The sequence below is a fragment of the Solanum lycopersicum genome, chromosome 8, assembly GCF_036512215.1.
Source record: "Solanum lycopersicum chromosome 8, SLM_r2.1".
NCBI lineage: Eukaryota > Viridiplantae > Streptophyta > Magnoliopsida > Solanales > Solanaceae > Solanum > Solanum lycopersicum.
In genome coordinates, this window is record NC_090807.1 from 47,533,067 (window position 1) to 47,605,155 (window position 72,089).

At 33.7% G+C, this 72,089-nt stretch overlaps 2 protein-coding genes and 1 pseudogene across 5 annotated transcripts; 1 reads left to right on the top strand and 2 right to left on the bottom strand.

Moving 5' to 3' along the window:
- Positions 1 to 37,700: 37,700 nt before the first annotated feature.
- On the bottom strand, positions 37,701 to 44,549 carry PGcat (polygalacturonase). Of its 4 annotated transcripts, none has more exons than XM_069287624.1 (12): positions 44,358 to 44,549; positions 44,020 to 44,181; positions 42,228 to 42,326; positions 39,914 to 40,033; positions 39,677 to 39,808; positions 39,384 to 39,545; positions 39,273 to 39,299; positions 38,687 to 38,894; positions 38,491 to 38,572; positions 38,295 to 38,403; positions 38,062 to 38,178; positions 37,701 to 37,958 (listed from the first exon to the last, which is right to left on the bottom strand). In XM_069287624.1, exons 3-12 carry the CDS (start codon positions 42,231 to 42,233, stop codon positions 37,728 to 37,730), a joined length of 1,194 nt encoding a protein of 397 aa, XP_069143725.1. In that variant the 5' UTR covers positions 42,234 to 42,326; positions 44,020 to 44,181; positions 44,358 to 44,549; the 3' UTR covers positions 37,701 to 37,727. The 4 variants fall into 4 exon arrangements, with proteins under 4 accessions (XP_069143725.1, XP_069143724.1, XP_019070574.1 ...); XM_069287623.1 differs by having other exon boundaries at positions 42,228 to 42,266; positions 44,358 to 44,523; XM_019215029.3 differs by lacking the exon at positions 42,228 to 42,326 and having other exon boundaries at positions 44,358 to 44,543.
- A 6,928-nt stretch (positions 44,550 to 51,477) lies between these two features.
- Positions 51,478 to 52,527, top strand: LOC109120891 (uncharacterized mitochondrial protein AtMg00810-like). Its single transcript, XM_019215141.1, has one exon. It carries the CDS (start codon positions 51,478 to 51,480, stop codon positions 52,525 to 52,527), a length of 1,050 nt encoding a protein of 349 aa, XP_019070686.1.
- A 3,239-nt stretch (positions 52,528 to 55,766) lies between these two features.
- Positions 55,767 to 58,218, bottom strand: LOC112942060 (uncharacterized; annotated as a pseudogene).
- Positions 58,219 to 72,089: the final 13,871 nt, after the last annotated feature.

Below are 72,089 nucleotides of genomic sequence, written 5' to 3' on the forward strand. Positions count from 1 at the left end.
GGGGCATGTAGAAAAATAGATGGCATAGCGGCAAGTCCCTTTGAAATTAAGTTGGGCGTCATTAGGTTCAAATCGTAAGGCCAATAAGATGTTATCTAAGAGGTTAGATATACTCTTCCTAGTCTGGTTTATGTTAAGAAACTCTAAGTTTAAGTGGTTTAGTGGATTTGATGTGGTAAGTCCCTAATCGTATGTCTTATAATAGCACTATGTGAGTTAAAACAAATTTATGTTGCATTTTATGTTGTTTTTGTGTAGCATAGGCATGTTTTCTGTGTTGCGTGATTTGTGATGTGCATTAAGTTAAGTGTGATTAACAAGGAAATACCTCAATCTCAAATATGAAGCTTCAGACAAGCTTGAAATATATGCATCATCCAAATAAGTGTGAATCATATATTCACAAAATATAAATGTTTAAGTATGACAAAGTAACTTTTGAAAGTTACTTCTTTGTTTAAATGATGTGTAAGTGTCATTCGGGGATGATTGTTCCTAAGGAGGGGGATAATGTAACATTCAAAAAAATTATACGTTTAATGAAAAGCCTAATAGGTTCTTAAGAATGTGTATCATGAGTGTATCATGAGTAAATAGGCATCCCAATGCTCAATATTTAGAAATATTGGGCATAGTAGAAAATTATGTGCATAGTAGAAAATGTTAGCTTAGAGAGTGTTAGCCAAATTTTCAAGTATCTATGACTTTGTGTTATTAATGTACCTGAAATGAAGACCCTAACCTAATTAAAAAGTCGTCTTTACAAATCACATGAACTGCTAGGCATCCAAGTGTCAACCTAGTACAATAACACATAACCATTTAAAAGGATCATGTAGATTAAACAGTGTCCAACAACATAGTGAGGATCCTTGGAACAATAAGTAATCATTCCCAAATGAACCATAAATAATAGTTTGTTAGTAAAGTGCAAACAACCCATATGCAAGAACATGTGCAAGACATGTGAAGAAGCTGCCAAAGGAGGGGACCGTCCTAACTGAATTTGGTTAGGGTAGTTAGGGGGAAAATGTGCACAAGGGACTACTCCATGTGAGGCATAACCTCCCTGCCAATTATAGACTCTAACCTACTGCCATAAATAATTAAATAACCTAGGACTAACAAAATTTGATCCATTAGTGCACCCGACAACCTAGGACCAAAATTGGGTTGACACTAACCTAGTACTAGTTCAAGAGACAACCTAGTACCTAAACTAGGATGGTCGAAAGGTTAGTTATTGTCCTATAATTAGGGGTACTTTATTAATTCCCATAGGTTACCTAATTAATTAATTTACAATATTTATTAATTAATTTAAAAGGGCCACCGAAAATAAAAAGCAAATTTTTAGATTTCGGTTAAGACAAGAAAGTGAGAACCTAGTACCTAACCTAGGATGGTCCAAAGAGTTAGTTAAGATCCTAACGACTTAAGGTTACTTTAGTAATTACCATAGAATACTTAATTAATTAATTTATCAAATTAATTAATTAATTTAAAGGGGCAAAACCAAAATCACAAACAAATATCCAAATTTCGGTTAAAACAGGAAAAAGAAAACCTAGTACCTAACCTTGGATGGTTCAAAGGATTAGTTATGGTTATAAAAACTTAATGGTAATTTAGTAATTAAATTAGGTCACTTAATTAATTAAATTAGCCGTTTAATTATTTAAATCAAAAGGGTCAAACCGAAATCCTTACACTAACCTAGTATAATTCAAGAAACATCCTAGTACTTATCCTAGGATGGTCCTAAAGGGTTGATTATAGTTCCAATGACTTAGGGGTACATTATTGATTACCCTAGGTCCCTAAATTAATTAAATTAAGGATTTAATTAATTAATATAACGTCAAAATATTGACCAAAACCATAGTCAACACCAATTTCCAGATTTGACCAAGTGTTATGTTCTTCTATCTTTAGAAAACTTAGGAGGGGCGTTTGAGTAATTAGTTAATTAATTTATTTGAATAACTTATTAAAACCTAAGTTGAATAAGTAAATATCAGTTATTAAACCTAAAAATAATTTTCAAACTCATAGACAAAAAGGACGCAAAACCATTAAGAAACAAACGCAAGAAAAAGGCATAAAATTTATCGATTTCTCTAGGGCGATTTCAAAGTTTCTTCAAAGTTTCGTTCAAGGTGGTATTCATATATTAAGTTCTACATAAGGTATGGGTTTATCTCCTGGACTTATTTCTCCAAGAGAACTTTCTTTCGAATGATTCAAAGATCTTGAAATCTATGGTTGTTTCCCATCGTTCTTGTTGAACTCCTTTCCCTAGTATCCTTGTTACGATTTCAATGTTGAATAGGTTAGAATTATGTTGTTGGTATGTGGTTCTGGCTGATATTAATGTGTATAGTTTTTTATTAAATAATGATTGAATGAACCTATTAATTGGACTCGTTTGATGCTAAGTGTTATTATTTGAATTAAAAGAATGATACTATGTTAAAGATATGTTTGAAAATGTTATATATGAAGATGTTATGGTTTGTTGTGCATACTTGTTGCCAATATGAGGTTATAAAGATGATATATTCATAAAATGCTAATATTATGATGTCCAAGATGTTTAAAAATATGTTATGCCTAAATTAATGTTATTAGGTTAGCAAAAGAAATCTTTGTGGAATCATAATTTGAGTGAATGTTTACCTTATGTCTATAAAATGGCTTACAAAAACATTATTCAAAATTTAAATGGGAATTGGATATAATGTTATCTCTAAATAAGTAAAATATTGTCTAATGTATAATGTATAAAGACTTAAGCATGTTCAACATGAAAATTGGCTTATGCCAACAAATATGGTTATGAAATCTATGTCCAATTGTTTATGCCAATACTAATTGTATGCCAATAAAATGGCTAATGATACTTTCTCTAAAAGTCATGCATGTAAATGGCTATAAAATTAAGTTAAATAATTAAAATATTTGCTAATGATTCATAAATATTAAATTTAAATATGAACATACGTAAAATTGGCACAGGCCAACAAAAATGGTTATGTAGTTTAATATTAATCATCTGCCAAAATTGTGTAGTTAGAGTAAATGATAATATAAGCACTTCTAAACTAATTCAATGAACCCATAATCAAGGGCATGTCACTCATTGGGATAACTCTGAACATGCTCTAAAAAATGGCATATAAACTCATGAAACTAATTGAATGAAGTGTTCATCGTCCATAAACAATGATATGAATCTACTATACTAAAGTAAGTAAGTAATGTGAGTTATAACATAATTAAAGGGGTCTAAAGTAAGTAAGTTACCATAATGGGGTGTTAAAGAAAGTGAGACAAGTCTCACTTACACCTAAGCTACTATATTAAAAGAATACTCACGTATGAAGGTGTTGGAATGTGTGAGCCAAACTCATCAACACCAAAGGATCATATGTAAGGAAAATTCACATTTCATCAATGTAAAGTGAGGATGACCAGTCATCAAATAGAGTAAGTAAATCTCAATCTAGAAGCAAGCCTCCGTAATGCTTGAGTCAACACTATAAAGAAGAAATGAACATTCACGTAATGAGGTGAGTAATTATGTTAATATATGATGCTAATGAAAATGGTGAAAACATGATGAGAGGCTAAGATGAATGGTGATACAAGTCTCAACCAAGCCTAAGTAAAGGTCACTAAAAGTACTCACCTAAGAGAGTGTTGAATATCAAGAGACAAGTCTCAATCATACTCTATATGTAAGTGTAAGGACAATTCACACTAAATACCAATGATGAGATGAGAAATCATCTAATGAGAAATGATGCCCTCATGCTAGAAGCCAACTTCCATGATGTATGAGTTTAATTTAATGGAACTTTATACTGAGCAACGATAGGCTAGATATGAGCGGTGATACCTTCCTTCGGGAAGAGAGGAGGTCCACGTAACTCTCATGAGATGAGACTATCAGAGATGCCGGGTATGGGTCTTCTTATATCTCCTAGTCTTTGAACATATACTGCCAATATGGGGATCTAGCAGGGTTCGACTCCCTAAATACGCTAGCATGTTTGGGTCACTTTGGCCGGTAATTCCACCGCTTTTCACTGTGGGGCAGACTCGGTAAAGGTTAAAGTTCCCATAGAAAGAATGAGGCCAGCCTCAAAGTATGAAATACAATGAAATGAATGATACTGAAGGTGTTTGTGCATGACAATCAGGAGGTCAAATCAGATTCAATTAATGACATTAGGTCATTCTTGGTCATTGCACTTCATGATCCCGATGAGAGTTTTAAACTTCATCGTAGGTATAGCGGGTGTTTACATCAGCCTGCGAATGAATGAAATGAATAATGTGAAGTACGAATGAATGAAGCAGACTCTGTGTTTGCTAAAGAAGGCCCTCAGGTAGAGGTCCCATATGTTTGGCCCTCACTTGGGATATCTTAATGCTACATAATGATCCAATGTCTCGTGTATGAAATGTATAATATATAAAACATGAAAGTAATGAAATCAATCGCATGATCAATAGATAATTTCTTATGAAAGGTAATGAATATATAGTGTAAAGAATGACTCACTATAAGGTAGGGAAATCATTCCTTAGTCCTTGGATTACTTACATCGATTCATTGTGGGTATGGGACTAGAATGAATCATTGCACTTGTAAGTAAAACATAGGACCAAAAGAATTATTGAACTACACAACAAGAAGAAGAAAAAAATGAAAAATAATCCAAGTGTACAAAGAGGAGCTCTCGGCCTAAGAGGATCAAAAATCTCAAATATTCTCCCGAGTTGTTTTAGAATTATGTTGAATGATACTAATGTATTGTAATAATATATAAAATGAGTTGTGTGCTTAGAATGCATTGTTTACATCATATTCATACAACAATTCACAATTAACGATTTAGGAAAGTCTAATGACTAGGCTTTCCAGAAATAGCATATTTTTTAGGAAGAGCTTTCTTTGGTCATGCATAGTCTTATGTGTATGTGTGCATACACCCATACTTAGTACAAGTGGTTTACTAACCCCTACTATTTACTATTTTATAGATGCAAGTTAAGGGACAGATTGACGACTCTTGTAATGGTTTTTACATCAGCGTTTCTCCCCACCACTTGGTAGGTCCTCTTAATTTTGAGGATGCTACAGTTTTAGTCTAGCCTTAGTTTTAGACAAAGCTAGTGGATGTTTTCCCTAGAGTTTCTTTCATACTTCCGTTGTGAAGCTTTTGTAATTGATTCTTATGATAGATGGTTGTTACATTTATGTTGAGCTTAATATATGATGAATTCATGAAATAAGTTTATGAATTCTATGTATACTTCATACGTTTAAAATTTTTAATTTTCCGCTAAAATTAACCATATGAATATGATGAATGCGATATGAGGCTTGTCTGCGACCTCTAAGAGGTCAACGATGCCGGTTGTGATTTAGATTTAAAAATATGGGTCGTGATAGTTAAGCTTGTCAATATTCAAGTGAAATTGCCTGAACCGTAATAGTTTTTCGAGAGAAATTTATTGCACTTATAACTCAGTCTACCCACAATGATTGAACAAGTTATTGTTAAATTCCAATTACCCATATAGCGTATGCTGTACTTATCTTATATATGATCACATACTAAGAATTCCTCTTATTATTGTTCTTTCCACTATTTTCATACTTGATTTAGCTGTTAATTGAGAATCAAAACCCCCCATTTGACACTCTTTTTCACCCCCCTTTGACTTGTTCGTATGTTTTCAATATTTCTACTCTTATAATTATTTAGACAACGTTTGCACTTCATATTTGAACTGGAGCATGTACCATTCCCTATGGTTTAGACACAACCTTTTGTTTGGTTTTAGACTAGATTACGATACCCCATACCTTGGAACATCTTGGAACTTGAAATAACTTAGAATAAGCTAAGAAACTAAAAATAATCCTTTTTGGAAAGAAAAGGGAAAATCTGGAAAAATTTCTAAGTTAAAAAAGTGAGTATTGTCCTTTTCAAACTGCCATAACTTCTATCTCAGGATGAGTTAGAGGTGATCCTTGATATGGGTGGAAATATTGTTCCATATTTCCAACGCCACTGAATTTGTGCAATTTCAATATCGTATGAGTGAGTTATGCCTTTCAAAAGTTGGACTGATGGATCAAGGAAAGTCCCAATCAAATTTAGGGAATGGCAAACTAATCTAGTAACCAATAAATTTCCTATTTAGTTTGAGGGGTTTATTGAGGTAAAAACAAGCCTTAGATAAGTTTGGAAAAATTAAAATTACGCTTAGGGCTTGGAGAAGAGAGAAAAGAAGAAAGAAAGGGAGAGAAATCAAGAATTCACTAAGAACGACAAGCTTTGCGAGTGGAATTGATCGGGCGTGATCCCTATCAAGGTATGTGAGATATTTTAGTGTTGGGTCAGTTCACTCACACACCAAACTTGTTTAAATTCATTGATTGGTGAGTTGTTTACATGTTAATATGTGAAGTTCCTCAAGAACATTGTTGAATTCTTGTTGGTTGAGTTATTAAATACCTAGTGTTGATATGATTCGTATTTTTGGGTTATTTTTTGACTTAAATCTATTTGGTATTGAGGGTACTAATGATCGTAACTCTTTATCGAAATAATCATGGAAGTTTAGAGGGTTTAGATATAAAAAATGAAGAAGAAAAGTCGAGAACACCTGTGTATAGGGGTTGGGGCGCCACGCCAGCCAGAGCGCCCCAACCTGGCCTCTAAAATTTGGGGCCTGGCGCCCCACGCCTCTCAGAGTGCCAAGAACACCAGTTAATTCCATTCTTCACCCATATTTTTAAACTAGTTTCTAAGTAATGTACCTACGTTTTCTAGTTGATTCAAACACTCTAAGGAATGTCTAAACATCTTGAAATCCTCCATAAACATGAGATCATGAACCTTGAATATATAATCCAATTAAAGGAAAGTTAAGATAAAAACAAAGAGAGATAAAAATCAAAGAGGTTAAGAGTTAAGTACAAAAGTTAAGAGGAAAGTCAAAGTAAGTTATTAAAGTTTTCAAGAGTCTTTAACAAATGATTTGACTTTTTTTTAAGGTTCAAGTTGCAAGTTAAGCAAAGAGTAAAGAGTTGAGTTTATTTCTGAAAAGTGACAAGGGAACTAAGTATTCCCTGAGAGTTACAAATATTTTCACATTTTGAGCAAGAATGGAAGTTGTGACATCCCACAGAGTCCTTGGTAGTCTTAGTAATGAGGAAACCATGATATCTAAGAGTGCTTTTAGAGCTAAGTTTGGGAAATTACCTCAAACCAAATAAGAAGTTATTTTTAAAACATATGATCTAAGTATTTTAGTAGTATTGAGCACCGATATGGGGACACAAGTTCATATTAACTCAAGACCCGAAAAGCCATGTAGCCAATATGGACAGAAGAAGAAGAATGGCAATAATTTTTAGATGATTCCTTAGTTCTATTCACCATAAACTAGTAGATCCGTTTAGTTTTTAGTTCTATGCTAATGGTGAGGTATAGGACGGTCCTCATGCAATTTGAGGTAAGACGTTATACCATCACTTAGGCTCTTAGTTATGGTTGTCGATTAGAGAATCTCCGTAGAAACTATATTACTTCATATATCAGCAAAGTTGAATTTGTTATTGCATTTTTCTTTAACGAACTAAGTGTTTTCATTATTTTACAAGATTTTATATGTTGTATGTCTTTTATTGATTTATATTAAGACAAGTTATTCATTAGTTGAGAAGATCCAAGGTAAGTGTTTACTCGTACTCTTTTTTTAAGGTTATGTTGTTGCTAGCATTCCAACTCGCATACTCGTACATTAAATGTACTGAAGCGAATTGGCCTGCATCATCTTATGATGCAGACGTAGGCAACCAGGATTATCATCATCCAGCACCTCGTTGATCCAGTTGAGCACTCGAAGTTAGTGTGATCCTCTTTGCACTCCGGGGGGACACTTTTATTCGTTTTTAGTCTTTCTTTTAAGAGAAAAAAATGTGGGGTATGTCCCAACATCCATCTTAGTATTATAGAGGCTTCATAGACACTCTGATAGTTAGTTTTGAGTCTCTCATCTTTGTATTGCAGAAATTTTGTTATGAGACTTAAGTTCCATATTGGCCAACTTATTATTCCTGCAGTTATTAAATGACACTATTTTCATGAATTATGTCTTCTGCTGAGTTAAGTAAGCTAGGAAAAGGGTCTTCTCGAGGCCAGTGATGTTCTTTGAGTGCCAGTTCTACAAAGGGTGTAGGCTCTGGTGTAAAAAAACATTGTATTTCAGCACACAGTTCAAGAGCCCTACGAAGTCTATGAAATCGTGTATGTAGAGTCCTAATCAACGGTCTGAAGAAAACCATATCTATATTTAGGAGGCTGCAACATTTACGAAATTCCTCACTTCTTTCATACACACTTCGTGTGTTAGAGTATATATCTAAAAAGTTTCTTTATAACTCGTGCTTATGCGGGACTAATGCTGAGTTGGGCTTTGTTTAAGGAGACCTTTTTGGGGCATTTCTTACCCCGTGATCTAAGAGCGGGTAAGAGATGGTTGTTGGTATGAGGATTTGAATGAGCTTGTTTGTTGCTGGGTTGACTCGTCTTTCAAGTAAGGAAAGTAAGTTTCTGATATTAATAGATGACATGGGAATAGCAAGGCCGATGATCCCAGTGCAGCAAGTGAGGAGGATCAGCTAAGGGACAGAGAAGGGTTCAAGAATAAGAGGGCGAAGACATAAGGAACGATTCCGAGCAGCAAAGGAATAATGTGAAACGGTCTTATTTCTAACAGAAGCTGAAAAGACATGCTTTATTAAATGCTAGTGCACCTGCACCAAGGAATCAATGTGTGTACAATACTCAGGATTCTCATAACATTAGATCTAAACCTGCATATTCACAAGGTGGTAAACCAAGGGGTACATAGACTCCTGCATGTTCCAAGTGTAGTAGGAGCCACTTAGGGGTATGTAGTTAGGGATTCACTAATTGCTTCAAGTGTGGACAGGAAAGTCAGTATATAATAGAATGTCCTAAAAACAGGGAGATATGATAAAGAGGGCAATATAGGAAACCTTCTTCAATTTTTGTCCTAGATAGACTTACATCTGGATAAGCTACTTTAGGGGTGGACGAAGAAGGAAACCACCTTTACACAATCACTAGTCACCAAGAGCAAGAGGGTTTGCTTGATATTGTCACTGGTATGATCCAAGTCTTCAGTTTTGATGTTTTTCTAGAGCAACATCTTGATCCCTTTAGTGTTTTTACACATGTTGAGAATTCTATTTTAGTAGAGAGAGTCTATCGTGATTGTACTATATCCCGGCAATCACTAGAGTACCATGGATGACTTAGTTAGTTAGACATGGTAGAGTTTGATGTTATTCTAGGTATGGACTGGCTTCATGCCTATTATGCATCAAAAGATTTCAACATTTAAGTAGTCAAGTTCCAGTTTTCCAGTAAACCAGTTATAGAGTATAAAAGCAGTTCAGTAGTACCTAAGGGTCATTTCATTTTGTACCTTAAGGAAAGAAAGTTAGTTCGCAAGGGTGTGTGTATCACTTAGTCTGAGTTAATGACTATACTATTGAGATAGCTCCTATTTAGTCAGTTTCAGTTCTAGTAGTACAAGAGTTTCAAGAATTCTTCCTAGATTATCTACCCAGAGTCCCTCCTGAGAGAGAAATAGACTTTGGCATAGATATTATTCCAGATACTCGTCCTATATCTCTATTCTACCATATAGAATGACACCAACAGAGTTGAAAGAACAATTGAAAAATCTGTTAGATAAGGGTTTCATTCAACCAAGTGTCTCGCCTTAGGGTGCTCCGGTCTTATTTGTGGGAAAGAAATATGGTTCCCTTAGGATGTGTATAGATTAACGCTAATTGAACAAAGTTACCATCAAGAATAAATATCCTCTTCCAAAGATTGATGATCTTTTCGACAAACTTCAGGTGCTTCCTGCTTATCAAAAATTGATCTCAAATCAGGTTATCATCAGTTGAAAGTTAGGGAATGCAATATTCCAAAGCTAGCTTTTTAGAACCAGATATGGGCATTATGAGTTTTTGGTCATGTTGTTTGGTTTGACCATTGCTCATGCAAAATTCATGGATCTTATGAATAGAGTATTCAAACCTTATCTATATATGTTTGTTATCATCTTCATTAATGACATACTAATTTATCCAATGAGTGAAGAAAATCATGCTAGTCACCTCAGAACAGTCCTTCAGACTTTGAAAGATAAGGAGTTGTATGCTACGTTCTCAAAATGTGAGTTTTGGCTTAAGTATGTGGCATTCTTGGGCCACATAATTTTCGGTGATAATATTAGAGTAGATACCCAGAAGATAGAAGCAGTTCATGGTTGGCCTAGAGCCATATATCCAACTGATATAAGGAGTTTCTTTGGTTTGGTTGCCTACTATAGAAGGTTTGTTGAGGGGTTTTTATCTATATCATCTTCTTTGACCAAGCTGATTCAAGAGACAGTTAAGTTTCAATGGTGTGAAGCTTGTGAGATAAACTTTAAGAAATTGAAAAGGAGGTTGACTACTGCCTCAATTTTGACCTTATCAGAAGGTACTCAAGGTTTTTTGGTGTATTGAGATGCATCTAGAAGTTGTTTGAGTTGTTTCCAATAAAAAGGGCAAGGTTATAGCTTATGCCTCCAGACAGTTGAATGTTCATGAGAAAAAATATCCAACATATTACTTAGAATTGGTTGTTGTAGTTTTTGTTCTAAAGATATGGCGGCACTACTTGTATGGTGTTCATGTTGATATATTCATTGATCACAAGAGCTTAAAATATGTGTTCACCAAGAATAATCTCAATCTCAGACAAAAAAGGTGGTTAGAATTACTCAAGGATTATGACATGCATATTATTTACCACCTAGGTAACGCTAATGTGGTTATTGATGCTTTAAGAAGGTTATGTATGGGGAGTACCACCCATGTTGAGGAAGAAAATAAGGAGTTAGTCAAAGATGTGCACAAACTTGCTTGCTTGGGATTCAGACTTATGGATTCCACAGAAGAAGGAATAGCGGTAAAAAAAACGGGGTTGAATCATCACTAGTGTTAAAGGTGAAAGAAAAACAAGACCAAGACCTCATTTTTCTTGAATTGAAGGAAAATATTCATAAGCAAAGAGTATTATCTTTTGAAGAAGGGGAAGATGTTATGGTGAAATATCAAGGTAGATTGTGTAGCTATGGTAAATGGACTCCAAGAGAGGATCATGGAGGAAGCACGTAGCTTAAGATATTCCGTCCATCTGAGTTCCACAAACTGTACGCAATTTTACAGAGGTATATTGGTGGAATGGTATGTAGAGGGGTCTTGCTGAATTTGATTCCAAGTGTCCAAACTTTCAACAAGTGAAAGTGGAAAACCAAAGGCCTTGTTGCTTGGCGTAGAACCTCAAACTACTAGAATGGAAGTCGGAGATGATTAACATGGATTTTACCAACGTCTCGCAAATAACATGATTCAATTTGGGTGATCGCCAATAGAATGACAAAATCAGCCATTTTATTGGGTAAAGACTACACATTCGTAGAGGATTATGCAAAGTTATATATTTAGGAAGTGGTGAAACTTCATGGATTCCCAAATTCAATTATTTCAGATAGAGGTGCACAATTTATTGCATATTTCAGCAAAAAAAATTTAGAAATGTTTGAATTCAAAACTTAAATATTGTCTTTCATCCTCACACACACAGGCAAGAAGAGTGTACTATCCATACCTTTAAAAACATGGTGAGGTATTGCGTGATTGATTTCAAGGGTAATTGGGATGATCACCTACCTCTCATTGAGTTTGCTTACAAAAATAGTTACTACTCTAGCAGCCAAATTGCTCCATATGAAGCTCTTTATCGGAAAATTTGCAGATCTCCTATTGGGTGGTTAGAAGTTTGTAAAGCAGGGTTGGTAGGACAAGATCTAGTTCACTAAGATATAGAGAAGGTGAAGGTGATTCAAGAGAGACTGAAAAAGGCACAAAGTTGTCAAAAATCCTACACAAATGTTAGGAAGGTCGTTGGAGTTTGAAGTGAATGATTGGGTATATTTGAAGGTTTTAGCCCTGAAGGGTGTTATTAGGTTCGGTAAGAAGGGAAAACTAGTTCCCGGTATATTGAAACTTATCTCATAGCCAAAAAGATTTGGAATGTAGCTTATAATTTAGAGTTACCACAAGAGTTAGCAACAGTTCATCTAGTGTTTCACATCACTATGTTGAAAAAGTGCATGGGCGATCATTCATTGATTGTACCAACTAAAAAGGTTGGTATTGAGGACAACTTATCCTATGAGGAGATTTTGGTTCAGATATTAGATGGCCATGTTCGCAAGCTGAGAACAAAGGAGGTCGAATCAGTAAAGGTCCTTTGGAGGAACCAATGTGTTGAAGAAGCTTTTTGGAAGGTAGAACAGTGTATGAATAAAACAAATCCACGTCTCTTTAAATTCGGAGGAGATGCAGATCAAGGTACTAATTCTCTTCTTAATACTATATAAACTAGGAGTAATCATATGTTACTTGCTTTTGATTGTTGACTGTTGAGCTTGAAGTTAATATTTTTAGCTTAGTGAAAGAAATCTCATTTGAGGATGAATGTTCCCAAGGGGGAGATATTGTAACATCTCTCAACTTGAAATAGCTAAAAATAATCTAAGAAACTAAAAATATTCCTTTTTGGAAAGAAAAGGGAAAATGTAGGAAAAATTCTAAGTTGGGTCATTTTCAAACTTCCTTAACTTCTATCTCATGATGAGTTAGAGGTTCTTCTGGATATGGGTGGAACACAATATTTCAAAAGCCGCCGATTTTGCGTGATTTTGATATCGTATGAATAAGTTATGCCTTTCGAAATTGCACTGGTGGATTGAGAAAACTCTCAATCCGGATTTAGGTAAGGGAAAAGTATTATTTTTACCAATTAATTTCCTATTTTGTTTTAGGCGTATTGGTTTAGAAGTCTTAGATCAGTTTGGAGAAGTTAGAATTACGCTTAGGGTTTGAAGAAGAGAGAAAAGAATAAAGAAATGGAGAGAAGTCCATAATTCATCAAGAACGTCAAGCTTTACGAGTGGAATTCGTCGGGGTGATCCCTATCAAGGTATGTGAGATATTTTAGTGTTGGGTTCACACCAAACTTTTTTCAATTTAGTGATTTGTCAATTGTTTACATGTTAATATGTGAAGTTCTTGAAAAACATTGCCAAATTCTTGTTGGTTGAGTTATTGAATTCCTAGTGTTTATTTGATTCGTGTTTTTGGGTTGTTTTTAGTGTTATATCTATTGGGTATTGAGGGTACTAATGATCCTGAGTGTTTACGGAAAGAACCATGGAAGTTTTGAGGGTTTAGAAATTAAAACGGAGGAGAAAAGTTGAGAACACCTGTGTACAGGGGTTGGGGCTCCGTGCGTCGCATAGCCCCACATGACAATCTCAATCCGTAGGGCCTTGGGGCCCCACACCAGCCAGAGCGCCCCAACCTTACCTATGAAGTATTGGGCCTGGCGTCTCACGTCTCTCAGAGCACTAATGACACCAATTCACCCTATTCTTCCCCTATCTTTTCGAACTAATTTCTAAGTGATGTACCTATGTTTGCTAGTTGATTCTAACACTCTAAGGTACGTCTAAACATCATGAAATCATCTATAAACATGAGACCATGAACCTTGATTTCATTATCCAATTCAAGGAAAATTAAGATCAAAATAAATGAAGTTATGAATCAAGTCTAAAAGTTAAGAAGCAAGTCAAAGTAAGTTCTTAAAGTTTTCAAGAGTCCTTAACAAAAATTTTGACATTGTTTTAAGGCTCAATTTTCAAGTAAGCAAAGAGAAAAGAGTTGAGTTCATTTCTCAAAAGGGATAAGGGAACTAAGTATTCCCGAAGAGTTAAGTTGCAAGTTAAGCAAAGAGTAAATAGTTGAGTTCATTTCTCAAAATTTATAAGGGAACAGTTCCCTAAGAGTTAAAAATGTTTTCAAATTTTAAGCAAGAAAAGAATTTTAGATTTCCCACAAAGCCTCTGGCTTGTCTTAGTAAAGAGAAAACTATGATTTACAAGAGAGCTTTTAAAGCTAAGTTTGAGCAATTACCTCAAACCAGAGATGAAATTGTTTTTAAAACACATGAACTAAGTATTTTAGGAGTAGTATTGAATATCAATATGGGGATGCAAGTTCATATTAACTCAAGCCCAAATAAACCACGTAGCCAACATAGATAGAAGAAGGGTCATACTTTTTAGATGATTTCTTAGTGCTTTTTAGCATAGAATAGTGGATCCACTTAATAATTCAGGTTCTATACTGATGTCAAGGTATAGGACACTCCTCTTGAAACGTGAGGTAAGATGTTGTACCATCACTTAGGCTCATAGCGATGGTTCTCGGTTAGAGAATCTCCCATATAAACTATATTACTTTATATATAAGTAAAGTTGAGTTTTTTACTGCATTTTTCTTTAACAAACTAAGTGTTTTCATTGTTTTACAAGATTTTATATGTTGAATGTGTTTTTTGCTTTATATTAAGTCAAGTTATTCATGAGTTGAGTAGAGCAAAGCCAAGTGTTCCTACTTACTCTTTGTCAACTTAAGTTGTTGTTGACATTCCAACTCGCATACTTTTACATTCAACGTACTGATGACATTTGTCTTGCATCCTCTTATGATGCAGATGCAGGTAATAGAGATCATCATCATCTAGCACCTTGCTAATCCAGTTGAACACTCGGAGTTAGTGGTGAGCCTCATTACATTTCGGAGGACACGTTTATTTGATTTTTTAGTCTTTTTATTATAGGATGTTGTGTGGTTTGTCCCAACATCTATCTTTGTATCATAGAGACTTCATCGACAATCATTCACTTAGTTTAGAGTCTTTCATCTTTGTATTGCACATATTTTATTATGGGATTTGAGTTCAATTTCGGCCAACTTATTATTTTTGCAGTTATCAAATGACACTGTTTAATTGAGTTAAGTCTTCCGCTGAGTTAAGTAAGCCAGGTGAAGGGTCCGATCGAGGCTAACAATGGTCTTGGAATGCAGTCCTCCCAAGGTGTAGTATCGGGCATGACATACCTAGTATTGGATGATGTGTGGTTGTGTGTTTAATAAAAAATGGTGTCGTTGTCGGGGAGTGGTGTTGTTTATAATTTTTTTATTCAAGTTCAATTGTGATCTTTTTGTGTAATAGTTGAATCGACATACTTTGGGTTGTATTTGTGTTGGTCTGTTAAACACAGGAAGAGATTAGAGTGTATAAGAGTAATGGTAGCCTTGTGAACCACCAAGACGATATTGGAAATCTAAACTATGTAAATGACCTAATTCAATTGGGGGTGAAGGTACAATACATCTACCTCCTGTTGAGGGCAATATTGTCTTCCATGTTACTATCACGATGCTACAACTCCTCCAAATGAAATTATTATATGGAGGATTGGACCACGAAAACTCCCATGAACATATTCAAAACTTTGTGGACATTTGTGGTCCGTTCTCATTCAATAATATATCACAAGAATCAGTATGTATAAGGTTGTTCCCATCCTTTTTGATGGGTAAATCTACCAGATAGTTAATTGAGTTCTTGAGGGACTCTATCACTTCATGGGATGAACTTACCACAACGTTCAATGTGAGATTTTTTCCCCTGTCAAAGATGACAAGACTCAAAGATAGTATACAAGGTTACAAACGCTTGAAGGATGAACCAATCCACGAGACGTGGTTGATATTTTAGAAGTTGGTACTTCAGTTTCTAACTCGTGGATTACAAAACATATATTGTTACAATACTTCTATAGGAATCTTGACTCGGTGAGCAAAAAAGTTGTTGATCAACTTGTAAACCTATGAAGTAGTGTCTCAACTCCTTGATGGCATGAAAAAATCAATAGAGCATGGTACACTTGTGAGGACCAAGTGTCTCCTCTCACTTATAGGATGATGAAAGAGCATATCGAGAAGGATCAAGAGAGAGACAAAAATATTGATAAAATGATGACCAACTAAATCTATTGGCGAAAAATGTTACGGGTAGTAGTTTGAAGAGTGTAAATATTGTTGGTGTTGGTAGAGTGAACCCCAATGAAGAGCACTTTAAGGCGTTGTATAATGAGGAAGTGAAATTCCTTGTAAATCTAGGATGAGGTTTTCGTTCAAACTATCCAGGGCTGGGTGAAAATATAAGTTGGAATAGAGATTATGGATGGCGAGATCGATATAATTAATGGTATGACCATAATGCTACTTGTACACCAAAACTCTAACGAAGAAAGAGCTGACCAGAACTTCCGTATGAAAGGAATGTTAGCACGTATTCTTAATAAGGTTGAAGGGTCAAATGTCCATCAAGAAATTGGAATGCAAATGGGTCAAATTTTATCTTATTTGAACCCAATTCCAAAAGCAGGGTTGCGTAATACAACGGTCTACCCCAAAAATGAATCTTGAATTGGTGTTTCCCTCTTGCTACAACAATAAATATGGCGTTTCTTAAGAGGAAACCAAAGTTTTTAATGTTTTAAATTCTATTTTTGAATAGTAGTTGTTGATTTTGCAAGTTTAAAAGTGAAAAGTGTTGGAAAATGGGCAATTAGGCGAGCCAAAAGTCTAGTCGGTGACTCACAAAAAGGGTAGGCGAGCCCCAACTTGGACCGTTATTGGACCAACCCATCTTGATGGGGAATTTTATAAAACTTGGCAACCTTAAAGCTTAGTTGGCGGCTCACCGAACAGGTTGGCGAGCCCAACTTTGTCCTCCGTTTAAACTGCCAGATTTTTGGGAGTTGTGTGAACTCGGCGAGATAAATTACAACTTGGCAGATTACTGAGTGGGTTAGAGAGCTCACTTATACCGCTGAATGGCAAGCAAAATCAATGGTTTTAAAAGGTAAAAACAATTTAAATAAAATTTCATTATTTCCTCCCATTTTCAACTCCCACACTCTCACCCCGATACCATATTATTTATATTTTTGCATATTACCTTTGTTTCATTCAAAATCTTTGATCAGTATTGATTTTGAAACTCTTTCTGCCTAGCATTTCAAATATATTTTGTAATAAAGGTTGGTTTTCTAAAATCTATCTGTGGTTGAACTTGAATGTACTCAGTATTTTGTTGTTGAATACTGTTTACTAATCATTGTGTGATTTGTTTTCCTAATTATAAGTGAAATTGTTGTTATAGGCCTTTAATCATGATTCTCGTGTCTTTGTTTGTTAAAATCGAGTCAAAACTGTTGGGTTGTACTGAAAATATGTTGGGTCTAGTTGGGTGAAGTCTGAGTAACCCATATTGTTCTAATTGATGTATTTTTCTAAATGATAGAGCGGCTGACGATATTCGTAAGGGAAAAAGACGCCAATTGGCCAATTTTGGCCAAATTAGGGAGAGTGTGAGTACCCCGAGGGCATGGGTAGTAAGGGTATTTATTTAATTTCACAGTTTAGGTGTTTAATTTTGTTTTCATGGGCTTAATTATTAAGTACGGGGTAAAAACTGGCACGTTAAGCCATTTGGGGAGCTTGGTCGAGCTCTTCGAAGGGTCTAGTGGTTCGCCTAAATCCTCGTTGATTGAGCTTGATTAGTCTCAATTGTTGAGTTTTATTTTGTAACTTGTGAAGATAAACTTAATTTTGTCGAGTGATCACCAAGTTCGCTAGAAGTCTCGTTGGAAATGCTTCTTGATCACCCTTCCACGCCCATAATTCAGTAAAATGTATAGGGATACCCTTAAATCACCGATTAGTGCTGGCAATCGGTTGTGTGTTCCTATCCATCGCCAACCAGCTTTGATATTTTGAAAGTTTTATATTTTTATTTTAGAACTTTTAGCGAGCGCAACCTGGCTTTCGAATGTGGTTCGGCGACTCGCCAACCTGTTTGGAAAATCTTCGTGCAGTTATTTTGTGAAGTCTTTTTTGAATTTTTATAACGCCTTTTATGTTTTTTTGGAAAAAGGACTAGAACCAAACTCATTAGTAGATACATGCCACCTCAGAAGTGGGGACGAGGAATAACCATTAGCAACATCAACAGGAAAGGCAACGAAACTACCATCAAAAGGAGGCAAAGGCAAGGGAAAGGCGCCCGTAGTTGTGCCTCATGAGGAGGCATGCTAATACAATGAGAGGGTAAACAAGACTCACCTCATCATTTCAGGTTGTTAGGGGAGCTCACATAATTTGCAGGCATATATCTTCAAGCCCGAGGATTATTAGTTATTGCAAGCACGGAGAGCGAAGCTACACTCTAGATCATTGAATGATCCATCTAGGATTCCGGGGTCTCACACTCCTCTTACTTCTTCATTACAAACAGTGGTCCCTGGAAGCTCATTTAAGGAGAGGGAACCTCAATTTTTGGTCATTTTGGAGGCTCGTTGTAATAGTAATAATAAGTGGGTGGACGATTCCACCAATTTAATAAAAATCTTTTTTTTATCAATTATTATATTTAAGATAAAAATTTTGAAGAATTCAAAAGTTAACAAGTAATCTAGGGGTGTGGGATTCAAATCGATGTCACATGGGGGTAATTGTGTTGCTCATTGTGATGAACATTCATGAATAGACTAAGTCATCTTCTTTGAAGATAATTCTCTTCGATCTCAAAGCAACTACGCATAAAATATCATTTCAATCTCATGTAATTTTCAATATAAATAAACCCAATACTTTACTCAATTCTTTGCATATTTACTTACATGAAATGATGGTCAAACATATGGCAAAAATATCGGTTCTAAGAGTTTAAGGATTCTCTCCCTAACACATTCCTAATTTGTTTTGCCACAAGATGGGATGATGATGTAGAAATAGGGCAAAGAGATCCAACCCATAACCTCTTTTTTCAAGCTAGTTACAGACATCAAATCTAAATTGCTAGTATTGCACTAATTATTTACTCCAATAAATCTCTTTTGACCATCGACCGAAGATCAGAATTAGGAATTAAGTTTGCAACATTAACCCCATAATAATTATACAAAATTAATGTATGAAAAATCAGCAAAACAAGGCGTATCATAATACCCACTACATTAAATCAATATCCAATCTCATAATTCCACCCTTAGATCTTGGGGTTTAATCCACTCATCACAAAAATTAAAGAGATTATACCATCAATGACTGTAACCATAGGTAATATGAAATTAAGCAATCACAAGTAAAATCACTTTGGATTCAACTTCAATTTGTCAATTTTAATCACAAAAGTTGAAATACATCAAAAGCTAGAAAGTGTTCTTCATAAAGGTGAAATGTTCTTTGACTAAAAACTCAAAGTATTTTTCATATTCAAAACTCTACTCCTCTTGATATGTAATTTCTCTCTCTTTTGTGCCATTAATAATTTCTCAAACTTAGGCCCAAAATCCAATATGTGACCCATTCGGTGACATTAGTCAGACTAGCTGAGCTAGTTCATTGAATCACCTTTTTCTACTTAGCTTTGCTTTTCATACTCTTGGATTCAATGTTTTGAACTTCAGTTGCCAAACTCAGTTGAGTCAACCTTTCACATTCTTCAAATTACCATAAAACAACTCTTGATCGCGTTTCGAGTAAATGGTCTTTCTTTTTACACTATCATTTTCGGTGGTGTTCAGCAAGGCCACCTTTCCTATTCAGTGCATCTCCTCCTCTAATGGACTTTGATGACCAAGTTTGATAAACACAAGTGCTATGCACCGTCATATTGGGAGAGTTTGTGCTTATTAGGCAATCGCGATCAACGAATAGTGTCCTTAATTTTGAGTATTCTTGATATGAATAGTATCGTTGAGTGATGAATTTTAAATTTCCAAGTATTTAATTTATATATTTATATTGAGATCCTTGAGCTTGTTGTTCATTTCTAAATTTCAGCATGAACACTATTTTGATTTATATTTCCTCGGAATATTTTTAAGAAACATTTTTCTCTTAAACTGATTCCATAAAAGGATCGGCATTTCTATTACAATCATGTGGGATATGCTTATGCGTTGGTTTGTTCCTATATTTTTGTTTCATGTCATGTGATTTATACTCTATGTGTTGTTGGTAGTTGTTATATTGCACATACACATATGATGGACCTGCTTTGTGATCCTGCCTATACACTGCTTTGTGATCCTGCCTATACACGGTGGTTATTTACTAATATTACGGTTGTTACTTTTTTTTTGTTGTGTGCAAAACAATATTCTTGTGGTTGATCCAACACTCAGTTGAGAGACATCTGACTATGAGTCTAAGAGTGAGCTTTGTCTTTCTATCTTCCATGGATTCATCAATATTTTCTTGTCCTTTTAATTTGTTCGGACATAGATTATAGATTTTAGTTATGTTTAGCTTTAGGGGTGTATCCTAGTTACATTGTTTTAGAGTGTTTGTATGGTGACATTTAGTTCGTAGGGATATTTCAACATTGGTCATTTTTAGATGATTGAGTTACGTTTATGGAGACTCGGTTCATTTATGTCTAAACTAGACCCTTATATTATATAACATACATGGTTTTAATTAAATGGTGTTGGGTTGGTTTTGGTTTTGGTTGGTTCTCCCACCGATTTGTTTAGTATTAGTGTCACTCATGATACCCGAGGTTGTGATAAATACTAATAATTTAAACAAAAAACAAAATTAATTTTAATAATATATATTTAACAAAATATTTATCAAAATGATATATAAGTCAGTCAAAATGGAGCGTCAACAATATGAATTGATCTTATTCTTATTTAAACTCTAAATAAAAGTGCAGAAACTATTTAATATTTTTTTATTACTTCCAAAGAATAGTTGACTAGTTGCATTAAATTTTCAGATTATTCACTTCTATTAGATTTAAATTGAATGATTGAATTTGACTTGGCAATTTGGTATACTATCTATCCTTTATAAATGTGGAGACTTTTATGTTGAATCAATATACAAAAATAAAAATATTACCATTGAGATTTGTGATATAGTGAAATTGTATAAAACATGAATATGGAATCAAATATTGTATTCACTCTTCTTTGGGTGTTGTTTTTGCTCGGTAAATTAATTCTCCTTTCAACCTCCTCTTCTCTCTCCCTCTCCCTTTTTCTCTTACATTCATCTCTTTTTATATAGTATTTCAATAGTTTCCTTCTTTTCACCACACCCCAACTTACACATTTCTACTAAGTTGGCTATTCAAACAAATCACATCTCATGAGGATTAAGGGTGAAATGATAAAGACAGGTCATAATTTCATCAAGTTTCTTCGAAGAAAAGGATAAGTTTCAAAAGGTGTTCAAGCAAAGATTACACACTCAAAATGTGAGCCACAAATGAGGTATAACGTCAAATTGTTTCACTCTTGAATAGTTAGCTAAGTCATCTCAAGTTCATGCTTCACTTATTACACAAGGTTCACAGTAAGCTCATCACATAAGTCATTGACACCAATAACAAACAAGACTCCACACTTTTGCTAGTGTGCAATGTTCATCACAAGAGACTCAATTTGATACTCGACTAGTCAAATCAAGATGCAACAAGTTCACTTATTTTCTATGAAACTTCATTTGGCCTCATCGTAGCCGCACATTCATCTTTGTTCGATTGAGAGCACTATTTTGAGTAATCGATATTGAATAAGATTGATACTCAAATTTGCATAAGAACAACCACAATTAAATAAACAAGAGGTGGCACAAACTTTTTGGAGCTACAAGCTCAAACATTCATAAAAATAGGGTCAAAGCACAATAAGGATCTACAAGCTTAAACATCCATAAAAATAGGGTCAAAGCACAATATATAGCATAAAAACCAATAATCGCAACAAAAAAACAAAATTCATTTGTCCTCAAATGAAAGAAAAATATCCAAAAGTCAATAAACGGTAAGACACGGAGGGAGGTAAAGGGAAATCTTATCTAAACAGTCGCATAATTTTTCAGGCCATCAATGCCCGGTGTAACATAAATAGTTTGAACCTGGGCATCAGCACCTGGAGTCAGTCCAAAAGTATCCATTCCACTAGGATCAGCCGAGGGTGTATCTGCCAAAGAAGCATGCACAGTCTTTGCAAGGCCTTATTACGAAACCTCCTCGGTAACCCAAAGCATCTCCTTATCCATCTCTACCTTAGACTCGGGATCAACTACATCCTCAGCTCGAACATCAAATATGATTTCATCCAGAAGAATATCAGGCTGAACTCACACATCTAGGAAATCCACCTTCCCAAAAATCGTAGAGATGTCAGTGGACTTCAGTTGGTCCATATCTCTCCTCAGCTCAACAACAGCAGCATTTAGAGTCGTCACCTCCTTGGTGGCCCCTTATCCACGCTCTCACACCATTATCCTATCCACAAGGGCATTAATGGTAGAATTCAAAGGTGTCATAACATCTGCGAGGGTTATCTGATCATGCTTGGAATGGAGGCCTCAGGTATGGCAGTACAGGCGATCGACATTATAGGCCATCTTCCCCATCCATAATAATGCAGCCCAAGTGAGCGAGGGTCAGAAGGAAGTAAGAAATATCCTAGAAAAAAGAGGTCCGGAGTAGGCAAAGGTACAGCACTATATGTACTTGAAGGCTCAAGGTCCGGAGTAGGCAAAGGTACTTGTGAAGAAAATGTGTCTGAATCTGAAAGCGGGGAAGAGTCCACCCGGATTGCCTTCTTCTTCTTCTTCTTCTATACTTTATCCTTTAAGTAATCCATCTCGATCCTTCGGATGGTGGAACTTCCACATCCTTCTTCTTATCTCTAGGAACCCAAGCCTGTCTGCACAGCTTAGTGATCAACACCGGAAATGAGAGGGAAGTCTGGAGCTGTTTGTCCCTCAAGGTCATCTCCAAGTCAACGATCATACCAATATTTATGCATTATTGGAAATAATTAATACAAGACAAGACACTTTTTTGTGGCGTATGGCGGATTCATTTTGAGATGGAATAATAGTTCAGGTGATAAAGCCAAACCATAACCTCGCAACTACGTGGAGGTCCTTCTTTTTTATCAGGGACCCTGCCTCCAACCACCTCAGAGTACCATCACATATGAAAGGGGCTAGACAGATTTTCATGGTATCCAAGGACTTAGTCTTTACCCTGTACCGGTGGACGTCAAAAATATTATAGATACACTCCAATACCGAACTTATATTAATACGGTCACACAACACTTTCTTACCCCGGACAACCACATAATCAACCATCTTGAATTTGACATCTGATGTCTTTCTTTGCGGAACAAAGTCTTCGTAGGTGGTGTAGAACTCCTGGACCCAATTTGGAATATGTGGGACATAGGGATTGGTTAAGAAGTTGAACTTGTGGAATCTTCGGCAGCTCATGATCTATGGGTACATGTATATCACCCCATCAGTACAAAGTCTCTTCTCATCTATGATGATTCTCAGCCCCTCAGTCTTCAGTCTGTTCATAGACCATGGGGAAAGGACCTTGTACTGGTGGTTCTAATACTATAGCTTATGCTAGCTCTACAGTAACGGTGGTGCCCTGAGGAATCCTGATCCTAGATGGATCATTTAGCCTCTAGGAATGCAATTTTGCTCTCTGGGTTGCTAGTAGCTCATCATTTTTAGGATTAGAGTTGGTAGCCTAAGGATCATGGTGCTCTCCCTCACTTTAAGAAGTGGTAAGGTGAGTAGCATAGATACTGTCATTGTCGGAGTTGACCTCATGTAACGCAAGTGTATTCCTTTTTCCTTTTCTCTTCACACCTGTTTGGGAAATTTGGTACCCTAAGACTTGGATGTACTTGTATCCTTTGATTTCTATACCCTTGGCCTTTTTATGGGGTGGCATGTACTCGTCAGTTTTGGTCTACCCATGTCTGCAAAAACATAAAATACAATTAGAAGCAGTTTAATCAAATGCACAGAAAAGAAGTTGCAGACAGACTCGCTGATCTGGTGGGCCAGTCGCCAAATATCTTTGGAAAGCTAGATAGCGCTCGCCGAAAGGATTGGCTCAAAATTTCCAAGAAAAAATGGAATGTTGGTGATGGGAAGGTTATTTCAGTGAATCGGTGACAACATTAAGTGAGAGGGACCGGCCTGCTGAAAGTTACGGTGTATTTTAGGGGTTTTGGGTGGAGAAAGGGCGATCAAGAATGACTTTTAGCGAGTTTCTGAGTTCACTCGCTGAACTCAGACTTCTCGTCTAAAGTTATACAACCAAACCTAAGATTTAATATGAATTAAAGGTGATAAGGGAACTTTGGCGAACCGTTGAGTGGTTCGGCGAGCTGAACCCAATTCTTAAAACTGCCCAATGTGCCTACTCTCAAACCCATCTTTTAAATTCAACCCCGCAGCCTCCAAAACTAAAATCAAACTATGCACCCATAAAATTAAATTATGACCCATCACACTTATTACCCCGATACACTCAAACTTTTCTCGGTTTAGCAAAATTTGGCTTTTTAACAAATGTTGCCCTTAAGGATGACATCAACCACTCTATCATTGGGAAAATAACGTCATTTAGAACAAATGTGGGTTACTTAGACTTCACCAAGCTAGAAAAACAACATGCAAGAATAACCACACAATTTTAATTAGTTTTTAAGCGCTAAAGTTTTGGCAAATCACACTAAAGGCATTCTAGGCATGATATTCGAATAAAAGTAGGCACACATACATAATTACTAACATAGAGGCCAAGCACGCGTCACTAAGACATTTCATAAGAGTAAAAGTCACTAAGTATAAGTTCGAGGTTTGAAAAACCAACCTTATAAGTTGAGTACGAGTAGTTAAAAGTCTATGCACAAAATAATCCAATTCTGAGCACACAAATGACGACTAAATACGGTACAAAAGACATAAAAATTGGAAACTATAGTGCTAGTGTGAGTTTGGAAGTCGAAAAGTGAGTTACAGGACCTCTAGTAAATATTGGGGTCCAAACGACGGACAAGATCGTGATAATGGACCTGGTCGATGAGTCACCAATATGATCCTGGGCTCGTTAATTTTTACAAACACTAATTTAAAAATGTCTTGAGTCCAATGAAGGTCCAAGTTGGGCTTTCCAACCTCTTCGGCGATACGCCGAATTGAGTGTTAGTTCACCAAACCTGCACTATTCAAAATCCTTCCACACTTTAACTTGGAAAATAAACACCACTTTATTTCAAACTCAAAAAGAAAGAATATAAAAACTTGGATTGCCTCCCAAGAAGCGCCTTAGTTTACATCGTGGTACGATGAAAGTCATTCAAGCCTCATTTTTTGGGTTGTACATAGTGCAACTAGGCAAACCCCCTTGTTGTATAGGGTTTAAATGACACGAGTTATGACCAATTTGGGTTTCCAACTGCTTGATCGAGACAGAATGCGAGGTAACCATCTGGCTGAGGGTTGACACATCTTCTTTCATTTCTTTCAAAATCTTGTCCGACCCCTCAAATTTGTTGAAGTTACAAGAAATCAGATTCTTCTATCAACCTCCCTCATAATCCTTAAACTTTTGATGCTCGTGGGGAGGTATATAACTATCCTTCTCCCCATCTTTCCAATTGGTATTTCGATCCCTCCATTATCTTTCACGATCTCTCCAACCTTCATCCTTGCTCCAACCTTGGTTACCACCATTCCTTGGATAGTTAGAACGAAAAATCACCACCTTGGTTGGCCAGGATATTCACCTCTTCATTGTACAAAGCCTCAAACTTGGCCTCATCGAGATTAACATACCCAACACCCACAACATTGACATTTTTGGACAAAGTGTCAAGTTGTGTCATGATCCTAGTTATGTTCTTGTCGCTCTCTTTGCATTTCTCCATCCTTTCCTTGGTCAATTTAATCGTAAGAGGGAGACCATACATTAGAAGGTCTACCAAGCCCAATTTATCGTGGTTATGCCATCCTAAAGTTGAGCGTCTACCACCTAAGGTTTGTGCAATAAACCTTCCAGAGAAAGTTGGTCACCAACGCCCTTGTTTACCGAGTCAAGACTCCGTTAGAAATACTGCAGCAACGCGTTGTCAGGCAAAGCATGAGTTAGGCATTTCAACACTAACTTCTTGAATCGCATCCACGTCTCATGAATTTTCTTACCTTCTAGACTCTTGAAGCTTTGAATGTTTTCCCAAAGTGTCATCATCTTCGAAGGGGGAAATCTGCACTTGAAATATAATGATAAGATCTTCCCAATAAGTGATTGAGTCTCGTGGCAATTCAGTCAGCCACTTACATGTTTCCCTTATGAGAGAAAATGGGAATAACCTCAACTAGATTGACTCTTGGGATATACTCTCTAAGAATAACATCCCGCAAAAATCGACAAATTTCTAAAAAGCTCATGGGGATCCTTATGAGCTAGCCCACCAAACAACCCTTTCAACTGCAAGAGTTGCAACGTGGTACTTGTAATGTGGAACAACGCGTTCCTTTCTGTCGGTGGCAATTGAGTGGCATCAATTCAACCCCTAAGATAAGGGTCATTAGCATTAGTCTCATAAACATCGTTGAGGTTGTCGATGTCATCTTAGTGGTCTACTTGGCTACCATTTCTTCTTTTCACACTCATACTTCTTATTTCAAAACACAAATAAACAAACCAAAACTAAAAATACTTAAGTTCAACTATAACTAACAAGAAAAAAATTCAACTTAACTAAATATTATCAAATAACACCACTCTCCGGCAACGGCGCCATTTAAATTTTATGTATCAGGACACTTCATCCAATTCTAAGTTTCAATTATTCTTAGTAATATAACCCAGCTGAATGAGTTGGGATCGAACTCCACAAGGAGTGAAACATATTTTAGAATAAATAAGAATGTACGAATATGTTTAAGTCAATAAAAGGAATAGACATTATCGATTAAAAACATAATTTAAATCTAGGGTGACAAGAATATCAAATAACATGGGGTTTTGGTTTTAACTATCAGCTACAACAATAACAAATAACACAAAAGTAACAATACTGAGACAGGTTCTTGGGATGTGATTGGATTATATGATAAAGTAGACAAGTGGATGATTTTAACTGTTAGTAAATAGTTGTAAATCACTGAATAAGCTAGAATTTATTAGGGATAAACTTTCTCTCGAACAATTTACCCCGAATCAAGTTGGTTTATCTCGAACATCAACAAGTATGCAAACAGGAACAACCTATGCTTAAGTTCTTTCAAACTCTCGAGCTGAATGTTTAAATAGGGTTAAGGATTCACTCTCTTGAACTTAACCCACGATAACCCAATACTAGCAGACCATCAATTTAGTTATCTTTGTTTTAAAACGTCTCTCTCGAGCAAGCTAAAAACACAAAGGTAAAACTGTATTTGCAACTAGAATTCTTTAAATTGAAATCAGTTTTAAACAACATTAAAACTAAAAATTAGCAATACCTACGAGCTAAATCAACCCATAATCACCCCCTCAAGAATTGGGGTTTTATCCAGACATCATAAAAAGATAGAAATATTTACCAAATTGTGCTTTCATGGGTAATATTAATTTCATCTTTACAGAGGTCCTAATGAAGAATTTCAAAGAACCATTATGAACTTCTCAAAAAAGAAAAACTTCAATTCTTCAAAGCTAAGGAAAACTTAGTCTCTATAGTCACAATTCAAAAATAAGATCATTGATAATGATCCAATAAAAACCTTTTATTTATGCTATAAAATGTATTTATAGTCACCAAAAATATGCTGCAAAGGGTCATTCGGCACAATAAGTTGAGATTGTCGATCAACTCGGCGATCCTCCCTTTGACCCATTTCATCACCTTCTTGCTTTAGTCTTCAGCATTCTGAAATTCTATAACTTAGGGCAATCCAACACTGTATCGCGGAACCACTTGGTGACACGCCGACTTCTCCTTTCTCTCGTTGACTTGATTTTCTCCTTCGGGGCTTAGCACACTAGAAATTTAGGTGAGATAATAAACATTCGGCGACTCGCCTAAGGGATTAGGACATCACTAGACCTTCTTTTCTTTGTTCTTTCAACAACATTGTTTAGTTTTGCCCATTAGTGTCCACGGTTTGTTCTTATATACATATACCCGGAAATAAAGTGTTTTGCATCAACTATTGGCATAAAATAACTATTTAAGGACACTATATCTATCCAAAGAAATTCCTAAATGAGTCCAAATTGTGGACTCATCACTAACCAAGATGATCATTTCTCATACTAGAAATGTCATATTAAAACATATGTATGATACTCTCTTGAAGTAACCTTGATTCATCATAAACATGTACTTTGGTTAGGGATTTGTCGTTCTTTAGTTACTCTTACTATTCATGGAAGATTACTTCTTTACTAATCCAAGACAAGTCATTATTCATGAATGGTTACGATTTACCAATTCAAGGTTATCAAGGAAAAGCACCACATTATTCTATACCAAGATATCATGGAAATCACCTTACGAATGCAAGTCCAAACGGTTGCCAAGAGAAACTTTTAGAGGTCCCTTATGGGCCCTAAAAGCCCCTTCTCCAACGATCTTCTATTGCCGGAACCTTTTTCCACCTTCTTTCTTCCAAATCCTTTCTTTCTTTCTCCCTTTATTTCAAAACATCCACCATGGCATATGATACCATCTAATTCACGGTAGGTTTCAAATCCTACGACATCACAAGGGTAGTCTCCAAAGAAGAAACTTGGTATGACTTGGTAAAGAGAGGGTGAAATAGGGTGACTAGAATCACTATGAGCCAGAAGACAATGGAGTGGCTTGTCTATGCCCTTATGGAAGCTTCGAGGGCGTAGATAAAAGATATGGGATCACTCCACAGAATTTTTCTACTTAAAGAATTTCATTAAAGATGGAAGGTATATTAGCATCATTAAAACATTGGGCGAAAAAAGAGTCGTCATCTTTATTCTAGAGTGGCCTTTAAATTGCGATTTGATGAAAATATCAACTAAAATAACCAGATTCATTAATGAAAAGTCCCAAAAGATATCTAAGGTGGTTCACAGGAAAACAGAGGAGGGTTTATTGTATTCTGATTCTTTCCGGATTAATAAGTGAACAAGAGAAATAAATGCTGCAAATATTCAACAAAAAGGAAACTCGATTATTATCTATGAGACCACAACAAAGATTCAAAATGAACTTCTAGAAAAAAGTGTGGTCGAAAATCTCCCAGAGGAGATCCCCAATGTCACTCTGTCGGAAGTTCGTCGGTGGGTTGTGAGATCCTAGAAACATTATCACGACATCAACATATATGAGTTGGGTCATGACACATTTCTTTTTGAGTTTCAAAATAAAACCGTTGTAGACCATACATTCAGTGGGGAATGGTTCTGGAAATCTGATAAATTTTCTCTGGAATGGTGGTCGCCAACCTCAACCGCCACATCTTAAAGGTTTAACCAAGAATGGAATAGGGTAGTGGGCATACCCCTTCAACTTTGGTCTCAAAATTTTTTTCGTGAGATCGGAAACTTTTGTGGTGCTTGGATTCAAACTGGGGAAGAAACTAAGTTGTGAAATCATCTTAAATGGGCGATATTAAATATAAGAGGAGATGGAGACGATGTTCCAAGTTTTGTAGAGCTGGTACACGAAGGGTTAACATTAAAGGTACAAATATGGGTAAAGGCACCGGCAAGAATCATCTGCGGCGGGGGTAGAGTAGTCATTTTGAAGGACCAACAATCTAGTGAAAGGACCGACCCTAAGGTGAATGAAAAACTTTTACGTTTTAAAGAAATGTCAGGTCACGTGGGGTCGTCCTCTGACCCTATAATTTTAAATTTGCCATCTGATTCCTCACGTGCAGGTTTAAGTCTCTTTTAAGAGGAATAGGCTGGTACACAAGGGGGGAAACTTGGGCCCAGATCTGCTGGCCCAAAGTATTTTAATGGAACAAACAAAATAAAGTGGCCTATCTTCTTTCATTGATCCGTTTATGATAGAAATTGAAGAAAATAATATCTCCTCCACTGCAGTTTTTCAAAATTGCCCAGAAGAACTATAAACAGGCAGATGCCAAGGATAAATATCAAAAAGAAGATTCATGAGAAGAGAGAAAGGAGAGAGATGATAAATATGACCCTAGGAAGTCCTAGAAACTCTACAGCCTTGGATAATTTTTGCACGTAAGAGTGTACCCCACAAAGGCTCGAGGAATATAATTCCAGTCTAATTTCTATAGAAGAAGCAGTTTCCTTAAATCAGAAGAATCTGGAGGAAGAACAATGATATTTGTGAAGATATATAGTATGAGGCAGATCAACAATGATAATAGGAAGGAAATTGCTAAAGTGACGTCAGTAGTCAATGGGGCAAAAGAACTAAAGAGCTTGGAATGTGGCAGCATCTTCAGAAGCAAGGGAAAAGAAGTAAGGGGGGATACACTATCTCAGGTGATCAATGATATCAACATCATATCATGGAATGTGAGGGGTTTGAACCAGGCAAACAAAAGTGTATAATCAAGAACTTAATTTGCAGTTGGAAAGATAACATTTATTGCTTTCAAGAGATAAAAATTGAGGAAGAGATTGGGAGCTTGGTGAAAGATTTATGGGACAACAGATGGTTTAAATATCGCCAACTGGAAGCCAGTGGAACCAGAGGTGGTATTTTAATTATGTGGAATGGGAAATTGTGCTCATGGGAAATTAGCAGCCTAGGAACTTACTCCATTACATGTAATCTCATTGGGATAAACGAAGACTTGATTTGGTTTCTCACATGCATTTACGCTCTAAATAGTAGGGAAGAAAGAAAGGAAGTCTTGTGGGAAGTTGGCTCTGCTAGAGGTTTATTTGATGGCCCGTGGGTGGTTTGCAAAGATTTTAACATAGCAAGATTCCGATCTGAAAAAAAGAATTGCTCCAGATATCTAGAGCAATGACAGATCTATCTGAATTTATTGAGGACATGGGATTGTTGGATCCCTACCTAGTAGGGGGCAAGTATACTCGGAGGAAAGGGGACAGGTATGACACAACATCCAGATTAGATAGATTTCTCTTATCTAATGAATGGGATGAAGTATTCAGAAACATCAAAACAAACATTATTGCACAAGTTTACCTCTGAGCATAATCCCGTAATGCTTCAAAGTGGGAATTGGAAACCTATGAGTACCTACTTCAAATTTAAAAATTGGTGGCTATAAATAGAGGGTTTCCTGGATAGAGTGAAGGAATGGTGAATCTCCATAGTATGTGAAGGGAGGCCAGACTTTATCCTAGCTTTCAATTGAAAGCTCTTAAGGATAAATTGAGTGAATGGAGTAAAATATCCCAAGGAAACTTAGCCTCTCAGAAATAGAGTGTTCTCAATCAAATTGCAGAATTAGAAGAAGTGCAAGATCAAAGAGCTCTTCATGAAGATGATATTCAACTGAAGGCTTATCTCCTTATTGAGTTTGAAAATTAGCAAAATTTGAGGAGATATCTTGGCGACAAAGATCTAGGGTTAATTGGTTGAAGCGGGGAGATAAGAACAAAAGGTTCTTTCACAAAACTGCTAACTCTCACCGGAGATACAATAACATTGACGAATTAAATGTTGATGGTGAAGAAATCAATGACCCAGAGTTAATAAAAAAAAGAAATCATAGACTTCTACCAGAAGTTATATTCTTAAACTGAGCATGGAGACCCTCTGGTGGCTGCAGGGAAGGGCATAAATTTTTTGAAGAAGACAATAGGATGCTACAGGGGGGAATTTCAGAACCAAGAGATATGGGAGTATGTAAAGCTCTGTTCTGGAGAAAAATCTCCGAGTCCTGATGGTTACACCATGGCCTTCTATATGCACTGTTGGGAGGTTGTTTGGGAGGAAGTCATTGTTGCAGCAACAAATTTCCAAGAGAGATGTTTCTTTAAGAAAAGCTTCCCTATGTGGCGTTAATTCCCAAAAAGTTGGGTGCAAAGAAACTCACAGATTTTAAACCCATTAGCTTAATTAGTAGTGTGTATAGAATAATTTCCAATGTGTTAACTGAGAGGCTTAAAAATGTTATGCACAGGATAGTGGACACACAACAACTTTCTTTTATTAAAGGAAGACAGATCATGTATGCTATTTTGATGGCTAATGAATGTGTGGATTTTAGGATCAGAAGCAAGGTGCCAGGCATTTTATGCAAGTTGGACATTAAGAAAGCATATGACCATCTCAACTGGAATTTTTTGCTGGAGACCTTATCCAGAAGAGGTTTTGGTGGTAAATGGATGAGATGGATAAAGTTTTGTATCAGTACTGTGAAATATTCTGTTCTCATGAATGACTCTCCTACAGTTTTCTTCTCTTCACAGAGATGATTAAGACAAGGAGATCCCCTGTCTCCTTTCTTATTCATTATAGCTATGGAGGGACTTAATGATATGTTGAAGATTGCTCAAGAAAAACTATGGTTGAGGGGATTCAGAGTATCAAATAGGGTGGGTTGTGATACGGAGATCACACACTTACAATATGTTGATGATACTCTGGTTTTCTTTGATGCCAACAGAAATCAATTGATGGTTCTCATAGTTATATTTGTGCTATTTGAAGCCATATCAGGACTACATATCAATTGGGAAAAAAGCTTCCTATACACATTGAATGAGGTCACCAATCTAACCTCTCTAGCTGGTACATTTGGGGGAACGATTGGTGAATTACCAACCGTATATTTTGGCATGCCACTAGGAGCAAAAAGAAAGTCCTCAGGAATTTGAAATGAGGTGGTCTAGAAGTGTGAAAGAAGATTGGTCAAATGGAAGAATCAATATCTCTCCCTTGGTGGGAGACTTACTCTCATCAATAGTGTTCTCGACTCCATGCGTACCTACAAGATGTCTATCTTTCCTATCCTCTATGGGATCATTGACAGACTTGATGCAATAAGGAGGAATTTCCTATAGGAAGTAAATAGTGACACTAAGAAATTCCACTTGGTTAAGTGGGATAAATTGATTGGGAGCACATAGAAAGGAGGGCTTGGGGGTAAGGAATTTAAATATTCAGAACCAAAGCATTATGATGAAATGGCTATAGAGACTAGAATCTAGTGAACAAGAACTATGGAAAGAACTTATCAAACAGAAGTATGAAATGGAGGATAACTGGTCTACCAAAATGGTCAATAGTACTTATGGAACTAGCATCTGGAGGGCCATCAGAAACCTTTGGCCAAAATTAAGAGAAAATTGCAGCATTAGAGTAGGAAACGGCATGAAGGTCTTCTTCTGGGAGGACAACTGCTTAGACAAGGCTCCCTAAAAACCCTCTTCCCAGATATCTACATACTGAACCAACAACAAAAAGACACTGTCGCAGAATTTTGGTCAAATCAGGGGTGGAATTTGAATTTTAGAAGACCTATAAATGATTGGGAGATCCAAAGTCTAGTAGATTTCTTTGGAATCCTTGAACAATTAATAGAACCTCCACCTCCAAAGATAGATTGTTTTGGAATCATAACTGCAACAGAAGTTTTAGAGTGAAGGAAGCTTACAAAAAAGTTCAACTCTTTAACCCATCAGGTTACTGGCTGGCCACGGAAACTTATCCGAAAAGTTAAAATGCCTCCTAAAGTGTCCTGCTTCACTTGGCTACTGGCTTAGAAAGCTGTCTTGACTCAAGAGAACCTCAAGAAAAAGGGTATCCAACTGAGTCCTAGATGTATCCTGTGTGTAGAAGAGGTTGAAACAGTAAACCACCTCTTTCTTCACTGTAGGATCACTTATATTTGGTGGAGAATTTTCATCAATTCGAAGGACCTACTTTGGGTGTTGCCAAGAAATATTGTCCAGGGCCTGAAGATATGGAGTAGCTTTTCCTACATTTCTGGTCACAAATAAAGATGGAAGACCATCCCCACCTGTATCTGGTGGTCTGTTTGGAAATAGAGGAACCTCAGATGCTTCCAGAACAAAAGTAATAGCATCCAGAAGATGAAGATGAATTGCTTTGTTTTATTTCACTTTTGGTGTAAACATGAGTATATGGAAGATCTAGAATCACTAATGAATGCTTTAAGCACCTTGTATTTTTTGTTTATTTTGGATTAAAGATCTTCCTGATACTCATTTGTAATTAGTAAACCTGTAAGAAGATGTGGCGGGTTTGAATTTTTGGAATATAATACAAGACAGTTACCTTCTCAAAAAAAAGAAGGATATTATTGCTCAATCGAAGAAATACTGATGTGGTGTGGACTCATCAAGTCAAGTTACAGTACAAAGAGCTCTATTGTGCTTAGTTCAAGCAAACCATTGGAAGGGTATCATTGCTCAATTCAAGGCTATCCATGAGACCCCCTAACTCAAGATATCAAGCATGGTCTTGTCGTACCAAGTCAAGTTATTCATGAGGGTATCTCATACCACTACTTAAACCTATCTTAGTTTAACATGCTTTGATTCATTTTAGGTGAGAAAATCTGTCAACCTAGAATCATTCTACGTGAGAAAACCATTCACATTAATATTCATATATGTTCATGAAAATGTCCTTTCAATCAACACAACATCTATATCATAATCAGTGACACTTTACTCTCAAAGTGTCTTCATACATTTACAGTATATTTCACAAAAACATGCATAATATCATGCTTACTCTATCAAGGTTCTAAACCTACTTTCAATCTCCACATCTAGAAGTCATACACTAGATAGGGATCTCAGGAAAGCTTTTATATATTCATAATATAGATCAAGTAGGTAAATTCTTCCACAACAACCATATCTACAATTCAACATTCATCATATAGCCATATAGATCATGGGTTAACTTGGGGTCACTTGTGGCTCTAAGTTTCATGTTACGGTTAGGGGGTAATCTTTGATCATGATAAACTAGTCGGGACCTTATGGCACAGTTAATTTTGTGATTTCGAACACATGTCCCATGGTCCTATTTTGACTCAATATTTTGCCTTGAATCTTTGTATAGCAAATTCGGTATCATTTCACTCATAGTGACATTTATATTTCTAATCGGATAATGTGACATCGTTCAAAGGATTTTTGGAAGGGGAAAAGCTCTTAAATAAAGGTTCAAGTGCGATTTGGGTCTTGAGGTTGGTTGTGGTTTCTCCCTTTTAAACTTGGCTCAGTTAGATTCTATATAAATTTAGTAGTATTGATCGTTAGGAAGGTTTTTTAGGATGAGATTCTATGTTAGTATTATCCTTAGTTGTATTTTGGACTTCTCGAGTTATTAACTTAGCTTTTTAGCCTTGAAATCTTAGGTTATGATTAGTTGTAGTCTTGGTTACCGTTATAGGATCCTTAGAATGATTCTTGGTGGCTTAAAACTTAAGCTAACATGTGTTAAATGATTTGGTATATTTGTGCGTATTTTGTTTTACTTTGAGTTTTACTTCATCATTATGCATGAGGCCTTGGATTGGCTGGAATTCCATGTTAGTACGAATATACTGCAACGGCTATGTACCCGATTATTTTTGTGGTATGATTGAATTTGAATGGATTTGTTGTGTTTGTGTGCATTCATGTGCACAACATTTACTGTTGGCATGTTTTAAACAAATATGAAAGAATGGTGTAACTAAGATACTTAAATGACTTTATCACAAGTTTTACTTGTTTTATACTCCAAGGGCGTGTTATTGATTTTTATTTAAAGAAACTTGAAATTTTGAAAGGAAGTGTAATTTTGAAAGGAAAAGTAATTTTTTCTGAGGCTTTTGTTTCAAAAATGTACTTATTTTAACTCATCCATTTACTTTTATTGATTAGCTTAAGGAGATATCCCAAGCAGCCCAAGGAGATATTCAAGATTATATTTATTGCATTTCATCAGTTGTCAAGTCCCAGAGATTATATAGGGAGGCTCGAGGAACTTTGTCGGGCTTCTACTTTTATGCATTGGCCATATTCGTAGTGCATCATCTTGTTTTATCAACTTGGTTGTGATTTTCTTGTATTGGTTTTCAACTTCTAATTATTAGTATCTTCACTATCATTAGTGGTTTGTATAGCTCTCTTTACTTGTTAAATTGTAGTGTTAGCACTATCGTGTCTCTCTTATTTATATAGTTTCTATCTGAGCTCGACCGACCTAATATGTCTATTAAGTACTTGTATTTTGACTCTAATATTACACTTCTACATATTCGTCTGATGCAACACCTTGTAGGAGCCAACCTCGCTAAGTTTGGATCTCCCACGTCCGTCGTTGATTTGACCTATGGTGAACTCTTTGCTTCAAGAGATTGCTACTTTCCTTTTTTTATTCTTGTTATGTATGTTATCTTTTGATTATAGAAATTTGATGTATATAGTCTTTTCTTTGCTTAGACACTCTTATACAAGTGACACCAGGTTCAGAGTTGATACTTGATCTATATAATCTATTACTGCATTATGGAGTTCAAAATCAACATTTTTTGTCCTTACATTTTTTTATGTCTAGCTAAAAGTTGTTCTAATCAGAGACTTTCCTCTACCATTATTTTTGCCGTTGGAGTTGAGGTCTATATGACATCTCGGATTGGTGCATTAAGATCACGTTTATCCTCAATTATCACGTTGTGCAGTATAATACATGTAGACATTATATCATTTAGCACTTTCTTTCTCCAAAAATGTGACAGTCCTACAATAATTGCAAACTTCGAATGCACGTCCAACAACTTTTCGACGCGATTCCTTTTTTACGCGAATTAATTTTTATGTTGTTTATTGTATTTTATCTTGTATTTAAATATTATGTTATGTATTGTATTGTTATTTGTATTTAAATTAAATTTTTCATTTTACAATTTTAATTTTATGTATTCTTTATAATGAAAATTAATAATAAAATAAAATTTTATTATTGATGAAAATTAGTAAAAAAAAAATATTACTAATGTGAAATTAAAGTAGTATATATTATATAATATATTTTTAAAATACTAGATATAACATTTAAAAATATTATGAACATTAAATATTAAATTAATAAAGTATATGTAAAATAATATATTAATTAGAAAGTAATGAAATATTAATAAAATATTGAAAAAGTTAAATAAAGAGTTTGAATAGTAGTTTTCAACTCTCTAAATTTGAAGAATAGAGAGTGATTTGGAGTGTCCATGCTCTATTTTACTCTCAATATATAGAGAATGGAGAGTAAAATAGAGATGGATTGGAGATGGTGTAAAGACTCTAATATTGACTATTTAAACAAAATTGAATTATTATTATTTGATGGGATAATGCCCAAGTACCCCCTCAACCTATGCCCGAAATCTCAGAGACACACTTATACTATACTAAGGTCCTATTACCCCCCTGAACTTATTTTATTAATAATATTTTACCCTTTTCGACCTACGTGGCACTATCTTGTGGGCCCAACGATGGTTGACTTTTTTTTCAAACTAGTGCCACGTAGGCTGAAAAGGGGTAGAAAATTACTTATAAAATAAGTTCAGGAGGGTAATAGGACCTTAGTATAGTATAAGTGTGTCTCCGGGATTTCGGGCATAGGTTGAAGGGGTACTTGTGCATTTTCCCTTATTTGATTCTAAAAAGGAAATTATGCCAATAAAAGTGGACGGAGGTAGTATATAACAATTGTGAGGTATCTGATAATACTCACTCAACTCCAAACCTTAGTGGATCACTAGTTAAGTTTTTTTGTCAAATTTAATTACCAGTCTTAAAAAATGGTTATAGAAATATTTTGCTATATAGTTATCATTGTGACAAACAAGATACATGAGGTGAGTTTGAAGAAGCTTTTCCTTTAACATTATTACAAGTAGCAAAAATCTTTTTTCCAGGCTCAACTGAAGTTATGTATATATTCTCCAACTCAACATTAGTGCAAGCTGTGCTATTACTACAATTCATCTTTATTGCTAGCTTGCTGCTTGTAGTTCCATATATTTTCTTGTATGTTACATTGCTCACTTTAACTGCACTTACCTGTTCAAACATTTTTAAAACAAAAAATAACTTTCAAATTTCTATCTTCTCTAGAAAATTTAAAAATAAAATGATATTATATTTTATTTTATTTTATTTTCACCTGAGGTTGACATGAATGGACACTATTGCAATAATTTTGATCAATAATGATTGGGTTTTCCACATTTTTGAGGTTAATATTCTCAAAATGTATAGATCTAGCATATCCTGAACCACCCTATGAACACATAAGAAGAGATATTTTAGAGAAAAAAACAACATAGGCATATAATTATTTTTTAAAAAAAATACCACACTAACATGTGTAAAATGAAATGTGATACTTTTAGTTACCTGCCATGTCTTAATTCTTACACCATTTTGGGTATCCTCTAAGTGGCAATTCGTAATATAAACGTTTTCCACATTAGCAAATGTATTATTTGGACCTAAACTTCCAATACTGCATACAAATTATAAAATTGTATTAGTTAATAAACTGAGTTTTCTATTTAGAATTAAATAAAATAGTAAAATGTTCATGTTCTACCTTATACCATGACCTGGTCCACATCTAATACCAGTAATATTGATATCAGAGCATCCAGTATTGATGCCAATGCAGTCATCACCTGCTTTGTAAGTTCATTAATTTTCGCGTAAGAAATCAAAAATTATATATAATTAATATTAAACAGTTATTTTCAGTAGAGAAAAATTAAAACATTATATGCAAGCTAGTTTACCTGTTTGAATAATGGAGTCTCTAATTTGAACTTGTCTAGAGAAAAAGATATCGATACCATCGGTATTACGACTATAATTTGGTGCACTTATATGAATATTTGAGATCGTTACTCCCTTGTTATAAGTAAGAATTATATGGTCCCTTGAACTATTCACTAGCTTTATTCCATTCAATCGAAGTCCATTACAGTAATTAAATTGAACAACCTACAAAAAGGAACAGATGTGCAAAACCAAGTATTAAATCAAATTTATTTTATTATTAAAGGATAGATAACTTCCATATTGGATTAATTTTAACAAATTTGAAAGAAGAGAGAAAAAGAAAATCAAGTAGTGATTCGTACTAGACGCACGCAGCCCTGTATTTCACTATAAGAAATTAGCTTTGACTTAAATAACAAAAATTTCATACTAATCTCATTTAGTGATGAGTAACATGAAAAATCAATGAGTTAGGAGCTATTTCGCGACCAACTACTGATAAAATTACATAGTTGATTTCATGTTTCTGCAAGTGAATTTGATAACCATGTTATTTAATTGAATAGAAAGTGATTGCATGCATTATATGAAACTACATACCGTTGGTTTAGTGCAAGTTCCGTTGACCTGAAATGAATAATCTTACATGTAAGTATATTTATGAAAGCAATTAAAACATGGTTTGAAACTGTTTTAGCTTGTGGCACGCACCCTGGTACGGCTAGGAGTATCCCACCATCGTTGACCATTGCCATTGATAGTACCAGAACCATTGATAAAAAGACCAGCAACTCCTGTAAAATAAATCCAACATACATTTTCACAACCTGTCCATGCCACTGGGTCCTTGGGTGCTACAATGGATCCTAATAACTGCAAACCATAAGCTTAAACTAATAAAAAACTTTCATTCATATAATCAGGACACTAATTAGGTTCTACAAAAATAATTTTTAACAGCAATAAGTACAATTAAAATAATGTTGAAGCAGCTTATAACTTACTTGTAGATGAATATTGGCTGACTTACAAGGCCCTTGAAATGTTATAGGCCCTACTAGAAATGATTTTTCACTTGGTATAAGTATTGATGGATTTTCATCGCTACACGCAGCTCTCCAAACTTGTTTGAATGCCTATAATCGATCATGGAATCACAAGTTATAAAACATTGATCATTGTATAGAAGTTGGGAATTCGTTTTGCACAGTATTTTTCAAGCATATGAGGAATCAAATTACTTGAGTGTCATCGTGCACTCCATCTCCAAAAGCGCCATAACATGTTACATCAAAAATACCAGCAACACTTCTTTCAATAAGAAATGTAGTAATACAAATCAGAAAGATAAGTGCTTGGCCCTGCAGAAACAAAAACTATATAATTATCATCGTAACAAATATTAGGGTTGGTGAAACAAGTCAAACATTATAAGAATTCAAAAAAAATTCCATAGCATGTAGCTCAATTAGTTAGTTATATGAATTTTTACTTTTTAGTGAGGATTGAGTCTTCCCTTTATAATCTCCTTTCCCATTTGGGTGATTATTCGATATTTCGATTCAATTTTGATTTTTCTTTTTATTTCAATCTTCTAATTTTCAATTACAGAGTTCGTTTGAAATTGATTTTTTTTCTGCTTAATAGGCTTTTTCAAGTTTTATGTTTTATGACTTTTTTGTCAGATTTTTTAGCCTAATGGGCTAAAAAGCTTTACAAAACCTACAAGAATTCAAATTACATTCGTACCCCAATCACACCAAATTTTCGGTTAAACTAATACTAATGTATAAATTTTGGTTAAATCAAATTATCGAGCTACTTACCAAAAACCAACCAGTAACACCAAAGTTACAAAAAGTTATCAATTGATACCGGAATGAAATCCAAAAAAACAAATCAATTCAATTCAGTTGACTATTCTGATTTTTTTTAAAAAATTATGAAAGAAAAAACTTATTATGTTTAGAAATAAAAACCCATAACTAGTGTATAATAAGGAGTCGAGAAGATAGAGAATTTTGAACTTCTAGTCAAAAATTCTCTGTATACTATATCATATATTCACACATAAAAAGTTTTAAAAAATCAGTCCTTTCCTATTTATTTTTTAATTTATACAACTGACATGTTCCTTCAAGAAAATTCTATAAAATTGAAACAATACACTAAAGATTAGTATGATGCACAAATCAAGATATATGGCTGACATAATAGATCATTTTCACCTTGAATGAGATGGAAAAAGAAGATGGGCTACAATAATTGCTTAGTTAATGTTCCAAATTAAGAAGTGTTTGACCATAATTTTTTTTGAACATACCAAAATTGACTTCAAAGCTTAATATTGAAAATTCCACAACTCAAAATTGTTTAAATTGGCTAATCTATAATCAAATTTTGTGAGGGATATTGATAGAGGATAAATATGTTGATTCAGAAATCATTAGTTTAATTGATAGTGAAAATATTCAAGAATAATTGTATTTTACTTCACGTCATTTGACTACATTAATAAATAAATAAATATAATACACAATTTGTCTTCATTCATTTAAGCAAAATCATTATAATGTGGATACCATTGAAGACATTTACAATAGAAAAGTTTGATCAAAATCAGCCAAAAATATTTTTAAAAAATAAATTATGCGTGATTTAATGATTTAATAAAAAAATTACATAATTAAGAAACCTGAGGAGAAAGATCCAAAAGAATTTGTGTATGAGTTAGACCAAAAAAAATATCTTAGGGGCAAGTGCAACTATATCTAATATGTTTTCAATTAGAAATAGAGATGATTTTATTCTCTGTAAATAAAAACTTCTATTTAATGAGAAATGAATGTACAAGTACATCCAATTCAACACAACTGACCAAAAGCACCAAAAAGTAAAAAACAAAACAACAAATAGCAAAAAAAATAGGAAAGAGAAGAGGAAAGTGAAAAGCTAACGATCAGAACAGAAAGATTTTTGCAGTATATTCATCACGTGAATTTTCTTACATCATTTCTATAGTACCTCAAATTTTTCTAGACTAAGGATTGAATTTTTCTATAGTACCTCAAGTTTCACTCATTTTTAATAAACTATAAATGAAAAGATAATTTTATAAAAAATTAATTCTTTCTATTTCAATTTATGTGATATTTTTCATTTTCAATTTAAATTTGATCAAACGTATTGAATATTTAATTTTTTAAAATTAAATTTATATATTTATAAATTACTTAAAAAATATTATATGTCATATTAATAAACAAGTCAAAGTTATTAAAAAATATATAGAAGATTTATAATAAAAAATAAATATATATAAATTTTAGAATTGGGACAGAGAATAACAGGGAAACAACAACGATTACTAGTAAGGGTAATTAAAAAGTAATATTAAAATTATTCAATCATTTCATGAAGTTAGCAAGTATTATCGTGTATTTTTCAAAGAAAAATATTTAATAAACAACCATTGTTGAACGGAAAAAATTTCAATATCCATTAAGCTAATTAAAAACTGAACAATCAAATCTGAAAGAGCTGAAGAATACGAACCTCCATAGCTGATTACAGGAACTGGACTCGGACAGGAGCCTGTGGGCGAACGATCGAAGGAATTAAATTGTAGAAACAGTTTGGATGTGTGAATTATGGCTGTGCCGGTGAATCAGATAACCGATATGAATTTTGTTAGGCGGTGAAGTAAGTAAATTTATGAAGCAAACAATTGTCTGTCTGAATGGGGTCACTCTTGTACGGAGGCCGAAATCAGTGGCCCTCTAAATTCTTAAATCCCAAATTTCACTAAATATATTAGAAAATAAAGGAAACAAGAAATGACTCTCTTCCATTTCTATTCAAAACAAAAATTGTCAACATTCTAAATGCAATAAGTGTTTTTTATTTGCAACTGGTTTCTAAAGTTGTTAATATAAGTTAAATATGTTGGATTGACTTGGCTTAATCCTAAATTTGATACGGTTGTTACAATATTTGAAGCTCAATTAAGAAACAAGTTTTTTTTAATCTGACCAGAATAAATTTATCGATTTGTTGAGATTATGAAATATGAATAGAGTTGACATGTGGGTCAAATAAATATTAATTAAAATATAAAAAAAATAGAGTATTACAAATAAGAAGAGTCTGAACACAAAAAATTTTGAAGTTTGAAATATTATAATTTAAATACAAATTATATTTATAAAATGTGTATTACATAAAATAAAATTTTCCTAAAATTTCTAGGAGTTGCTACATAGGTCGTAGCCATGAAATATTGTCATATTTTTTAGTGTTTTATTTCGATCATTGAAAAATAATCATGTTTTTATTTTTATTTAGTTATTTATGCTTTCAACTTGAAATCAAACTTAATTAAATATTATAATGATAATTTTATCTGTGAATTTGATTAAAAGGTGGTAACATGACCCACGTACTTGTGGGCTGGACCTATCATTTCCTGATTCATACAAAAAATTGGCTAGCCCGATCTGATCGATCAAATTTCAAAGTCTTATGGATTAGTCCGGATGGGGTAAGTCATCTCATGTTGACAACTTTATGGTGGTTTCATATGCATTTCATCATTTTCAATTTTGTCGTCAACATTATTTTTCAATGGTACCCACAATTTCTTCTAAGGTCTCTTTTGAACATGTATCATTTTCGCCCATCCAATAAGTTATTAATGTCTATTTTATTGTGGAAATCATGATCATTAATCATGACCTCAAGTTTATTAAAGACGTTTTCAAGATTGGTTCATTAAATAAATTCTCTGAAATATCATCTCCAAACAAATTTTGTTATGTCAAAACTCTCTTTAAATTAATAAGTATTAATTTATTGATTAAATTATACCTTTATAAAATAATAATATTTCATGATTCACTTATATTAATTTAGTGCTAACCAAATACAGCTACAACTTTACATAAATTCAAATAAGTGAAAATATATGGAATAAAGTAGAAAAATTTTATGGTGGGAGAGGTCCAAGTATGACTTGGTGTGTGAGGCATTATTTTTTATTAAAAAAATATGTAGGTCCCACATTTTCTATTCAACTTTGTTGTTTCTCTCTCCTGTCTTACTTAATTTTATAAACCGAAAAGGCCTAAAATATCCTCGAAGTATTGAAAATGGTACACAATTACCTTTCATCCACCTATTAGCCCCCAAATATCCTTCACATCCACCTTTGCGTAAATTTACCCCTTTATTAACGGACTAAAATTAAATAATAATTTTAATGACGTGATACTCAAACATTGATTGTAATTTAATTATTTAAAATAATTTTAAACCACCCATTACTTTTTAAGTCAACATATGTAGATACCTCTAACAGGTTTAGCCCCATAACAATAGCTAAAAAGGAAGCAGCCACGGGCAATCCTTGTCCTATTTGGCCATATGCCTTTCCAGCATATGCAGCCGCAATACCCAATAATGCTAGTGTGGTTGCCAATCCCAGTGCAAATGCAATTGAATCTCCAACAACCTATACACAAGGATTGCCTAAGTGTTAAGAGAGAAAATTGAACTAGTACTATATAACTTCACAGATTTAAACATATAGACAATAATAAAACACAAAAATATATAATAATAGAGATATCAATCGATCAATCGAGAGAAGAAAAGAAAAGAAAAACAGAGTAGATTATGAGTGCTTACCTGAGCGCGAGAGAGGAATTTGATTTGATTATTAGGTGCTTTGTTTTTTGGAGTTAAGCTTTTGTTTGTGTTTTGAAGTTGGAAAAAGTGTGAATCAAAGAGAGAGAGAATGAAGAAAGATGAGCAGAAATTGTTGGTATTTAGTAGCAGTAGAAAGGAAAGAGAGAGGGAGGAGAGAAGCTTTTCTTAGTTAAAATGGGTTGATTTAAAATTATTTTAAATAATTAAATTATAATTGATGGTTGAGTGTTACGTCATTAAAAATTATTATTTAATTATTTTTAATTTTGATCTGTTAATGAAGGGGTAAATTTGGACCCAAAGATAGATGTGACTGGTATTTGGGGGCCAAAATGTACCATTTTCAATTCTTCGAGCATATTTTAGGCCTTTTACCGTTTTATAAATAAAAAATTTTGTGGGTCCTATTATTTTTATTTTACATTGTTATTTGTTTTTTCCACACATTTTACTCCACATTCGTTCACTTGTCCATTTTTTTCTTTGCCTTCTTATTATAAAAAAAAATCTTCTATTCTTCTTTCCTCTAATATTTGAGATCAATTTTCAGCTATGAATTTATTTATTCAATTTTTATATCATTTATATATTTATCTTTATCATATTTGACAATTAACAAGTATATTATTTTTAATTTCTTAAAGTACATAAAGTATGAAAATAAAAAATGGTGAAAAAAATTACAAATGAAAAATAAAATGTTCATCTACGAAATAAAAGTCTAGATAGTCAATTAATTAAATTAATAATTTTTCTCATTTTGTACATGCATTTATGCATGATTGATTGATTTTTCACTAATCAGATTGAATTATTTCATCAATTTTTTATATTTATAAACCATACCAAATTAATGAAATTAGATTTTTTGATTTTCTTAATTTTTTAATCTTGATTTGAAAATTTTTACAATAAAATGAATTTTTTTTATGAAATATAATGTAAATATCATACTATTTTGTACCATTATTATTAATTTAATATAACCATTGTTAACAGTTATATCAAAAATAAAATTAACATATTTTTTATATATTAAAAGTATTCAAGCTCTATTATATATATTATAAATAAACGAAAGTGAATAGAAAAAAATAATTTATATAAAATTAACATATTTTTTATATAACTTTTAACAATGGTTATATTAAATAAATAATAATGGTACAAAATAGTATGATATTTACATTATATTTCATAAAAATAAAATTCATTTTATTGTAAAAAATTTCAAATCAAGATTACGAAAATTAAGAAAATCAAAAAATATAATTTCATTAATTTGGTATGGTTTATTAATATAAAAAATTGATGAAATAATTCAATTTGATTAGTGAAAAATCAATCAATCATGCATAAATGCATGTATAAAATGAGGAATATTATTAATTTAATTGATTGACTATCTAGACTTTTATTTCGTAGATGAACATTTTATTTTTCATTTGTAATTTTTTTCTCCATTTTTAATTCTCATACTTTATGCAATTTAAGAAATTAAAAATAATATACTTGTTAATTGTCAAATATGATAAAGATAAATATACTAAATATATAAAAATTGAATAAATAAATTCGTAGCTGAAAATTGATCTCAAATATTAGAGGAAAGAATAATAGAAGATTTTTTTTATAATAAGAAGGCAAAGAAAAAAATGGACAAGTGAATGAATGTGGAGTAAAATGTCCGGAAAAAAGAAATAACAATGTAAAATAAAAATAATAGGACCCACATAACTTTTTATTTATAAAATTAAGTAAGACAGGAGAGAGAAACAATAATGTTGAATAGAAAATGTGGGACCTACATATTTTTTAAATAAAAAATAATGCCTCACACACCAAGTCATACTTGGACCTCTCCCACCATAAAATTTTTCAATAAAGTAGGGCGTTGAATTGAAAAGGCCGAAGATAATTAATTGCATTTTTTCATAATCCGTACTAACTACTTAATTAAGTAGGTGTATTGATGTTTCTCATGATGTGGGGTTGTTGGGTTATATTATTTTTTTAACAAATGCTTATTTAAATAAAGTGAGATGTTTGCTCAATTTTTTGGTATAAACAATTTATTTTTTTTGAATATTATATATATGTAGAATGAAATTGTAATTAAAATTCTAAAGTCACCTAAAAAAATTTATTTTCTACCGTTTTTCTTTAATACAAGCAAGATACGATGTCAAAGCACTGTCCTATGCAATAAAAAAAATACTCCTAATAAACAATTTATTGAAAAAAATGATTGAGGCTTAATTAAATATTTAAAAGATCAAAATATAAATTTGAAGAACTAAATTCAGTAAACGACGAGGATGAAAAATAAGAACACATGAATTGGCCAGCATAAACTTGATTTATTATCTTTTGTGAATCGGTAAATATATTTTAATTTTAATCGTAGCTTCAATATAAACTTCGGACACCAAAGGAAAAAATAAAAAAATATTATATTTTTTAATTTTATCTTGAAATCAATACACTGTTTAAAATTTTAATGCCTATAATATTAGGGAATGATAAATAAATTGTGCCTAGAATATAGGAATCAAATACCCACACTATAGTTAGTTAAAAAAGACCAAATATATAAATAAATTTCTAAATCGAAAAATCTTATTTTGTATAACTAGTACTAGTTATATGAGGAGATATTTTATTATTATTATATTTTGTTCGTGGGACTCCTACTTTATTTTCTTCTTCACCTTTTGTTTCTCTTTCCTACTCTCTTTTTCTTTGCTCGTTTTTTGTAGATTTTTTTAAAGTCCTATTTGAAATGTCAAATTTGATTACTATCTTAATCTGTTCGAATAAAAATAATAAGTTTTTTTTATTTATTTTAGCAGAATTTTTTTTACAAATTATAATTTTTATTAAATAATATTAAAGGTATGAGTATAAAAATATTAAAGTTAATTCTTCGGATGATAATTAATTGACCACTAAAATTATTTTTTTATTTTTCCTTCCATTTTCATTTATTGTACTTAGAAAAAATTTACCTTTATATTTCATTATTTTTTTACTTTTACTTTTTGACCCATTAAAACATAAATATTTATTTATTTATAAAATAATTTTCATCTTATTTTAAAATTGATTTTGACCATTCATTTCATATCTTAAAACATCAAGTATAAAGAAAATTCAAAAAGGAAAATTTTGAACAAGAAACACAATTAATATTAGCAATAATATATTATCGTATCGATGCCAAGCAAATAAAGAGTTTAACAAATATAAAAAGACTAAAAGATAATTGGGTCTTAATATCATTAACATATTATTATAAATATTAACTATTTAGATATATTAAGTGGTTATAAAATAAACAAAAAATAAATTTAAGAATTAGAAATTGAGATTGAAACCCAAAAAATAAACTATGACCAAAATTCAAACAGTACAAATTAGATTGTATACTTAAGTGTAAGAATTAAGATCCGTTGAATTTTTGTAGTTTAATTAGTTGATATATGAATTTTGTAAAAGAGTTAAACAAATGCATTGATGTACATTGAAAATATATTGAAGCATATAGTATATTATGGTGAGGATTACATACTAGATTATAGCTAGGAAGGATTAGTTACAAGTTAGTTACAAAGTTGTTAGTTACAAAGTTGTTAGTTAGTTAGTTGTATATAAATGATGTATTGTGTGACATTGAAGTTTAATGAAGAAATTTTCTCCCTTTCAATTGTCTTGCATTCTCTCTGCGTGATCTTGAGGTCCAACAGAGCTTTGGCTATGGATTCTTGTTAGAATCCATAAGCTTTACATGGTATCAGAGCCACTGATTCTGTAAACAAGAAGACAAAGTTGTTAATTCGATGGTTTCTACTGGAGATTCAGCAGGGGAAATCACAGGAACATCAATGGCATCCACGACCATTGATCATCTTCATCCTTTGTACTTGCATCCATATGATTCACCTGGCTCACTCAACATTGAAATCATGCTTACAGGAACAGATAACTACACTTTGTGGAGCAAAGCAATGCAGTTGGCTTTGCTTGGGAAGAACAAAGTAGGATTCATTGATGGAACAGTGAAATGAGATCAGTTTTCAGGGAGTTTGGCTCAACTGTGGGATCGATGTAATGCCATTATTGTTTCATGGATTCTGTGCAATGTGAGTAAAGATCTACACAATGGTATTCTTTTCTATTCAGATACACATTTGATTTGGGGAGATCTAAAAGAAAGATTCAACAAGATCAACAGTTCTCGTGTGTTTCAGCTACATAAGGAGATCTTCACACTTTTTCAAGGTGTGTCTTCTATCTCAGTATACTACTCAAGACTCAAAGATCTTTGGGATTAATATGATAGCATCATGCCATCACCAGTTTGTAATTGTCTTAAGTCTAAAGAGTTTTTTGAGCATCTACAATATCAGAGAATGTTGCAATTTCTCATGGGACTTAATGATGGTTATGCTCAGGCTCGTAGTCAAATTATGTTGATGCATCAACTTCCTAGCATTAATCAAGTTTATGCCATGATAAGTCAAGATGAAAGTCAGAAACTAGCAGCAAATTTAAGTAGGTCAATGCCAGAAAGTTTAAATCCTACAGCAATGTATACATCAAGATCTAATTCTAGGAATAAGAAGCCATACAATCCTAATGCCTTCTGTGACTATTGTCACATGAAGGTGCATATGAGAAGTGATTGTAGCAAACTACTGAAGTGTGATCATTGTCACAAAACTGGTCATGTGAAGCTGGATTGTTTCAAACTTATTGGATATCCTTCAGAGTTCAAAGGTAAGAGAGACACAGTTGTTGCAGGGAACTCAACCTATGAGGAATCATTTATCCATCAGCATGCTCCACAACCTACTCAAAAGGAGTTTCATCCAGCTGCAGAATCTGGGATGATGCCAATGCCAATGTTTACACCACAACAACATCAGAAACTCATTCAAATGTTGAATAAAACAACAGTTGGTGATACACAGTCTGTAGCTAATATGGCAGGTAACTCTTACTTATTTAAGGATGATTCATTACAGTGGGTAGTTGATACTGGTGCCACACATCATATGATAAATGATGCTAAGTATTTACATTGTGAAAGACTGATAGAAAATGCAGGTAGTGTTCAGTTACCTACAGGAGATTCTACAAAGGTTTCTCACATTGGAGATTGTTCTATAGGAAAAGGTGATATGCTTAGACAAGTGCTATGTATTCCAGATTTCAAGTTCAAACTTATGTCTGTTTCAAAAGTGACTAAAGATTTGAATTGTTGTGTCACCTTCTTCCCTCATTACTGTGTTTTTCAGGATCTCTCATCTGGGAAGGTGAGGGTGACTGGTAAAGAAAGATATGGTTTATACATGGTGGATACACAAGTAGCAGATATGCCTCAGAAATGTTTAACAGCAGTACAAGATATTAAAGACAAAGCTATTGTTTGGCATCAAAGGCTATGTCATGTACCTATGAGTGTAATCAGAAAGATTCCCAGTTTAAATAAGTTTGGTAGTAAATTTGTACTGCATGATTGTGAAGTTTGTCCACTTGCTAGACAAACTAGGCTGCCCTTTCCTAACAGTACTAGTAGATCAACAAATGTTTTCCAGCTGGTTCATTTGGATGTTTGGGGACCATATAGAGTTGAAACTTTTGATGGTATGAGATATTTTCTTACTATTGTTGATGACTATTCAAGATGGACATGGATTTTTCTAATGAGTTTGAAGTCAGATGTTGTTAGTTTGTTAAAGCATTTCTTTACAGAAGTTAAAACTCAGTTTGGCAAAAAGATTCAGAAAATAAGGACAGATAATGGTTCTGAGTTTTTTAATTCTAATTGCAATGAACTTCTTAAATCACATGGTGCTATCCATGAAAGTTCTTGTCCATATACACCTCAACAGAATGGTGTAGTGGAAAGAAAACATAGACATATTCTAGAGACAACAAGAGCTATTAAGTTTCAGGCTGGTTTTCCAGATAGATTTTGGGGTTTATGTGTTCAAGCTGCAGTGTATGTGATCAACAAAGTGCCTTCTACTAGTTTGAGTGGTGTATCATCCTTTGAGAAACTATACAACAAGCCTCCTTCAATTGATCATTTAAGAGTGATAGGTTGCTTGTGTTTTGCTACTACTCTTACTAAGCAAGACAAGTTTAGTCCTAGGGCAATAAAATCTGTCTTAGTGGGGTATGAGACTACACAAAAGGGCTACAAATTGTACAATTTGGAGAGTAAAACATTCTTTGTTAATAGAGATGTAGTCTTTGTTGAGTCTGTGTTTCCCTTCAAAGAAAATTCTACATCATCAGCTGATCCTTTTTCCAATACAGACTTATTCAATTATGATGAAATGATTACTATAGTGACACAACCCACTATATCTCATTCTAGTTCAGATAGTGTTGATCCACAAAAGTCAGTCCATCAGGATGTTCCTATAATAAGAAAGTCTGCTAGGAGTGTTAAACCTCCAATCTGGCATAAGGATTACATTACTACAAGTGGGACTAACAGATGTTTGTATTCAATAACTTCAGTACTAGATTATTCTGGACTGTCCAACAAGTATCAAAGTTTCATTTCAAAGTTCTCAGTTGAAAAAGAGCCAGCTACCTATGAAGAAGCTATACAAGATGTTAGATGGGTGGATGCAATGCAAAGTGAGGTAAAAGCTGTAGAAGATAATCAGACTTGGGAATTAGTAGACTTGCCAAAGAACAAGAAGGCCATTGGCTGTAGATGGGTTTACAAGGTGAAGTATAATTCAGATGGTGGTGTAGAAAGATTCAAGGCACTGTAAGGTCTGTTATTTCACTTGCAGCTGCTAATCATTGGAACATTCATCAAATGGATGTGTACAATGCCTTTCTACAAGGAGATCTCTATGAAGAGGTATACATGACACTGCCTCAAGGATTTAGTAGAAGGAAAAACAACAGCAATGGAAACAATCAAGTGTGTAAATTGCTAAAATCACTCTATGGCCTGAAACAAGCATCAAGGTAGTGGAAAATCAAGCTTACACATACCTTGATTGAATCAGGATTTCATCAAAGCACAAGAGATTATTCTTTGTTCACAAAGAGAAAACAAGACAAGATAATGATAGTTCTTATATATGTAGATGATCTGTTATTAACAGGAAATGATCAAGCAATGATTCAGCAAACTAAGGAGAGGTTACAACAAGCTTTCAAGATCAAGGATTTGGGAGAACTAAGATACTTTCTTGGGCTGGAATTTGCTAGAAATAATGCTGGAATTCTAATACATCAAAGGAAGTATGCTTTAGAGCTCATATCAGACATGGGGTTGGCAGGTGCCAAACCAGTCTCAACTCCAATGGAATTGAATCAAAAACTTACTACAGTTGAATTTGATGCTAGTATTTCATCTAGATGTCCTGATGAAACATTAAAAGATCCTACAGGATATCAAAGGTTAATTGGGAGGTTGTTGTATCTCACAACTACTAGACCTGATATATCATTTGTTGTACAGTGCTTAAGTCAATTTATGCACTCTCCAAAGACTTCACATATGGAGGCTGCAATGAGACTAGTTAGATATGTGAAATCAGAACCAGGACTTGGTATTTTGATGGCATCAACAGGGGGAAATGATTTGCAGGTTTTTTGTGATGCTGATTGGGGTGCATACATTAATAGTAGAAGATCAATTACAGGATACTTGGTACAATATGGAGGTTCACCTATATCTTGGAAATCTAAGAAACAAGTGACAGTGTCTAGAAGTTCAGTAGAGGCAGAATATAGAGCAATGGCATCTACAGTTGCTGAAATTTTTTGGATTGTTGGTTTGTTTGATGAACTTGGAATCAAGATTAATCTTCATGTGCCATTGTATTCAGACAGTACTTCTGCGATTCAAATAGCATCTAATCCAGTGTTCCATGAGAGAACAAAACACATAGATATAGACTGCCATTTCGTGAGGGAAAAGATACAAGAAGGATTGGTTAGTACAACACATTTGACATCATCTGAACAGCCTGCAGACATATTCACTAAGGCACTTGGACGAGATTCTCATATACATCTTGTATCCAAGCTAGGAATGAAGAACATCTTCATAGTTCCTAGCTTGAGGGAGGGTGTAAAAGAGTTAAACAACTGCATTGATGTACATTGAAAATATATTGAAGCATATAGTATATTATGGTGAGGATTACATACTAGATTATAGCTAGGAAGGATTAGTTACAAGTTAGTTACAAAGTTGTTAGTTAGTTAGTTGTATATAAATGATGTATTGTGTGACATTGAAGTTTAATGAAGAAATTTTCTCCCTTTCAATTGTCTTGCATTCTCTCTGCGTGATCTTGAGGTCCAACAGAGCTTTGGCTATGGATTCTTGTTAGAATCCATAAGCTTTACAAATTTACACTTTTTTAGTTTTATTATTATTAATTTCTTCAAAATCATCCAAAATTTGAATTTAAATTATACATATTATTTTATTTTTTTGATCATTTATTTTTAAATTTAAAATTTCTCAGTGAATTTTTAAATTAAAATTATGTTAAGACTGAAAGAGTTAAAGAGCTGAAAAAAGAAGACAATGTGTGATAAAAAAGAAAAAGCAACAGAAAATATTAAAATGGAAGGAGGGAAAAAGTAAAAAAACTGAAATAGGTGAATAGTGGGCAGTACGTGGATTCCAAAATATACAAGTGACAGCCAAAGAGGGCCTCATACAAATGACAATAAGTGTGCCTGGTACAAAAGTTAGGGCCTCATACAAATGACAATAAGTGTGCCTGGTACAAAAGTTATTGCGTTTTTCCCGTATCTCAACTATGCTCTTTCTTATTGAACTATTAAATTATCATAATTTATTTATTTTAAATTGGCTAATCTAGAATCAAATTTTGTGAGGGATATTGATAGATGATATATATGTTAATTCAGAACTCATTAGTTCAATTAATAGTGAAAATATTCGAGAATAATTGTAGTTTATTTTACGTCATTTAAACACATTAAAAAATAAATAAATATAATACACAATTTGTCTTCATTCATTTAATCAAAATCATTATAATGCGAATACCATTGAAGACATTTACAATAGAAAAACTGATCAAAATCAGCCAACAATGTTTAAAAAAATAAATTATGAGTGATTTAATGATTTAATAAAAAAATTACATATTTAAGAAACCTGAGGAGAAAAATCCAAAAGAATCTATGTATGAGTTTGAAAAAAAAAAAAATCTTAGGGGGCAAGTGCAACTATACCTAATATGTTATCAATTAGAAATAGAGATGATTTTATTCTCTATAAATAAAAACTTTTATCTAATCAGAAATGAATGTACAAGTACATCCAATTCAACACAACTGACCAAAAGCACCAAAAAGTAAAAAACAAAACAACAAATAGCAAAACAAAAAGGAAAGAGAAGAGGAAAGTGAAAAGCTAACGATCAGAACAGAAAGATTTTTGCAGTATATTCATCATGTGAATTTTCTTACATCATTTCTATAGTACCTCAAATTTTTCCAGACTAAGAGGTCGTTTGATACAAAGATTAATAATGCATGGATTAGTAATGCTGGAATTGGTAATGTAGAGATTAGTAATGCAGGGATTGGGGTAATGCAGAGATTAGTATTATCAAGTGTTTGGTTCATTGTTTTTAAACTAGTTTTGTGTGTGCTTTAAAGCTCTACAAAAAACTCTTTCCAATTATACCCTTGAGTTGTTATGAAATTTTTGTATTTCATGTAATTGGGTCAAGGTAGATGATTGACGGATAATATTATTTTTTCATAGCATTTTTAACTAGATAGGAGAATAAAACTTTATTATCATATTCACTACGTTCTCACTTAAATTATTTAAGAGTAAATAATTGTCATCTATAAATCGGAGTTAATATCTCAAAATATCACACAAATATAATTATATATAGGAAAAATTTATTGAACTTTGTTTTGTATCAATAAATCTTTTAAAAAACTCTTTATCATATAATAAAATAAAAATAAACAATAGATATAGCAAGATTAATTAAACTAATTTTATAATCGAGATGTTTTATTTATATGTATATGCTCTTGTTTTAGACTACTTGTGTAATGTTTAAGGAACTCCCGTTAAGAGACAATATTTGACTTATGAATTGTTCTTAAATTCATACATCAACATTAGCATATTAGTTGGATTATCATATTTTATATTAATAATAAGTAATTAAATAATTCATGTTTTAGAAACAAAAAAGTTATATCTAAATAATAAAATTTGTAAATTAATTTATTTAAATAAATTTATTAATATAAATATAAAATCAAGAAAATAAATAAAATGATTAAAAGGATTTGAGAGGTATTTTTGTCTTTATCTCGATTAGTCTCATGGTATTAAATTAATACCACCAAATAGAAGGTATTAGTTATACACCCTCTAATACCATGTAGGGTGTATAACTAATCCATGGATTGATCCAAAATTCCTACCAAACATAGAATTAAATAATACCACACTTAATACTTGGACTATTTTCCCTAATACTCCTTACCAAACGACCCCTAAGAGTCATACAAGTTTTTATATGTGTATATAACCTATATGTGTATAAGGTTATATCAAGTGATTCTTAATTGGGCATAAGTGTGAAGGTTAATTCTATAGTGAAACCACAATTTATAGATGATTTAAGGTCATAAGAATTTACTAGCACAAAGTTAAGTTGTAAGACTTCATTACCAATTGAGTGTGAATATAAGATTTTAGTTAGATAAATTTATACGATCATATTTCCTATAATATAAAGAGTTAGGTGGTCAATAACCTATCAAACTAAAGGTCAATGAGTTCTTTTTCCAACGCCACAAAATTTGCATTAATCAGTGTTTGAAGTAAAATATTATGCTCGCTTAAGTGAAGCCTTGTTAGCAGTGACGGACCCAAGATCTTTCGTTCAGAAAATTTGAAAAATAAAAGCATAAACGTGTAAACAAATCAACAAAATAAAATTTCAAGAAAGTAGTAGCATATAGTTTATAGGTACAAAAAGTTAGTTTCATTACAAGAAACCCGAAACTAACATAAGGGGTTACAGTGAAACAAAAAGTTTTTAGGCCTTTAAAATATGTCAATCTAGAACTAGGATGCTAAATAGAGCAAAAAATGGAGCTAACTAGAACAAAAAAATTAGCACTTCATAATATCTCACTATAGGACTAAAGTGCTAACTACAAACACCAAAAAAAGGTCAATACTAATACTTCTCAAATACATTTACAATACTATTCGACGAGGTTTCATTGCTTGAAACGATAAAATAATATCATCAGTTGAAACATCATTAAACGCACCCTTCTCCATAAAAGGAACGATGCAACAGCTCAATAAGTCATCATTCATTTGCTTTCACACTCATTCTTAATAAATTCCATTCCAGAAAAAGCTCTTTCAACGAATGCAGTGTCAACCGGCAGAAGTAAAACGAATTTCACCAAACGAAATACAAGAGGATAACATGAATATTTTTTTGTCTCAATCAATCTTTTCGAAAGCTCACAAAACCCATGTAAATCAGAGAATCTTTTATCGATATCACGGACATCGATAATGTAAGTTGCTAGTTGATTCTCAAGTTATCACATGCTAAGTTCATCAAAGTCATCAGGATATAATTCTTTCATTCTCATTATATTTTGGATATCAAAACTTGAAAATGAGTCTACCGGATTCAAACAAGCAACTCCATAAAGCAACTCAGTTGTCACCTCATCAAAATGATCATTGAGTTCTTGCAATTGCCAATCAATTATTTACAAAATACTTCAACACGATAATGATGAAAAATAGTATAATCAGCAGATTTACGCTGTGATCTTCCACAATTAACATACGGCTCATCAAAATTAGGCACCACAATATTATACTTGATACAAAATGCAGAAACCTCAGCAACAAATAAATCTCGTCTTTCATTTTCCCTCAATTCTTGTAGCCTTCTCTTAGCCTTAACAAGTAGCATGACATTTACAATGTCTTGCTCCTTTTTTTTGTAAGCATGTACCAATATCATTGTAATTCCTAAAACTTCTTTCATCAAATGCAACCTCATAAGTTTGAGCAATTTTGATATATCCTATTGCCTTAAATCTTTCATCCATAGAATGTGCATATTCAACAATACTATCATGAATGTCCATAATTGTACCAAATTTGAGAATAAAACAATTAAAAGATTTGAAGTGAGATCCCCAACGAGTATCGCAAGCTCTAGAAATACCAACTTCTTGATGCAAGCCTCTGCCCGTTTCAAGCTCACCCATATCAAAAATTTCTTGAATTTTTTTTGAGATTCTCGATAATCATCCATACATTTATAAGAAACTGCTAACACATTAAAAATATATGAAACCAAATGAACAAGTTCTCCAACTTTAAGACATCTTTTAGAAACACCAACAAGAGTTAATTGAAGTTGATGAGCAAAACAATTTATCGAATAAGCCGACCTACTTTTTTTCTTAATCAACATCTTAAGACCATTGGTATCACCTTGAATATTACTTGCTCCATCATAGCATTGTCCATGCACATAAGATAGACTCAAGAATTGTTGAGAAAGTAAATTGACAATTGTTTCTTTTAGAGATAAAACACTAGTATCTTTAACATGAAAAATCTCAACAAGTCTCTCCATCACAAATCCTCTTCTATCAATATCGTAAAACAACGGGAAAATACCTAAGTACCCCCTCAACCTATGCCCGAAATCCCAGAGACACACTTATACTATACTAAGGTCCTATTACCCCCCTGAACTTATTTTATATGTAATTTTCTACCCCTTTTTAGCCTACGTGGCACTAGTTTGAAAAAAAAAGTCAATCATCGTTGGGCCCACAAGAGAGTGCCACGTAAGATAGAAAGGGGTAAAAAATTATTAATAAAATAAGTTCAGGGGGGTAATAGGACCTTAGTATAGTATAAGTGTGTCTCTGAGATTTCGGGCATAGGTTGAGGGGGTACTTGGGAATTATCCCTAAAACAATCGTCATTTGCTCTTTGCGTGAAACATCAAAAGATTCATCAACTAATAAGGAAAAATAATCACCATTTAGTTCCTTTATGATGCCTTTAATAGTTTCATCTTGCAAGCAAATACATCTTTTTGAATCTTTGGACAAGTAATTTGGTCATTTTGAGGAGTATTTTTCAATAAAAAAATACGAATTTCATCACACTTTTGAGCATAAAATGAAAAAATCTCAAGAAAATTAGCTCTGGTAAGTGATAATTTAGATTCATTATGACCTCGAAATGACAAGCCTTGTTTCACAAGAAGTCTCACTAAATCAATTGAAGTTGCTAAACGGATTCGACACCCATGCTTATCTTGATTAAATTGTTTCTCAAATGAAGCATGAATAGATTGTTGTTGTTGTATTAAATCTTCACATTTTCTTTTTGACTGATTGTGAATGCTAGTATGCCCACCAACACGCGTTTGTAAACTAGACATTGTATGCCAACTCCTAAACCCCACACTAAAAAATGTTTCACCTGTGCCTTGAAGATTGTTATTTTGCTTGAATAAATAACAATACAAACAAAAGGCTGCATCTTTAGTTATACTATACTCTAACCAATCAGGAAACTCATCAAACCATTTATGATTAAAACGACGCATATCTCCAAAAATGTTTGTTTGTGGAAACTCTCTTAATAGAGGCTGACAAGGTTTTTTTTAGATAAGCTCTTCTAATAGCATCATGATGATTTGGATGAAATTCCAATATATTACTTCTTTCACCTGGATCAGCCTTTAAAGAACTTAAATCAAATTCTTGAGAAGAATGTGATGGTACTTCCAAATGATTATCATTTTCTTCCCGATTAGGTTGATTTTGAGCAATAGAACTTGAAGTTGATACTTTTAAAAAATAGTTATTCATTGACTATGAATCTATACAAAATAGTTAAATTATTAAACACATTAAAGATAACGTTTTACAAATTACATTAGACATTACCTTCAAAATTCAAATGGTTCATAATTCTAGTAACAACTACCAAAGAAGGAATAGTAAAAGAATTAAGAAAACTTATAATTTAAAATAAAGATAGTCAATAATCAATCAAGAAAGATAAACTTTTGAAGAAAATAAAGAAAAGTGCTTACCTTGAAGAAAAGACAAACAATTAACTCTTTTGATTTGAGCCTCCACTTCAAATAAACAAATCAACTATAGAAAATTATGAGAGGTGATTTTTGTATTTGACTTTTGAGTGTTGGGGATTGGGGAAGCAGAACTAAAGAAGTGACTTAGGGATTTGGAAAGTGAAAAAGTAAAAAAATGGGAAGTGAAAAAGTTCTTTTGGGTTTAAGCACCATTTAACACATTTTGTTTTTTTTTAAAAACTATAAAAACGTCAAAATCCGAAATGAAACTAAACAAAAAATGAAACTAAAAATGTAAAAAGTAAAATGTCAATCCGAGGATTCGAACCCTGGATGTTGCGCATAATTCCAAGTGCTGCTACCGCTGGGCTATCTCTTTCATTGTAATTGAGAGGCTATTCCACACAAATTCATAAAATTTACCTTATATATGCAGTATATATTTTTTTATCGAGGGGGTTCGAGTGAACCCCTTGGACGACACGTTAGTCCGCCCCTGCTTGTTAGGCAGTCACAATTTCACGTCCGACATTAGGTTCCTTGGTGTGTTCCATGGACCAAGGAACCATCGGTAAAGGATCTATTGCGATTCCTTTTAGAGACTTCTTGCACGTGTTCTAAGGGTTATGTTTGTCTTTTTCTAAGTTTTTGCTTATTGTACGTCATTTTTGGATATCTTAAAAGACTATATCATACAACTAATTAGTTTTCCTCTCATAATCATCAATCTTACCAGCCAATACTTTTGAAATCATCTCAAACTCACCTATGACTCCTCTTCTTCATCAAGAACCCTAGATCTTTCAAGTCAAAGATTCAAGATACTAAGGGTGTGTTTGGTGTGAAGGAAAATGTTTTCCTGAAAATTAAGTAGATTTATGACCTATTTTCTCATGTTTGATTTGTTGCGTTAAAAATATTTTTAGGAAATGATTTTAGTGTTTGATTTCTGAATGAAAAATATTTTTGAGAAATATATTTTATTTTTACTAGAGTAGAATAACTTTTGAAATTAAAAATATTTTTTAATTCTTTTTGGGGGGTAGGGGGTGAAGACGGTGAAAAAAATAAAAATATTAAGTTGAAAATATTTTTTTAAAATAAAATTATTTTTTTCGGTGGGGCCTGTTAGGGGGGCTGGTGGGAAGGGAGGGGAGGGGGAATAAACAAAATGAAAATTTATTTTGAGATGTGGGGAGAGGTGGAGGTCGAGGTAGAGGCAAAAAAATAAAAATAAAAATTTTAAGTCAAAAATATTTTATAAAAACAAACTTAATTTTTTTTGTTGTGGAGGGGGAGGGGGCTGGTAGGGGTTGGGGGAGGAGGGGTATGAGTGAAAAATAAAAATTTGGAGTTGAAAAATATTTTTTAAAAACAAACTTAATTTTTTTTGGGTGGGTGGGGTGGGGGTGCTGGTAGGGGGTGGGTGGGTGGTGTTGAGTGTAGGGATGAAGAAATGAAATTTGAAGTTAATAATATTTTTAAAAATATTTTTTTTTGGGGGGGGGGGGAGTTTTCGGGGTGGGTAGTGGGGGGTCCTGGATCTGGGTAAAATAATATAATTTATAAATTGAAAATATATTTTAAAAAATAAATTTAATTTTTTTTGGAGGGGGATGGAGGGATGATCGCGTTCGGGGAAGAGCGGAGTGAAAATATAAAATTTTTGAATTGAAAATATTTTTTAGAAATTGATGTTTATTTTTTTTTAAAAAAATAATTTGAATTTGGATGAGAGTTTTGGAAAATGTTTTCCTTGACTTTTGCAGGGATATCATTTTCCTCAAAATTGAGGAAAATGAGTTGATTTGGATAACATTTTTCAAAACTTTTTGTCCCAACCAAACATGAGAAAATTGAAAAACATTTTCCAGAAAATGCTATCCTTCATACCAAATACACCCTAATAGAAGTCTTTCACCAAGGTTTCCAAGTTCTACTACTCTAGAAACTCCATAAAATAGTTTTTATTCTCAATATCAAGCACCAATATTTTGAGACCTATATTTTAAGTCTAACAAGTTCATAATCAGGTATGTAAGGCTTCAACAAGGGTACTTCATCACTCTCATGCCTAAAGTATTTCAATTTTAAAACATTTGTGACAACATGTGAATAAAAGTTAGGTTTTTGTATGGGCTACCATTTCCCTCATAAGTTTATGTTTCCTTTAACTAATTTTAATCTTTAAAATTTTATTGTACTGGTTTAACATGATTTTTATGGTATTTAAAATCCTTATGACTTTTAAGCATGAAAAGTTGCATTATATGAACTTCTACCTCAATCAGGTTATACAGATATGACTTTAGAGATTAGTCTCACATATGATTCAAATAGATAGATGATTTTCATATTTATAAGCATTATATGGATATGTGTTATTTTGGGAAGACTATTTAGCATCGAGAGGACACATGTTTATTAAACACAAGTCTCATAACTATGTCCACGATAGGATTATGTTTCACCATTTCGACGATTGATCATTTAACCTTGAGAGGCTTGGTTAGTGGATCTACATATATAGATATGGTTCTATACTCTCTGGCACGGCATAGAGCAGCCCGTTCCATTGAGATTATAAATTAGACATCATGAGCTTAAATAGTTTATGTCGATTACAAGAAACTTCCCAATTTATGCATCTTTTATGATATGCTCTTACTTTATTTGTTTCATTTTTAAATATGCTATTTAAATTTATAATTATGAAAAACTAATTAACTCTATGTATGCTTTTGAAAGAAGATCTTAAATTGTATTTAGACATGAACTTCAACTGCATTCTCTTTAAGTTCTCTTACTATGTATATGATTTTGGAAACCTTATTTCACTGTCCTCATTATGACATTTTCATGAATATGCTACTGTCCCTTATTTATTTAGTACATTCCACGTACTGAAACATACCTTCTATCTAGGATATAGATTTTGATTCTTGCTTTCAAACTCGTGGTGAGTGAAGTTGTAGGTTTTCCAATCAGCATATGATGAGCCTTCACTATTTGAGGGAAAAATTATTCAGAGTTCATAATTTATATTACTTATAACCATTTTATTATAGTAGCTTGGGTATTTGTCTCAATTGTTCATCAGTATATGCTTCATAGACATTCAATCAAACAATTGTATTTAGTTTTCAAATAATGTATATTTTAGTCACATTATATTTTTAATATTCTTTTATGCTCTATGAGTTAATTACATGTATTAGCTTCCACATTTGCTTTTAGTTTAAGTTGTAGCGTCACTCATGGTTTCAAGTATTGTGTTACATTTAGGGTGTAGACTCGAGTCATGATAAATTTAGTATCAGATTCTTTCATGTGTTAGCCTTATTAATATGGGTGGGCCAGAGTTAAACTAAGTTTAGGAAAATATTGATAAGACAGAGCAAACATCAGTGTGGAGTTGGCAAATCTCATGCACTAGGGTACATCTCAACGAAGACGTTGATTCCATAGATGGGAGTATGTGACACCCTAGCTTAAGATAAGAAATCTCACATCAACAAAACACAAGAGATATGTTTGGTATATAAAGAAGTAGTCTTTATCAACTACATACATGTTTTAAAGTCGTGCAGATTAGGTCTAGAGCAGAATATATCACAAGTAGATTGGCCGTGAAAAATTGGTATCAAAACTAAAAAATTCAAGTGTCTTAGTGAAGTTGTGTAAGTAGGATCTTATTTATCATTGTCATGAGGGACCCACTTTTATAAATGAGGGCTTGACGATAAAGTTCAATTTTACACCTTCCTGGACAGGTCTTAGGATGAATGATGTAGTATTCACATGTACTATTCTCGTCTATAATCAAATGACTTCTGTTTTGTTTGATTCGAGCTCCGCATATTTTTATGTATCTGTTAAATTTGTCTTAAGTTTCAATATGATTTGTGATACTCTTGATAACTGTGATCATGTTTCCACTTTGGTTGGAGAGTCTGTTGTGTTGACTCATGTTTATCGATTTTTTTAGTAGTGTTGGAAGGTCTTTATAATTGCTAGATCTTGTTACACTGACTAGATATATTGGATATTGATGTGATTTTTGATATGACTTAGTTGTCTACTTATCAGGTTATGCTAAATTGTTATGCTAAAAAAGTAATATAGAAATTTTGGATAGAGATAAACTAAAGTTGGAAGGGGTGTACAGACCTAAGTTAACAAAGATCGTATACCTCTTTTGGGATATGAATCTAGTGGGATAGGTTTTCTAGCCTATTTGGCCCTCGGGATATTATTGCATAACTCTTTCTATCAAGTCAATCTCAGTGGTTTCTGCCAGATGTATTTCCTATAGACTGAGATTCCTATGGACAGGGACATCGATTTTTGCATCAACTTAGAGTCGTGTACTCGTCCAATTTCAATTCCTACTTACCACACAACTTTAACAAAGTTGAGGGAACTTACGACTCAACTTCAAGAGTTTCTAGATAAAAGGTTTGTTCATCCTAGTGCATGGCCTTGGGGATGCTCTAGTGTTACTTGTGAAAAAGAAGGACGATAATATGAGGTGGTGCATAGACTATCGAAAATGAATAAGGTCACTATCCAGGATAAGTACCATTTTTCTCGTTTAGATTGTTTCTTTGAACAATTGCAGGGTGATTTAGAATATTTTTGAGAAATAACCTAGTAATTGGAATTTGTGTAATCAATATGGTAATAATTACCAGCCTAGTAATCACACAATCTATTAATTATACTGACTTGTTTGGTTGCCATAATGTAATTACACTGTAATTATCCATGTCCTGTTTGGATGCCATATTGTAATTACACATTTTCTATTTGGATGAACAATATTAATCATATATTATATTAATTTTTTTAAAAATAATTAGTTAAAATATATACTAGACAAGTCAAAAACTATTTAAATGATATTAAATTAAATATTTAAAATATATATTACTTTTGGAAATATATTATCGATAAACATATGTTCTTAACTAATATTATGAAAAAAAATAATTGATTTATATTTTTTCAAATTAATATATTTCAATTGAATTGGTCATAAAAACTAAAAGTATGAAGTTTCTACTAACATCGTGAAATGCATGTTTGATAAAAAAGGTTAATATATAAATAAAATATCATAAATTATTAAAATGTATGACAAAAAAATAATGTATTAGGTCTAATTAAAAAATGACTTGCAATATGAATTAAATATTACTAAAACAAATGAAACTGAAAATATAAGTAGGTGATGCACCTACTTAGAATTATTGGACTGAATTTGAAAGGAGCAAGTAGGTGATGCACCTACTTAAAATTAGTGGACTGAATTTTAAGTTAAAAGGAGCAAGTACGTGATGCACCAACTTAGAATTAGTGGACTGAATTTTAAAGGAGCAAGTAGGTGATGCACCTACTTAGAATAAGTGGACTGAATTTAAGTGAAAAGACCAAGTAGCTGATGCAGCTACTTAAAAACATGTGGCAGAAACTAAGGTGGTAATGCACCTTCTTGCTTAAAAGTAAAGGACCGTATTATTTATCCAATTCAGTAAGTGAAAACATCCAAAAGGGACCTCTAAAGCACTCAAGCTTATCACGTCTTCCTCATCACTTATTTTCAAGAAAATTACTCCCAAGGAAAGCCATAGAAGCTCCGAAGAGTTCTGTTCTACAGGTTCACCATTAGAATATGAAGGAAACATGTGTTTTTAAAGTACAAGTTGGTAGAACATCTCCATCTTAAGGAATTCAAGTGAACAATATAAATTAACATCAAGGTAAGGGGAAGAGGACAATTGAAACCTTCAAGAATCCAAGTCTTGGCAATTGAGGTTTCTGTCTAGCAAGGTAAGCTATGAAAATTTTCATCTCTCTCTAGTTCTTACATTATCTGTAAAAGTTTATATGTGTAAATGAACTGTTGAGTGTTGCCTCTATATGATGTGAGCTTGGTGAATGTTTAGGAAGGAGGTGCTTGTTGAGACATATATGGAGTGGAGTCCCTTTAAATTTTGATTGTGAGCTTGTTTTGAGAGTCTAAATAATAGTTGGAATTCACAGGATGTGATCGGAATTCATGAGTTCATATTGCTATTTCCACATTGTGAGGCTTAGGGATTGTTTTGTGTATCATAAAAATAAGAGGGTCTAGCTGAATATGTAGAGAAGTCATGAAAACTAGTTAGAGGATAGAACATTGAAAGTGTAGTGATACACCACTTGATTGAGTGTTGCATGAGCTTACTTCCTGCCATTCTTTTAATAGTGTTTTCTAGACGTGATGAAGCCTGAGGGGTTTCGAAGGACCTTATAAAAATGATTAGGGAAAAATGGATGGAAAGAACTCTGGATGAGATCAATTATAGATATACTGCCAATCACTGTTTTGGTTTGAACAAGTAGCCCAAACTTGTTTAGAAATTAATTTAGTTTTTAATATTTACTCCATTGTAGATAAATAATCTAAAAGGAAGATGGTTAAATCATTGTGATATCCATTGTTGTGCAGCAAGGTATGTAAAGTTATTCGATTTTCTATTTCCTTGGCATGATCCAATACTTGTAAGCTTTCTAAGTGCTCTTGGTAGTGACTGATCCATAAATGCAGTTCGTACTCCCTAGAGAATTAAAGTGAGCGCTCTGCTGTGAGTTTGTTACTAATTGAACGTTTTTTCTCTACCAAGTGTTAGCATGAAAGATTTAAACTTGTTTCATTGTTAAAGTATCCTTGCCACGTATTTCCCTCATATAAGTCAAAGTGATCCTAGATTACACATGGTACATATGTTTATAGGATGGATACACGATCTGTTCATATGTTGCCAACTTGCTTCAATAGTCTATTCCAGCATATATGTCATCTTTTCACAAGTTCATGTGTTCCTTTTATTGGTTATTACTCCCATTGTGTTAGACTATTATGTTGCCACACAAGATGTCTACTTTCTCTATTATACATTTATATGTGTGTGTATCCGTCCTTAAGTTGAATTTGTCCACATTCTTTTTTGGTTCCACATTCATGTATACCTTGTTTTTGATATTAGTTGGTAAGTATTTGGCTATCATATAGAGTTCAAATCTCTTGGCTGAAAGTTATATGTCTTCACTTCGTATGCTTTTCAATTTGAGATGTCAAAAATGTGTATTGAATCATAGGGGTATTATGTTAGTGTCACATTTGCTTCCCACGTCATTGTCATTATCGTTATTCCATATTCGTATGTCTTCTACTACGGGTTCATAGTTCCAAATCTCAACAATGACTATGACCATCAAGACATCAATCCCAAATGAGTTATTATCAATAAAAGAACAATCTCAAAAGAGTTATGATTATCCAAAGTACACAGTCTCAAAAGAGTTATGAACATCAAAGCAACAATCTCAAAGATAAAAAAAATTCTAAGTGAAAAAATTTGTATAATTATGGGAGGCAGCCCAGGGCAAAGCCTAGCATGGGTCGATCCCAGTTGGTATAGAAGGGTGGTAGCTCAGGGGCGAAAGTCTAGCATGGGCCGATCCCGATTGGTATAAGAAGGTTACAGCTCAGGGGCGAAATCCTAGCATGGGCCGATCCCAACTGGTATGGAAGGATGACAACTCAGCGGTGAAAGCCTAGCATGGGACAATCCCAATTTGTGGAATTATGAAGACAACATCCCAGGGGTTAAAATGCCTAGATGGGTCATCCTCTCCTACCATTGATCAGCTGGTCATTTGTATCATATGACTTACAAAAATTATAACACACACAAAAGTAAAGAAAAGAATGTAACATACACAATTCCAAGTATAAGAAAAGGTGGTCTCTAATCCTTATCTATTGGAATTTGGTTTCACTTGAGCTTTCATGTCACATATGATTGTATTATGCCTTACATATTCAGTATGTTCTTTTGTACTAACGTCCCTTATTGGGGCGCTGCATTTCATGCTGATATCCGCAATAGAAGCACATGATACTCAACTATTATTGGTGAGCTCTAGGTTTATTCAGGGCTTTGCCGAGTCTTTACTATGCGTATTTTCATAGCATGGATTCCAATATACGCTTTGTAGACATTGTAAATCTATCATTTGTATTCATAGTTTCACTTGTCATATGTATTGGTTCAGCTAGTCAACATGTGTTGTATATAAGGCTTTTCATCAGTTATCTGCATAATCATATAGAGTTCAAATATCTTGGCTGAAAGTTATATGTCTTCACTTCGTATTTGCTTCAATTTGAGATGTAAAAAATGCGTATTGAGTCATAGAAGAAGTATTATGTTGGTGCAACATTTGCTTCCCACGCCATTGTCATTATCATTAGTCCATATTCATATGTCTTCTACCACTGATTCATAATTTCAAATCTCAACAATGATTATGACCACCAAAACATCAATCTCAAATGAGTTATTATCAACAAAAGAACAGTTGCCCTTTTCAAAGGGTTGTAACTTTTTCAACGTGTTGTGCCCTTTTCGATAGGGCACAATAAATATATGTTCACACTATTCTTTGTTTTCTATAAATAGAGGAATTTCATCTCATTTTAAACAGCAAAAATTCTGAACATTTTCTTTTTCTCCACTATTAACTATTATTTTTGTATGAATGCTCAATATAATCATTCTATCATGAGAAGATCTATTTCTTTATACCTCAGGTAATAGAGGGGAATAATTTTCTTAAGGGCCACTCTTGATTAACTGAACTAGATTTTTTTCTTTCTGTTTCATTATACATGGTATATTTGTTTTATACTTTGTTATTTATGTTAATGCAAATTTATTGTGATAAGTATTTGTAAAAAAGAATAAATAACTCACGATAATTGAGTATGCACACAATTTTTTTCTACTGAAATTGTAGTTTCAAATTATACTTGATCACTCTGGTATGTTGATATTTAAAAAACACCCCAATAAACTTAATAATTTTATGTAATATTTCCAAACCAAGTATATATGATAAGTTGAATTATTGTTTTATATAATACATTCTCCCTTCAATTTTTCATTTTAATGTTTAATTATGATGCATTAAATGAGGAGCGTTAAAATAATATATGTAAAGCAAAAGTATGACTGAACTTTCTACATGTTAGAATTAGAATATTTGTTCACTTTTTAAAGTCATAAAATTTTTTATCTCTTCACCAATGATTATTTATTTATTAGAAAACTTAATATCTTTGGTTGATATTTACTTGATTCCCTAGATATATCAAATAGACTTCTTGGAAGCAAAAGAATAAATTATAAAATCAAATTTAAGATGATTGATTGAGTGATAAATGATAAGATGTTATAGTTATAACTTTTCGTTACATTATTAATATTTGTTACTTTGTATTGTATGTAAGAGAATACAATGTTTTAGTTTTAGTAACTGATATGTTTAAAGTATTATTTAATAAATTCTGTGATGTTATTTTACTAGTTTAACATAATACTCTTATGGAAAATTTCAATAGAGCATATATAAATATAATTTTTTTTAAAAGGTAACTCTATAACCATACTTAACAATAAGTTCTATTTTAATTATATATATATATATATATATATATATATATATATATATATATATATATATATATATATATATATATATATATATATATATATATATATATATATATATATATATATATATATATATATTAAAAAATTAAAAATTATTGAGTGTAACGACCTGTTTAGTCGTTTTGAGCAGCAGATTTTATTTCTGGAAAAACAGGCTGAGACGACGGAACCCACGACGGATCGTCATGGGCACGACAGACCATCGAGGGGTCTCGTTTCAAAACACTTAGAAATTCTGAAATTTGGGTACTGAAATCGACTCTCTGAACTTCGTGACGAAAGTGCAGGACGGACCGTCACAAGCGTGATGGACCGTCACAGACTCTTCAGAGAATTTCAGTCTCTGAACTCTGTGACGGAGCAGCAGGACGGACCGTCGCTGGCACGACGGCCCGTCACAGGTTGCGTAATCCCAGTCAAGGTCAGATTTCTGGTTAAGTTTTAAAGGGGCATTTTGGACTATTCCTGCTATAATTACATATTTCGTGGGTTTATATTAATAACTCAATTTCCTGGGGGATAAAAGAGGTAACCTTGAGTTAAATTGTGGCTTATTATTGTCATATTTTACACTTAATTACATATTAATTAGGGTAAAAGAAAGAGGGTTTGAATAAGAAAAATAGAAAGAACAAAAAGAAAGAGAGAGAAGGGAATCGATAGAGAGAGACGCTCGAGAAGGGGAAAAACACAAAGCTTTGGGAAAGTTGCTCGCTTGATCACTAATCTTCGGTGGAGGTAGGTTATGGTTTCTCTTATGATATTCGTAGTAAACTCTTAATAGCGAATGATATGTATTGATAATATTGTAAACCCTGCTATGTGCTTAATTGTATGCTTGCATGAATGTAATTATATAATTGTGATTATATAAGCATGATGAAGTTATTGAATCCCAAATCTTGAAAAACCCTAATCTCTTTGTTAATGATGAGGCCTTGGTATAAAAGAAGGCGTGATGAACTAAAATAATGAGATTGATGATGCCTTGGTAAGAAAGAAGGCTTGATGAATTGATAGAAGGAGATTAGGGGATCGGGTGCCACGTTCCGGTACTAGGATAGTATATGAGGATTGGAGTGTCACGTTCCGACACAGAGGATAGAATATGGATCGGGTTCCACGTTCCGGTACCAGGATAGTATATGAGGATCAGAGTGTCACGTTCCGACACCAGGATAGAATATGGATCGGGTGCCACGTTCCGGTACCAGGATAGTATATGAGGATCGGAGTGTCACGTTCCGACACCAGGATAGAATATGGATCGGGTGCCATGTTCCGGTACCAGAATAGTATATGAGGATCGGAGTGTCACATTCCGACACTAGGATAGTATATGAGGAGCGGAGTGTCACGTACCGACACGAGAGGAATAAAGATAATGAATCTTGAAAGATGTTAATATACTCAATCTAATGAACCTAAATCCCAAATGAGTATGATGAGGAGGCGTGAGTCCTCATTGATGAGCTTGGTGTTGTAACCAAGGGTTATGGTAATTTTAAATGCTGCATGCTAAGGATATTAGTTGATTTTATGATGTTATCTGATATATACTGTTTTCTATTTTGAGTTGGCCGATGATACCTACTCAGTACTTGTGTTTGTACTGACCCCTACTTTTATGTTTTCTTCTTTGTTACTTGTGGAGTGCAGCAAACGTGCCATCGTCTTCAACTCAACCGCAACTCTAGCCAGTCTTTATTACTCTGGATTTCAGGGTGAGCTAAAGCTTCTAGCTTGGACTGGATCTTCTTCTTCATGTCTTGATGCCTTGAAGTTCCGGCATGGACTAGCTTGTACTTGTTTTAGCTTTTTAGAATACTCTTAGTTTAGTACTTTGATAATAGATGTTCTTGTGATGATGACTTCCAGATTTTGGTAAAGAATAGTTATTGAATTGGTTTTTATTAATGAGTTTAAGTCTTCCGCATTACTTTATGTTGATAGTACATTGAAATGTTAAGGTTTAGATTTGGTTGGTTCGCTCACACAGGAGGGTAAGTGTGGGTGCCAGTCGCGGCCCGATTTGGGTCGTGACAAACTTGGTATCAGAGCATTAGGTTCGTTGGTCTCATCACACAAGAACGAGTCTAGTAGAGTCTTAAGGAACGGTAGGGGGACGCCTTTACTTTTCTTTGAGAGGCTATAAGACTTTAGGAAAATTTCATTCTTTCTTTCTTTCTTTCGTGCTATTACTTGGGTCCAATTGGTATCTAGGTGATACAAATTGGTATTTGACCATCTTCACTCTACTTCACAAATGGTTAGAACTAGAGCAACAACCGTGCCAACACCAGCACCGGCGGAATAGGGTGCATCTGAGCCAACCACTGGGGCTGTAGCTAGAGGAAGAGTAGCGACAAGTGGCCGTGGAAGAGGTCGTGGGAGGACGTCCTCTAGGGGAAGAGGACGAGCACCTAGCCCATCTGATACGAGGGAAGTGACTCCTCCACCGACTGAGGAAGTAATAAGAGAAGGGGAGGATGGGGAGAATGAACAAGTGCAAAATGAGGAATTGCCACCCCAACCTACCCAGAGATGATCAATCAGGTTCTCGCTTATCTTAGCGGGTTATCTGATCAAGGCCAGGCACCTCTATTGTTTTCTGCACCAACACCTCCGGTTTTAGAGGTACAACATGCAGCCACTATGGCTCCTCGTATGGATCCCTCATTGGATATAGGCACGTTTCCACGTCTGACTACTGGGCCTATAATGACAAATGATCAGCATGAACTTTTCAGTAAGTTCTTGAAATTGAAACCTCCAGTCTTCAAGGGTGCTGAATCTGAGGATGCTTACGATTTTCTGGTTGACTGTCATGAGCTACTACACAAGATGGGTATAGTAGAACGGTTTGGTGTTGAGTTCGTGAGTTATCAGTTTCAAGGGAACGCCAAAATGTGGTGGCGGTCACATGTTGAGTGTCAACCAACAGAGGCACCACCTATGACTTGGGCCTCATTCTCTAGCTTGTTTATGGAGAAGTATATCCCTCGGACCTTGAGGGATAGGAAAAGGGATGAGTTCTTGAGCCTAGAGAAAGGTAGGATGTCGGTCAATGCATATGAGGCTAAGTTTTGTGCACTATACAGATATGCCACCCAACTTTGTTTCAGTCCACAAGAGCGGATTCGCCGTTTTGTGAAGGGGTTGAGGTCAGAGTTACGGATTTCAGCCTTACAGGTAGCGACTATGGCAAAATCCTTCCAAGAAGTGGTAGATTTCGTGGTAGAGGTGGAAGGAGTGAAGCCAGATGAATTCACCACGGCAACTACATCAAAAAGGTTTCGAAAGGGAGGCGAGTTTAATGGTTCTTACTCTAGAGGACAGGGTTCAGGAGGTTACTCGGTTCGACCCATTCAGTCTTCACTACAGACTGTAGTTGGGGGTCCACCTCAGACTGGACTTCTCTTAGAGACCTATGCTTGAACCCAGAGAGTGTTATGGATGTGGGGAGACTGGACACATTAAGAGGTATTGTCCAAAACATAGTTACAGACCTCCAAATGTTAGAGGTAGAGGTGGTTATGGAAGAGGTCGTCATTCTGGAGGATGCGGTGGTCGAGGTAATGGTGGTCACCAAAACGGTCTGGGTGATGGGAAAACTGGAGCCACTACATCACAACATGGTAGGGGCAACGGACAGACAGATGAGAGGGCCCATTGTTACGCTTTCCCCGGGCGGTCAGAAGCGGAGACATCAGATGCTGTCATCACAGATAATCTTTCGGTTTGTGATTACATGGCTTTTGTATTGTTTGACCCTGGCTCTACATTTTCATATGTATCTTCCGCATTTGCTAATGGTCTAAATTTACATTGTGAATTACTTGATATGCCTATTCGTGTTTCTACTCCGGTGGGTGAGTCTGTGGTAGTTGAAAAGGTATATAGGTCTTGTTTGGTGAACTTTGTGGGGAGCAACACTTATGTAGATTTGGTTATCTTAGAAATGGTTGATTTTGATGTAA

Coding starts and splice junctions, on each gene's coding strand:
- PGcat (XM_019215029.3), bottom strand. CDS start 44,040: ATGGGGCTAAACCTGTTAGAG. Junction 39,300..39,383: donor ATACTCCTAGCCGTACCAGG/GTGCGTGCCACA, acceptor TATTCATTTCAG/GTCAACGGAACTTGCACTAA. Junction 38,573..38,686: donor AGACTCCATTATTCAAACAG/GTAAACTAGCTT, acceptor CTTACAAAGCAG/GTGATGACTGCATTGGCATC.
- LOC109120891 (XM_019215141.1), top strand. CDS start 51,478: ATGATAGTTCTTATATATGTAGATGATCTGTTATTAACAGGAAATGAT.